Source organism: Metopolophium dirhodum, chromosome 1, assembly GCF_019925205.1.
Source record: "Metopolophium dirhodum isolate CAU chromosome 1, ASM1992520v1, whole genome shotgun sequence".
In the NCBI taxonomy this organism is placed as follows: domain Eukaryota; kingdom Metazoa; phylum Arthropoda; class Insecta; order Hemiptera; family Aphididae; genus Metopolophium; species Metopolophium dirhodum.
The window spans coordinates 8,461,131-8,533,219 of record NC_083560.1 but is presented as its reverse complement, the minus strand read 5'-3'; the positions used below and the strand labels follow the sequence as shown (position 1 = coordinate 8,533,219).

Below are 72,089 nucleotides of genomic sequence, written 5' to 3'. Positions count from 1 at the left end.
GGCAACTGAGCCCATTAGCTGTAGGAGATGGTACTATGATACTACTATGATACTATGGTAATAGGATGGTAGGGAACTGACAGAATTAAATTAAATTTATTGTGGCTCGCTTTTACATTTATATATATAAAAATGCGTGTGGTATATATTTATACAAACTTATACCTACATGGTACTCACACTTGCGATAACACTGTCTCGTACTCTCGTCCGTAAGACAAAAATATACCTAGGTTGGTACTAGACAACTACCGTTGTTTAACAAAAAAATCTAACTCGTATACCTAAGTTTACTCAGACAGCACAACAAATAAAAATTTATTTTTCAGGGTTGAATCACATAAAAAATATTTGTGGCAAGAGTACTCTAGTACTCTACACCTATGAACCACATGTTATAAAATTGTCTCAGACTATTGCCGAACAGCCCGAACAGCCCAACAAATTGTAAAAAGAAATGATATTGCAAACATTTTAAACTTTTAATTTATTACTTAAAATATATCATTATTTTTATTTTTATTCTGTCTTAAAAATGTGTAGTACATTTACATACCCTAACCCTAACCTAACCCAACCTACCTATGTTCAAACTACAACACACCACTGTACTTTAAAATTTTGAATTTTTTATATTTATTTTATTTATTTAGTATTATGTGTTTCAAAAAATGTCTGTCCCCTCTCTTATACAAATTCATAATTACGCCACTATTATGTGATATAAATCTATTGTATAAATTATTGAATTATAAAATGTATGAAAATGGAATGTAAAATAATATTTTTTTTAACAATTATTGGAATATAAAATGTATTAAAATGAAATATATGAATAATATAAAACAAAAAGTCCTGACTGATTCAACCTAGCCTAAGCTATTATAGTGGATATATACAGAGACTTGAAATTTGGAATAGTGGTTCCTTATAATTCTCTAGATTTGCAATTACAATTTTTTTTTATACATGTATTTCAATGAGTTAATTAAAACAATGGTACAAAAACATTTGCGGAAATCATTATTTTAGAATGTACATGTTTGTATGTTTATTTATAAGTCTATGTTTTTAAGTTTATACGCATACGCACAACAGTATTTTACTGCCACGCTTATAGAGAGTTTTGATTTTTTATTTCTTTACGTATTATAAAACTTTCTAACAGAGACTCCCTCCCCATAACTAGCCTGCACCATCATCATTCCTTTGATTGGTCTTTCCCATCCTCGCTGTTGTCGTCGTCATGCGTAGAATAGTTTACCAGTCAAGCATCAGGTGAGGGCATATATGGTTGCTTGTCTAGTGTAATATTAGGCGTAAGTGGTGACATAGGTCATAATAAAACATAAATCGTTCTCAGGCATCACCGAGTACCGCAGATACGTCCCGAAGTCTCCTTCTATATTGTTACAAAATACATGGGCACACATTTATTGTAAGCAATTTAAGTTCAATTTTTTAGAAAATATATCAAATTAAAAATTTAAAAGGTGGGTAAGTGGATGTTGCTCTGCTTTACAGTATGTTACAAGTGCGTCACAGTAATAGATGTTGTTAAATTTGAATTCAATGATATAATATTATCGTATAAGAAAAACAATTTTTAGCCTATGTATATCATAACATTTGATGATATTAAGGTGAATAAAGTAATTTATATACAACCCATTTACGTGGAATCTTGTTTTAAATTTTCAATCCTTAACTATAAAAGTTGAACATTTTATACATTTTTAACTACAAAATAATACTAAAATTTTAAATTTGATAAATCTTGTCAAAATTCGTACTTTGAATGCTTATAAAAAAAAATTGTGACTATATATTTTTAATATTTTTCAACTGCTATTGTAACAATATATCAGGAGCCTTGCAATAAAGTCACCTTTTAGGATAGTAAAAATGTTTAGATTTTCTTCAGCGCCATCTTTTCTGATAGGGAAGTGAATCTAGTTGGTACTCTTAAATTTGGTTTGGGGTCAAAAGTCAAAATTTCGCAGTTGTTTTCATAAGCACAAGGGAAAATCAAAAAAAAAATTAAGTAAAAATGGGAATATTTACGAAAATAATATATTTAACCTAAGTGGGTGTACCACTTGCCTACCTTTTTACTATTATATCCGTGCGCAAACAGATATATAACAATATTGGATATTAATAAGTAACAACAATTGTTAACTTAAGTTGAATTTCAATGGGAATATTGTTGGTGCATTGAGGAGATCAAAATTCTCAATAGTTTATATATAAATTACTTTGTTCACAATAATATCATCAAGTATACTTGGTAATATCATAGGCTGACCGACAGTTTTCTCTCAGAATCGTTTTTCTTATACAATGATATTATATTATAATTGAATTCAAATTTAACACTGTCCATTTTAGTGACCCACTTGTAACCTACTGTATAGCAGAGCTAAGTAGGTTAATATGTAACCAAAAAGTATAACAGATAGTTTTCTTTTTATAATTATTTTATGTTCGTATTTGGACGAAATTCAATATTTAAACGAAAAACGATTTTAGTTTTGTGTTATATTTTAAGAATTTTATGTGTGTGTAGGGTATTTGCGATTAAGTGACTGAATACATCGATTGATGAACTCATGCATTTATATAATACTATTATGTTTAGTTATAACCACGAATCTAGTTTAACCAAGTTTCATGTTCGATTGGAAAGTGAGTATTGTTGTTGCATTGAGGAGGTTCAAAATTATTTGAATTATTTAAAATTATTTAAAATTATTTAAAAATTCAAAATTATCAATAGTTTTAAAATTAATTTCGTACAATTTATATTATTGGCTACATAATAATATATTGTGTGCATTTTATAAATAAATTGTGGTTATCGAGGTTTTTACTATAGATACTTTATTGAATAATTATTATTTTTATGTGGGGTACCTAATTTTCTTTATAAAAAAATGATTAAGGTAAATTTGTCATTGTCCTTTCGATCCTTGGACAGAATAGTGTATTATAACAGTACCTACTCAATTTGAATGCAATGATTGAATTCGATAAAAAACGATTCTGAGCAGATGTAAGAAAATTTATGAATCATAAATATGTATTAATAAATAACTATTAATTGTATGTGTTGTGTCTACTTAGAGAATCATATTTTTCATGAAAATGAATTATTTTACACTTTGTTTAATTGAAACCTTTTCTATAAAATAGTAATCAACATCACACGAGAAACGTAATAATAAATAACAAAACACATTCGTATGAATATCATATTATTATAAATTATAATATTGTGATTTTATAGTATTAGATTGTTATTATCAATACAATTACTGCTATGATAAAAATAAATATATTCACGTTTTAATTCAGAAATAGTGTAATAATATTTTGTTTGATCAATGATTAGATAAAATTAAAAATTAAAAGTATAATTTTTTTTTATAAGCATTCAATGTTTGAATTTTGACGAAACTTAACAAATTGAGTATTTACAAATTATATAGTAGTTAAAAATTTATAAAATGTTCAACTTTTATAGCTAAGGATTAATACTTTACAACAAAGTTATTAATTCTGTTATCAAAAAATCTAAAAAATACATAAACACAGTTTTTTAATAGTTATTTTAAGTTCAAATTTGGATGAAATTACATATTTAAAAACCAAGAATAACCATTTAAGTTATTTTGTTCTAATTGTATAATATTAATTCAGCCGGCTACCGTATTAATAATAAGTAATAACATTTAACAATATAAATATAATATAAGATATTCACACTGACAAACCGTCACCGTTTAGAATCGTATTTCGTATACAATGATATTATTATATTATCATTGAATTCAAATTTAATACCATCCATTATACAGTAACCCACTTGTAACCTACTGTTCAACAGAGCGACATCTACTTACAAACCTTTTTTGTCATAAAGCTGTTTATAACTTCATAAGTTTATTGTTAATGTATGCAGTTGTATCTATTTATTGCTAATGACGCATTGGCTATCAAACTAACCATGTTTATATTACCTATACGGCCATACCGGACACTGATTAGTGATAACCAAGACCAAGTACCTACCTTTGAAAATGACACCCACCCTAGACTTTTTTTTTGTGGTTTAGTAAACCAAAAAATGCATGATATGGCCTCTGTGTAAAACGCCTAAAATCTAAATTATCTCACTGACAAATTTTGTAAAATAGTCCTTATACTGACCTAAGTTTCACAGTGATAATAATTATGAAAATAGATTTTATTTGATTATTTAGTTAACTTTGGATCCTTCAAGCCACAATTTTAATTTTTAATTTTTAAAATAAAAAAACCCGTATTTTTTGGTTACAGAATAACTTATAACTAATGTGGAATGTTGTTTTACATTTTCAATCCTTAGCTATGAAAGTTGAAAATGTTATACATTTTAACTACAAAATCATTTTTAAATTTTAAATTCGATAAGTTCTGTCAAAATTCGAACTTTAAATGCTTATTAAAAAATGTGTTAAGTTCACTTTCCCATCAAACAAGATACTGAAGTTGAAAATCGAATAATCATTTCAACTATTTATTGTGTACACAGACACACAAAAAAAAACAAAAATAAAATCAATAAATAATTTTATCATTGTAAAATTCACTCAAAATCTTATACTTTAGGTATAACATTGTCTAATTTATATTATTTATTCATTTAACACAGTTTTTTTATAATAGACATTTTAAGTTCAAATTTGGATGAAATTATATATTTAAACAGAGATTAACAATTTAGTTATTTTGTAGTAATTCAAAATATGATTGTTGAGTACTTGAAACTTTTAAAATATATTATTATTTATTACCTATATTCTAAACACACAATAAAATATCCAAATACAATTTTTTCAGCAAAAATTAACTTATCCTGTAGTACTAATGCCCAATAGTTTAAAATAAATCAATTTTTTTTTATTTAAAAGTAGAGAATATTTTGTAGGATGGATCAAAGCCCGATTTTGAAAATTATAATTTTAGAATCTGGAACATGCATTTGAATAATGCACAATATTTGTTCTTTTTTTAACGTATTTGTCTACTACAATGTAAAATAAAATAAAAATTCGAGCTTTGATCCGACCTGCCAAAAATTATCATCTTTCAGATAAAAAAAAAATGACCAAAATCCGACATAGCAACGAGGCTTGAGAGTTTTTTTTTCTGTAAAAGCATTTTGTTCATCAAAATAGTGCTTCGATAATAGTCATCGAATTCAATCACTGACGACCTGTGTATGCGTGTGAGTAAATATTTTTATCTGCGCGTGTAATTATAGCTCACTCGCACTAATATCGATTTACATACTCACACACATTCACGTTCCATGCGAGATGGATACAACATGTAAATTGGATTGCCTAAATTTTACTCCTTAATAAATGACCGGCACCGACACCCGGCTTAAAGAACTACAAAAGAAATGGAAGAGCTTACGCGATGCTTTCAGAAAAGAACACACCAAGTATAATAAATCTGGTTCTCAAGCATAAAAAAAAAACGATGCTTTGTCATTTTTAACACTGAATTTACAGTTCGAGTGTTCGACAGAGTTTAGCCTAATTCAGTTACAAAATATACCTACTATTTTATACCTATATAATATTTACTTATTATATAGAATTAATTTTAGGCTATATATTGCTTTGACTTAATTTGAGCTTTCTATACAAGAGAAATTTTTGATATGAAGTGATTAAAGACAGAATTTTGACGATTTTCTAAATTAACTAAAATATGCAAATTATTTTTAGATTCTAAGTGGAGTGATTTTAAAATTCTCAATAGTTTTCAAAAGAGGGAAAAATAACACAACAATATTAAGGAAAAACTGGAATTTTTACGCAAAATCTGTTTTTGTTTGGTGTAACTCTACAACAAATGAACCATGTATAAATATAACGTATATACATGACATTTTCACGGGTTGTTTATATTAAAATTTTCTATTCACGATTAAATTTTCAAAATATTTTGATTTGTTTTGAATTGTTAAGAAACATTTTCAGTTTCCAATTGTATTAGTCTTTTTTCTATGAATGTCAATAAAACTTTATTTGTTGAGAAAGAGCTTGAAAATTTAATACTTTTCGTTCTATAATGTTACAATGATATTCAATAAATATTAAAAGTCCTCAGTCACAGTTTTATTCTATAAGCATTTAAAGTTCAATTATTGACAAAATACGCAAAATTCACTCGATTTTTCATGTAGCGATTTTGTTTGCGCCGCTGCCGGACATACTAGTATGGCGGTTGTCGGCAAAGACTCGCGATTGTGTTGGGGGGCAGGAGCGGGAAGGGTTACCCTAAAATGGTAGTACTACAATTTGGAAGACGGAAACACTTGTATTTCTTACAAAGACTTATATATTATAATATAATAATTCGTTTTTTAATGTTGGGCGCCCAGATCTTAATCCTTACGTACTGACAAATCTACATATTAATACAAACAATAATAATAATTGGCCCACAAACAGGTGTAGACATTATAATTTACATATATAATTTAACTGACGGCACCCTATGTAACGCGGGTACAACCACGGCCCAAAGCGGCGAGCCGGCGGAACGGTGCGCAGAGCTCAACCGCCGGGCAAAGACAAGTATTATAGCGGGAGAGGGAGTAACCCAGCTCGCGAGCTTCGACCGTCCGCTGCACCGCTAGGAGAGAATGTGTCGAAGCTATACGGTGGCACGAAAACACGTCCGTGTTCGAACAGATTTTGTTATTTTATTGTTAATCAAAAACAAATAAAAACTGTAGATATATGAACATTTTTAGTTTTATTTGCTATACACCAAAAAATTTTGAAAATATATTTACACTTTTTGAGTTGTTAATGAACATTGCCAGTTTTCAATAAATTCAATAAATATCAATAAAAAGGTGTGCAAGTGGGTGTCGCTCTGCTGTACAGAAGATTACAAGTGGGTCACTGTTATGGATGGTGTTAAATTTTAATTCAATGCTATAATATCATTGTATAAGAAAAACGATTCTGAACTAAAATGGTCAGTCAGCCTATGATATTACTAAATATATTTGATGATATTATTGTAAATAAAGTAATGTATATATAACCTATTTACGTGGAACCATGTCTTAAACTTTCAATCCTTCGCTATAAAAGTTGAACATTTTATAAATTTTCAACTACAAAATAATTATTAAATTTTAAATTTGATAAATTTTGTCGAAATTTGAACTTTAAATGCTTATAAAAAAAAAATTGTGCGTATTTATTTTTAATTTTTTTCAACTGCCATTGGAACGATATATCAGGAGCCTTGTATTAAATTTTCACGCTTTTTTACCCAACAAATACAATTTTATTGATATTTATAGAAAAAAAAACTAAAAAAATTTAAAACTAACTATGTCCGTAAACAGCTCAAAAAGATTCAAATTATTTTCAACATTTTATTGTGTATAGGCCAATTATTAAAATATACACATTCAGTAAAATTTCCATGTATCTACAGTTATTCGTTTTTGAATAACAATAAAATACCAAAACCACTACATGAGAAATCGAGTGAATATCCAATATTGTAAAAGTATGAACTTTAAACGCTCATAAAAATTTAATTTGAATTGCTTGTGGAAATTTTTTTGGTTGATAATGATAAACAAACTTATGGATAATCTTGTATAACAATTTCAAATCTTAGATTTAAAAAGAAACATTTTTTTGAATTCTCAACTCAAAATAATTTGCATCAACTATAATATTATGTAAGTATTATAATATTATATCTGTGGTTATGACTTGTAAATATTCGTCTCGTTATGATGTTTAATTTTAGGTGTCACATACTCCCATGCTAATTTTATTAGTAAAAAAAAATATTTACCTGCAAATTTCCCAAGCTTACAGTTACATCTATAGATTTATTCATGATTATATTTTTATTTAATTTGCCTTATTATGTGTTGTGTTGCTCGTTTGTATGTAAATGTGTAATGACATAGGTACACGTCATAATTTACAAGACAAATCAAATCCTGGATTATTTTTCAATACTTTCACTTAACAATAAACATGTGTAAACATTTGTAGGTAAGTTTTAGAAGTATCATAACTCTTGTTTCTTATTTAAGATTGTTGATATATTAAATTATTTTATATTTATGTTATTTATTTAGATACAGTAAATGGCAACATTATGTCATTGATGGAGAATATGCAAGTATAACAAATAATTTGTCCTGAATTATTTCTGCTGATGTTATACTCTGTGGATTTTAGTCCAGATTTTAACCTCTCAAATTGGTTTTGCTTAACTGTGGAGCTATTTCAAATAAATTTGACCGGATTTGATTAATTGTAATCAAACAATCAACTATTAAAAATTTACTGATTTTAATAATTATAATATTTATTACATTTCATACAATTAACAGTGGATTGATACATCAGTTTAATTAAAAGTACAGTACCTAAAATACAGAATCTTGTGAGTGTTTTGTATCACAATATACACCAAGTAATGAAGACTTTTTCAAAGATTTAGAATTACAAAACATTAACAATATGAATAAATAAACATTTTGTATTGTTAAACCATATTAAGGCCATCAAAAGGTTCAAATGCTTACAAACTACTAACTGTTTAAATATTTTAAATATCTGTAAAAAAAAAACATCAATTTAATTTGTTAAAAAATTATAAGCACAACAACAGTAGTTTTTTGATAGTATTTATCTTAAATGTATTTAATATTTTTATATGTGTATATAAAATGTATTATTTAGTTTTTTGGTATCATTAAGATGTATCATGGCATGTATAATGTTTACAGAGTATTATGATTTATGAATAAATAGATTTAAATTTAATATATTTATTAGTTGTATACTAATTGGAAATGTATTAAGATAAATTGCCAACACTGTATTATAAAAATTCAAAGTGTTAGAAAATTATTTATTGTATTTGAATATTATAATGTTACACATTTGGTACTGCAACAAATTGTATTAAAATATTTAAATCATTGGTATAATATTAATATTTTTAATTAACTACATCAAAATATAACGCAGACCCGTGGGAGGCATTGCCCCCTAATCCCCCCTTAAACAAATCCTAATTTTTATACCACATTTCACCTAGGTTACATAATTCTAACTTTATTCTATTTCAAAATATAATGTATTTAACTATATGTAACATGTAAGTGAATATGGATTTATATTTTATATTCACTTTATTTTTCGAAATTTATATTGATAGATAGAAATAATACCTATATTTTTCGGTAGGAAGTGGCGCGCTGAGCACGCATAAAGTTTTCTTTTAAACAGCGTTACAATATGGTAACGAGAAATTGTTTGTAGTTGACCTATATATATATATTTATAAAACATAATAATGTTTTCGTAAATTTATTTTATACAAATAGAAAATATAATATAATTATTTAAATACAGAATATTTTATATTATTCGTCGGTTTACGGACGATGATTTCACGTTATAACGTCATAAGAAAACATTGATGACAAATTGCAAACTCTTATGAATTGAAAGGAATTATTATCACTGAATTATTATTATTTTTTATAATACAAAGAAGTAGTTACCACTTACCGAAATAGCCATTGTTGAATATAACTTTCTAAGAACTTTGTATAGGCCAGACTTAACAAACTATCTAAAAAGTCTCGATGACGAACAATAAAAATAAAAGATCGTACTTAGCTTTGCTCCGACTTTGCCTGGTATTGACAACGGTCAAGTGTCCAATATCTAAGCTCCCAAACGGTCTTACAAGAGAAAATCTACGCCATATAAAAAAAAATTAAGAAATTAAAAAATTAAAAATAAATATAAAATAACACGTCGTCCACGATTCTTTCGAGTTATAGTTTTTTTTTATAAGCATTTCAAGTTCAAATATTGACAAAATACGTAAAAATGACGAAAATTTGCAAATTTTAAGTTAGAAATTCATAAAAATTTTTTTTTTAATCTAAATTTTTAAAATGTAATACAATATTCCTCACAAGTTTTTCTACACTTATCAAAAAAAAATTTCTATAAGAGATTCAAATTATTATTTGCTTATATTTACTTGATTTCTCTAGTAACGGTTTTCTTACTTTGTTGTAATTAAAAAACGAATGACTGTGGATATAATGTATAATAATATATAATGACGTATAGAAATATTATATAAGTACTTGACGACTATATATTAATAAATTATTTAGTTATAAATTGTTATTTATATTTTTGTTAATTTGTTATTAATCAATAGTCAGTAAACGTTTTTTTGGTAGGTATCAGATTACGGTAGATAGCATATTAGACGAGTACCGATATTTTTGAAATCTGTTTGTGGGGCATAAAATTATAGACTATTGGATCATCAATCTCCCGCGGACAGAATTCTAAAATATATACAGAGTACTGAGTAATATAGGTAACTGAGTTATAGAGTGTACCCAATTTCTAGGACACACAGTATATTACAATTCAATAAAATTTATTAGTTTTTTACTTTTATATATTTATATAAAATTAAGTTTTTTTTTTATAATATTCTGAATAAAGGCTTAATTATTATTAATGGATAATTAAGTTATAAAATAACATTACATAGTTATGGGATAAGTGGTTTTTACAGTATTATATATTTACATTATGTTTGTTAGTTATGTAGTTTTATCTTAATATTAAATTTTTGTGTCTAAGCCGATGTACCTCATACTCCGATGTACAAAGTGAATATAGTAGGTTAGGTTACTTCAAATTTAACACCTGTATACAGTGACCCACTTGTAAACTACTGTACAGCAGAGCGACATCCTCTTACCAACTTTTTTATTTTTTATTTTTGTGTCTGTGTACACGATAAATAGTCGAAATAATGTTTCGATTTTAACTTCAGTACTTGTTCGATGGGAAAGTGAATATTGTTGGTGCATTTAGGAGATAAAAATTCAAAATTCTCAACAGTTTTCAAAAGCGACAGGAAAAACAACATACAAATTAAGGGAAATCGGGAATTTTTACGCAAAATAGGTTTTTCACAAAATTGATTTTGGTTTTTGTTGCAACTGTAAAGCAAATTAACGTATATTTATAACATTTTTACTGGTCATTTATATTTGAATTTTCTATACACGATAACATTTTCAAAATATATTGATTTGTTTTGAACTGTTTAGGAACATTTTCGAATTTCCAATTTTATTAGTCTTTTTTTCTATGAATGTCAATAAAACTTTATTTGTTGGGTAAATGAGCTTGAAAATTTAATGAAAGGCTCCTACTATATCGTTACAATGACATTTGAAAAATGTTAAAATCCCTTAGTCACAGTCTTTATTTATAAGCATTTAAAGATCAAATCTTGACAAAATACAGAATATTAACGAAAATTAAAAAGTTATTTTAAATTAAGAATTCATAAAAATTTTTCTTTTTATATCTAAGATTTGAAATTTTTCATAAGTTTGTGTATCTTTACTAACCAAAAAAATGTCTACAAGCAATACAAATTAAATTTTTACGAGCCTTTGAAATTCATATTATTACAATATTGGATAATCACTCGATTGCTCATGTAGCAGTTTTGTTATTTTATTGTTATTCAAAAACGAATAACTGTACATACATGACAATTTTACTGAATGTTTTGTAAAATTTGTATTAGCATTTTCTATACACCATAACATTTTGAAAATATGTTGACTCGATTTGGGCAGCTCCTGATATATTTTTACAATAGCAGTTGAAAAATATTAAAAAAACATTGCTACAACTATTTTTAATAAGGGTTTAAAGTTCGAATTTTGAGAAAATTTTCAAATTTCAAATTTAATAATTATTTTGTAGTTAAAAATGTATAAAATGCACAACTTTTATAGCTATAAGGATTGAAAATTTAAATTTTGTAATTAGAAAAAAACTTTTTATTCATAAATTGTTTAGGAAAAAATACTCTATCCAAATATGTAAAAAAAATTGATCTTACCATTTAAAAAAAAAATTAGATGTATTGCGCATGGTCGTATCGAAAATGTTAAAAATTTGAAATTAATCTGAATATGTGTATTTAAGTACTATCTGTCATTCAATGTTGTTTAACAAAAAAATCTAACTCGTATACCTAAGTTTTCTCAGACAGCACAACAAATAAAAATGTATTTTTCAGGGTTGAATCACATAAAAAATATTTGTGGCAAGAGTACTCTAGTACTCTACACCAATGAACCACATGTTATGAAATTGTCTCAGACTATTGCCGAACAGCCCAACAAATTGTAAAAAGAAATGAGATTGCAAACATTTTAAACTTTTAATATATTACTTAAAATATATCATTATTTTTATTTTTATTCTGTCTTAAAAATGTACTACCTAACCCAACCTATTTTGTATTTATTATATTTATTTTATTTATTTAGTATTTAGAATTATGTGTTTCAAAAAATTTTTATCCTCTCCCTTATACAAATTCATAATTACGATACTATTATGTGATATAAATTCGAAAAAAATATTGGATTATAAAACGTATGAAAATAGAATGTATAATAATATTTTTTTTTAACAATTATTCGATTAAAAAATGTATTAAAATGAAATATAATATGAATAATATAAAACAAGCAGTCCTGACTGATTCAACCTAGCCTAAGCTATTATAGTAGATATATATAGCGACTTGAAATTTGGAATAGTGATTCCTTATAATTCTCTAGATTTGCAATTACAATTTTTTTTTATGCATGTATTTCAATGAGTTAATTAAAACAATGGTACAAAAACATTTGCGGAAATCATTATTTTATTTTTGTATGTTTATTTATAAGTCAATGTTTTTAAGTTTATATGCATACGCACAACAGTATTTTACTGCCACGCTTATAGAGAGTTTTGATTTTTTATTTCTTTACGTATTATAAAACTTTCTAACAGAGACTCCCTCCCCATAACTAGCCTGCACCATCATCATTCCTTTGATTGATCTTTCCCATCCTCGCTGCTGTCGTCATGCGTAGAATAGTTTGCCAGTCAAGCATCAGGTGAGTGTATAAATGGTTGCCTATCTAGTGTAATATTAGGCGTAAGTGGTGACATAGGTCATAATCAAAAACATAAATGGTACTCAGGCATCACCGAGTACCGCAGAGACGTCCCGGAGTCTCCTTCTATATTGTTACAAGTTACAGGGGCACACATTTATTGTTAGCAATTTAAGTTCATTTTTTTAGAAAATATATCAAATTAAAAATTTAAAAGAATGAAAGAAATCAATGATATAATATAATCGTATAAGAAAAACAATTTTTAGCGAAAACGGTCAGTCAGCCTATGTATATCATAACATTTGATGATATTAAGGTGTATAAAGTAATTTATATACAACCCATTTACGTGGAATCTTGTTTTAAATTTTCAATCCTTAACTATAAAAGTTGAACATTTTATACATTTTTAACTACAAAATAATTATAAAATTTTAAATTTGATAAATGTTGTCGAAATTCGTACATTGAATGCTTATAAAAAAAAATTGTGCCTATGTATTTTTAATATTTTTCAACTGCTATTGTAACAATATATCAGGAGCCTTGCAATAAAGTCACCTTTTAGGATAGTAAAAATGTTTAGATTTTCTTCAGCGCCATCTTTTCTGATAGGGAAGTGAATCTAGTTGGTACTCTTAAATTTGGTTTGGGGGACAAAAGTTAAATTTTCGCAGTAGTTTTCATAAGCACCGGGAAAATTAAAAAAAATTAAGTAAAAACGGGAATATTTACGAAAATAATATTTTTATTTTAATTAATAAATTGTTGTTATTGGCACAATTTTTTTTACATGCAATTAATCTCTTAAGTTCTAAAACAAGGTTCCACGTAAATATGTTATATATAAATTACTTTAGACACAATAATATCATCAATTATACTTGGTAATACTATAGGCTGACCGACAGTTTTCCCTCAGAATCGTTTTTCTTAAACAATGATGTTATATAATTGAAATTTAACACTGTCCATAATACAGTGACCCATTTGTAACCTATTTTTAACTCGTTAAAATACTTAAATTCACCAACTTTTGAAGTATATTACTTTCGAAATAATGATTTCAGAAAATTGTTTTTTGCACAATTGATCTTAAGTCTTAACTCGTTGAAAATGGAAAATTGTCGGGTAAAAAAGCATGAAAATTTAATGCCAGGCTCCTGATGTATTTTTTCAGTGGCAGTTGAAAAATATTAAAAATACATAGACACAATTTTTTTTAAGGATTTAAAGTTCAAATCGTATCAATATGTATCAAATTTAAAATTAAAAATTAAAAGTATAATTTTTTTTTATAAGGATTCAATGTTTGAATTTTGACGAAACTTAACAAATTGAGTATTTACAAATTATTTAGTAGTTAAAAATTTATAAAATGTTCAACTTTTATAGCTAAATGTTGTTGAATTCAGTATTAGTGAATACATTTCAGCCAATTTCACATTATACAGAGTAGCTCAGTAATAACGATATTATTATAATACATTTCTAGTAGGTACAAATAAATTGTTTGCAATTTTTGAATAACAAAATAATGTCACATAGTCTCATACTTTATGGACTATTTTTAGATTCTGAGCGGAGTGATGAATGTATTGATTTTACAATGATGTGTGTGTTTTTTTTGTGTTTGTTAATAACTTTTAGAACAGTAAAAGTGCTTGGATTTTGTTCAACAGTATCTTACTCATAGAAAAAACATTATATCTTAAACATTTTTTTTTTAAATCTATGATTTGAAAAAGTAATCCACGATTTCTAATGAGTTTGTCTACATTTATCAAAAAAAAAGGTCTAAAAGCATATCAAAATACATTTTTATGAGCGTTTGTAGTTCATATTATTACATTATTGGATATTATTCACTCGATTTCTCATAATATAACGATTTTCTTATTTTGTTGTAATTAAAAAATGACTGTAGATACTTGTAAATTTTACTGAATGTTTATATTATTTTTATTTTATATACACCATAAAATGTTGACTCGTTTTGAGCTGTTTATGGTCAACTTTAAATTTAAATTTTTTTAGTTATTTTTTTTATGAATATAAATAAAGTTTAATTTATTGGGCCAAAAAGCGTGAAAATTTAGTACAAGGCTCTTGATATATTGTTACAATAGCAGTTGAAAAAGATTAAAAATATATGGGCACAATTTTTTTTTATAAGCATTCATTGTATGAATTTTGACGAAACTTAACAAATTGAGTATTTACAAATTATTTAGTAGTTAAAAATGTATAAAATATTCAACTTTTATAGCTAAGGATTAATACTTTACAACAAAGTTATTAATTCTGTTACCAAAAAATCTAAAAAATACATAAACACAGTTTTTCAATAGTTATTTTAAGTTCAAATTTGGATGAAATTACATATTAAAAAACCAAGAATAACCATTTAAGTTATTTTGTTCTAATTTTATAATATTAATTCAGCCGGCTACCGTATTAATAATAAGTTATAACATTTAACAATATAAATATAATATAAGATATCCACACTGACAAACCGTCACCGTTTAGAATCGTATTTCGTATACAATGATATTATATTATTATTGAATTCAAACTTAATACCATCCATTTATACAGTGACCCACATGTAACCTACTGTTCAACAGAGCGACATCTACTTACAAACCTTTTTTGTCATAAAGCTGTTTATAACTTCATAAGTTTATTGTTAATGTATGTAATTGTGTCTATTTATTGCTAATGACGAATTGGCTATCAAACTAACCATGTTTATATTACCTATACGGCTATACCGGACACTGATTAGTGATTACCAAGACCAAGTACCTACCTTTGAAAATGACACCCACCCTAGACTTTTTTTTTGTGGTTCAGTAAACCACGAAATGCATGATATGGCCTCTGTGTAAAACGCCTAAAATCTAAATTATCTCACTGACAAATTTTGTAAAATATTCCTTATACTGACCTGAGTTTCGCAGTGATAATAATTTTGAAAATAGATTTTATTTGGTTATTAAGTCAACTTTGGCTCCTTCAAGCCACATTTTTAATTTTTAATTTTTAAAAACAAAAAAAACCCGTATTTTTAGAAATTTTAGTAGATATAAAATGTAATCTTAAAATTCGACTCAGAACAAGCATGGTCTTATTAAAATTTTGCTAATGCATTATAGGTACCTAACCTAACCTAAAATAGGTTTGTAACGAACCCAATAATATACAATACTATATTATTGTGATCCGTTTCGTCTTGAAGTATATTAGGTAACATAAACGATTAGATAAAGATTAGCATATAATTTAAATATATGAATCAATGTCATAAATCCTATTAAAATATGCTGTGGAATACAACAAGAGCGCTATTATTCGATCTTGGAATCGCATTTCAATAGGTCCTACGATCTCACCTGAACAGGTTAAGAAAATAGTAACCAGATGGCCATTATTATTTTAAATACATTAATTAAAACGAAGTACGCATTTCCGAACAACTATATAAAAAGCCTACAGTAGAAATATAATCAATCATACATTATAGTTATATGAATATGATATATTATGGTTATTACTTATAACATATATATATATATACAAATAATCCATAGTATCTAATTATTAACGGATGGCATATAACATATACAGGGTGATTCTTTTATCAAACAACACTCATTATTTGAAAAAGTATTGACTTTTTTCAAAATTTTTTTTTTTCAAAATTGTAGATTTACGCTGTTCTAGAATTGAATATTTTTTTTATATTTTTCACCCTTATATTTATTAGGTAAACCACCATCAACTTTTGATTTTCAAATGGTAACCTATACTTAAAATTTCATAATTGAATAAAACTATTTTTTTCATTAGTTATTACGTTCAAATTTTCATTTTTCGTTAATCCGTTGATGAGATATTGCTCCTCAAAGTTGGGTGGTTTTGGGAGGTAGTTATTGTGTGTAAATGTGTTATACCTCGTCAGTAGATATTATCTCTACTAGGATTTTTATGTCCCAGGGTTAAAAGATATTACACTTTTCAAATCAGTTCATAAAGTACTTAGAGCCCCAAATGTATTTTATTATGCCGATTTTTCAGGGAGTCACACAGTTTTACCCCACGAAGGTGATTGCGGCACTGGTCATTGGTCGTAATAATTATTATCAATTATAAAGACCAGAAGTTATAAGTAATAAATTCGATATCGTTCGACCCAAGATATAGCGGTGATTATCTTTGTACCTGATAGCTGATAATACCTACATACAATAACAGACGATCATATTATTGGGTATACGTATACCTATCTAATTGGACTGCTTCTGTTTGTAGATTTGATCACGATTTAATCTCTATTCTATGCCGACTACAACACACCATAGAGTAACATACGGAAATACAGAATTATTTTAGTCTATAAGTTGTCCATGGTTTATCACTCTTATAATCTAAGACCGTGATCATTACAACTGTCTATCATAAAGAAAATACAGTGTTACCAGTACAGTAACTTACTGTTAATTTATGTCACAAATAAAATCCTGTTTTTGTTACTCAATTAGACAGTCTGTACTACAGTTGCAACAACTAGATTACTGATAATAAAACTTCTAAAATTATTAAAAATCTGTATTTCAATGATAAATGTATACAATAACAATTAATAATAATTGTACAAATTATGATATAATGGACCATAATATTAACAATAAATTAACTTAATTTTTTTTTTATACATATTTTAATAATATACATATAACTGTGTATAGCTTTGGTAGATTTAACTAATACAAAATAATGTGTTAATTATTATTATACATTTAATATTTATATTACCATAATATGGATACTATAAACATGTAAATACCAGAATACCTATGAGAATTTAATATTTTTAATAATAATTTTTTTTTTTGAACAAATCAAATATTGTACCTCTTCTTATATAAAATATCATTTAGGCACATGCACATCGAATAAAGAAGTTTGACAAGTACATAACACTAGGGTCTGTGAGAATTTAACATTTTAACTTTTTTTATAGTCCCGAAGAATCAAGATAAAAATTAATTTTACACATAATATAACACCAGTCTTGGGTAAAATACTTTTTAAAAGTATTTGGAATAAATACTCGAATACTCATGAAAAATAGTTTTCCGAATATGTATTCGAATACACCATAAAAATAGTATTCTGAATAAAGTATTTAGAATACTATAAAAATATTCCAAATACTTTTAAAATATTTTTTGTTAAAGATTTTCATATTTAATCCAAGGAAGAAGGTAGTCACTATTTACACTATTTAAAGTTTTATCTGCCATAATTGTGAACTCGCAAATTAATGATTTAACACGTTGAAAACAAAAATACGTAAAATATTATATAATAATAATATATTATGTCAGTACTCAGTATAATGTGTGATGTGTCACTGTCCGACTGTCGCACTTCATTCTGCATTTCTAAATGTCTTAATGGCTTGTCATAGAACATAGACCATAGTTAGTATGGGTACAACGATGTGCAGACTACAGAGACGTCAGAGACACAGACGTTCAGTTACAGTAGATAAAATGTATAAGATAAGCACCATAAGCCAATACGGAAATACCCATTAGTCTTTAATATACAAATTTATTTATAGCATTCTTGTTAATGCAATCGGTATCGCTGATCGGTAACCACTAATCAGTAAACATGATATGAATCAATACCTGTTATAATTTTATTATTGTATGAATGTATGATATTAAATATTGAGAGATGTTATCAATTACCTACAAATTTCCAACACAAATTATACGTTTTCTATTTTTTGTTTTAAATTATGTAATCAAAATCCTAAAAAAAATATATTGTTATACTATTAAAGTATTCCGAATATAGTATTTGGAATACTTTCGAAGGTATTCTGAATACTGCAAAAAATACTTTAAGGAAAAGTATTTTCAAAAGTATTCTGAATACCTAAATAGTATTCCGAATACTGTATTCGGAATACTTTTTTCGGAATGCTACCCAAGACTGTATAACACTAATTGTACAGTGGTATTAAAATTACAATTTATTACAAATCTGGAAATACAATACCAACATAAATTTAAATAATATTTTCAACAAGTTAACATTATATAATACCTAATAAATATAACTCTGAACTAATTTAATATTAGGTATAAACAACTTTTTTTTATGTTTACAATTTCAATTTAATGCATTTACAATTCCAAATCAAATATTAGTATAATATAAATAATTCGCCATAGGTCACTTCAATAGTTGTAATATACTTGGTAGGACTAGGTCTTTTTGACCAATCACATGAATTTAATCAATAGGTAGGTATTTAAATAATAATGATATACATGCAAATACATAAGGCACTAATAAACTTAAATAATTATAAAAAAAATCATATTCTCAATGTCATGAACAGGGTTTGAGACCATTGTCACAGAAGGGTCTTTAGCACGCCAAGCTCTAATTTAGCACCCCTTGTTTTTTTAGATTTAACTATCATTATTATAGTGAAATGCCATCAATTTAATGTTTTTAAAATATGAAATATTATAGCACCCACATTTTAGAGTGTTCTTTTTAACACATTTTAAATTTTTTAATGTATATTTTCTACTTTAATATGATGCAAGTGATAACCACTAACAAAAACTAAGGAGAGAATAACCATGTTTTAGATTGCTTAATTTTGATTATTTAAATGTTTGATTTGATGATTTTAGGTTCTGTTTATCCCTGAACCCTGTTCACGACCGAATTTCTCACATTTTATACTGATATTATCGTGAACCATTAAACAATTTTACTTTAATAAGCCCAGGACTATGAAAAATCTATTTCAAAATGATGATACAGTTTAATCAAAATGTTCGTTTTGCAGTTATGCAAAATATGAGTAAAGATAAAACATGTATTCAAAAAATTAAAACAAACTTTTCAATCACCCCAGACTTAGTAAAATTTAAAAATGGTGTTAATAATATTCTTATTTGAATTTAGTACTAATTATTATTTAATGACAACACCAATCATTGACAAAAGTAATTAAGTATTTATCATTATACAATGTAATACTAATATAATTAAAAAAAATATATGTATATTAATAATAATACATTTATATTTTTTTAAATACTTTACATTGAGCATTTATACTATTGTTAAAGTAATAACTGAAAAATAATTATAAATCACATACCTATTTTATTTTTTTTTAAATTCTTTATTTGATTTACACAATCTACATATTATATTGTGTGTATTAAACACAACATACATTATTTTATCTTTTGATTTGTAATGATTGATGTTGTCACCTCATTTAAATTAATTAAAATATCATACAAAGTACAAAACATTAACATTCACAACATTTTTAGTTTCAATACACATCATTTGTAATATGTATGCACTTAGTCCAGCTACATTTTTCCCACTTCTTTGCAATTGTCTTGAATATCTAAAAAATTGAATTTTCAATATAATAATTTAATAATATCACAATTATTAAAAATATTTATACATACTTTATTTTGTTCTGTAGTCTGTTGAAATATTTAAATCCAATATGTGAAAAATTAAAATTTTTCACAGTTACCATTTTAAAATGTAATTAAACATAGCAGTTATAAATGAATATAATTTTAACATACAGGATCTTCTGAATTGTGTGTCATAGGTAGCTGATTCCATTATGGCATATTTAAATTAGGTAAAATGACCTATGTGAAACTGATTTTGAATCATCACATATTATGTAGATAAATAATTTTCTATTCACTTTTAGTTTAGGAACTAAAAAGTGGAGATTTTGATATAACATTTGTAGAGTAGGTATAGACTTTCATGAAAAACCCTGTGTCCAGCTGAGTATAAATTGTAATGACTAATTTTAAATAATATGGAAATATTATCGCAATATTTCTGTGTTGTCATATTATGCCACTTCATTGTATAACAACTCATGTATTATCCAGTAAGTACCAGTGTTCCTTGGTTAGGTATACATTTGAACAAAAATAGTGTATTATGTATAAATGATTAAACTGAAATCAAAATGTCTAAAGTTAATGACATACTCATTGTATTATTTATTTTAATTTTGGCCACTACCAACTAGTAAAACTTAGTACTTACCAATAAATTGTACAAATGTAATCACCAAGCATCTAATTCAAGTGTAATAAGTAAATTTAGGTAGTTATATGATTGATAAAGTATTAAATTATTAAATAAAATACGTAAAATACAATATGTGGAGAATAAGACAATAATTATATTATATTATACAAGAACTAATAGGTATTTCAAAAATAAAATACCTACGACCACGAGTCACGATTAAATTAGTTCCGAGTTATTATCTTAACCATATTTTGTCTACTAGCGGATTGTTATGTGATTAACGCTAACCCAGTATAAGGTATACTTCCATATCATGTAACCACGGAACCACGATATCAGCGCAGAGCACGATAAACATAGTAGATGATAGTAGGTACTATCTAGTATCTGTTATTACCTAATCGCAAATCCACCATAGATATTATAAGATATATGCGCATATCAGTCTAATCACTAATCAGACAACAATCACGTATCGTTGTGTCCGTTGTCACAAATTGTCGGTACTCCATACTTAATAGGTATTTAATGGGGTCGAGGGAATTACACGCGAGTATGCGCAAGTGACACTAATGGTCCAATTACTTAAAATATGACATTATGACAATAAGTTATCAATTATCATTACCTTGGGTTCGAACGATATAGGATTTAAAACTTTTAACTTCTGGTTTTTATAATCGATAAGAATTATTATGACCAGTGACGAAATCACCTTTAGTGGGGCGAACGGCGGACACCCAGCCAAATGGATATTATACAATACATTTGGGGCACAACTCAACCTTACTGCACCTACTTGAATTGATTTTAAAATGTAATATCTTTAGCCCCGGGGCATACAAATCCTAATAACTGCGGTATCTACTGACGTACGTTTCCCCAGCCCCCCACATATCAATTTTCGTAAATTTTCTTTTGCCAATATTTAGTACGTTATTTGTTTGAATTTGTTTGACCCGAATCAGAATTTGTTTGACATCAGGTACTCCGGAAAATTAAATTTACCCGTGGGGGGCTGAGGAAACGTTTCCCCAGCCCCCCTCATAGGTAAATAATCGACTTTTTGAAATTTTTCTTTTGCCAATATTTAGTACGTTGTTTGTTTGAATTTGTTTGACCCGAATCAGAATTTGTTTGACATCAGGTACCCCGGAAAATTCAATTTACCCGTGGGGGGCTGAGGAAACGTTTCCCCAGCCCCCCTCATAGGTAAATAATCGTATTTTTGAAATTTTTCTTTTGCCAATATTTAGTACGTTGTTTGTTTGAATTTGTTTGACCCGAATCAGAATTTGTTTGACATCAGGTACCCCGGAAAATTCAATTTACCCGTGGGGGGCTGAGGAAACGTTTCCCCAGCCCCCCTCATAGGTAAATAATCGTATTTTTGAAATTTTTCTTTTGCCAATATTTAGTACGTTGTTTGTTTGAATTTGTTTGACCCGAATCAGAATTTGTTTGACATCAGGTACCCCGGAAAATTAATTTACCCACAGTGGCTGAGGAAACGTTTCCCCAGCCCCCCTCATAGGTAAATAATCGTATTTTTGAAATTTTTCTTTTGCCAATATTTAGTACGTTATTTGTTTGAATTTGTTTGACCGGTTTTGGAATTTGTTCAACATCGGGAAACCCGTAAAATTCAATTTACCCGTGGGGTCTTAATTATTAGTTTAAATATAATGGCAATCAAATTCAAATTCAACTAAATTTGCCTTTTCAAGGGCAGTCGTTACTCAGAATTGGATTGACATCCAGTACTTATTTGCTTATAAAATGTTTCTTTAGAACATAAATTGAAAAATAATAACTGTTAATAATAATAATAATCTTGCATAATATAATGCAATGAGTTTCAATCTTTAAAAACAAAATAAATTGTACAAAAACAAATAAATAAATACCATAATAGAGCTTTGTTCAAAAAAAATCACCATGTTAGTTTATCAAATATTTTTTTAAAACACAACTTTCAAAAATAAAAATATTGTTTATTTATAATAATAATATTATGCATGCAATGAATTTTATCTTTCAAAGCAAAAAAAATTACTAAATCAAATAAAAAACATCTTGATGCACTTTCAAAGAAAAACAGTACTAAGTAGTATTTATATTATATTAAGAAATAAACTTCAGTCACTTAAATAAAATTGACCTAAATCATTATTGGTTTAAGAAGAACTTATAATCATTGTCATCATCATAAAAATTCTCCAATGGTATTTTTGAAAATATAATAATATAATACGTACATTAAACAAATATATATATTACAACATAAGTTTTTAGTAGGTACATTCCTACTTACTTAGGTATTATACTTTATGCAAACATTATGATGTCTTAATTAAATATTAACTTTTATGTTTTTATTTTAAAATCTATATTAATATAGAATAGGTACTTCCTTTTTGCCTTTTACGACGCACAATAGGGATCTAGTTATAGATTTATACGGTTTTACTATTTAAATTCTACTTTATACATAATAGGTATTTTATTATTTTACAAGGTTCGAGGTTTTTGAGATGGATAATATGAATATGGTAGGTAATCAAATTCAAATTCAACTGAATTTGCCTTTTAATAGCAGCTCTTACTCGGTATTTTGTTAACTTGCAAATTAACCAAAAGTTGGCAAAATTTATATTACAAACCTGATTCATCTGCATATTTGTTGATAACTGGTATACATTTATATTTACATACGGCTAATTTTTACCACCTTAAAACTATAGATTAATCTCCTAATTATAATTTTATATTAGCAATTTTGATTACCTTTATACTTGTATAAATAAATATACAATGTTATGTTAAGCACATGATTACATATTTATTTCAATAGCTCTCTGTATATTAATTTATTCACTCGAATTTGTCAGTTTTCAATTTTTTTAGTTTTTTTTTCTGTAAAGACCAATAAAATTTTATTTGTTTGGTAAAAATGCGTTAAAATTTAATATAAGGCTCCTGATATATCGTTCTAATAGCAGTAGAAAAATATTAAAAATACATAGGCACAATTTTTTTTTATAAGCATTTAAAGTTCAAATTTTGACTAAATTTAATTATTATATTGTAGTTGAAAATTTATAAAATGTTTAACTTTTATAGCTAAGGATTGAAAACTGAAAACAAGGCTCCACGTAAATAGGTTATATATAAATTACTTTATTCACAATAATATCATCAAATATACTTGGTAATATCATAGGCTGAGTGACCGTTTTCGCTCAGAATCGTTTTTCTTATACAATGATATTATATCATTGAATTCAAATTTAACACCATCCATTACAGTGACCCACTTGTAACCTACTGTACAGCAGAGCAACATCCACTTACCCACCTTTTTTTTGTTTGTTTTTCCTGCTGCTTTTGAAAACTATGTATTATTAGCTAACTAACACACATCATTGTAAAATCATTACATTTATTGCCCAGCGCATATTATACTATTATATTGTATTGCGACATTTTGCAGCCCAAATGACAATATAAATACAAATCAATAATTTTCTGAATATTAATAATTAATAAATGACTAATTTACCAAAAAAGCAATTAATGATAAAAATTATAATACAAATATTATACTTATATTAAATTTACCTACACCTAGAATAATTTTTATTCATGGCATTTTAGATATTTACAGATAAATAATTTGTCTAATTGATCAAATTTGTAAAGGCTTATATCTAGCGTTTTAATTATAAGGCAGATATCTACTTACGGTAACTGAGCACATACAGTAAACTTTTGGTACGACGAATGTCAACGTCTCAATTTTTTCATATTTTGGACTAAATTTAAATCATCTTGAAATTATTCTACATGATTATTTGACTGTTTTATAAATATCTACTACCTTTATTGTATAACTATACTATTAAAATATACGTAGGTTCCTACTTACCTTTTTTACCATCGTCATTCGTAGGTATTATTTTATCTTTAAATTTTAAAACAGCGTCAATAATGACTGATGCTGGAAGAGCTGGTTTTCGACCAACCATTTAGAATTTTAATAATGTCTATAAGAACTCAAAAATAAAAAATATTGTGAGTACCTTTAATTAAGTATTTGTGAGCAAATAAAGTGAGCACTGGTAGGTAATGGTATTAAATAACAGATTCACTCATAACATGTGCTACAGCAGTACGTGGTTCTTCCAAATAAGTTGTTAAAATCGCTAACAATATTATAAATGAAATTACATATTATAATTTATATAAATAGCAAATGTATACAGGAATATTGGGCCTACCACATTATTATACCTATATTCATAATCGAAGAACGTGTGTGCCTGTCAGCTGAACATAGTAATAAACGCTTAAAATTAGAAGAAAACTCCAGAACGTTTTAATTTGTTAAGGACACTTGCACTGCAGCACACAGTGCATTATACAAATATAATTATATATTATGTTCACAAAACAAATATTAATATCACCATGAGTATAAAATAAAATTAAAATAAACTATAGGATTTAAAATTAATAATAATACTATAATCTACGTAGGATGTAGGGTTCCATTTTTAAAATAAAAAGATGAATATTACAAATTAACAGATAACAATAAAAACAATTGTTAAAATAATTGTTTTATAATTGAGGTGTGACATTTCAAAACGTACTATTTCCAAAATGCCATGAATTAAGTTGTACATTAATTCATATGAAAAAATGGCCAAGGAATCGAACGTCGTGGTCAAATTGAACAAAAATGAACTATTTTCACTGTTAAATTGAATTTAATTATCTGTTATTGAGGCATAACGTACTTTTTTCATGTCCAATATTAGGTCAAAAAGAACTATTTACAAATTGCATCAAAACATTATATTTGCCGTGATAAATACATGTTTGGTTTAAAATTATGCGGCAAACCGCTAATAACCTAACCGCAAACTCCTAATATTCATTTTTTATAAACCGTACTAATTCCATATAACTTCAAAACACACCATGTTCTATATTATAAATATAGAAAACGAAATTAAAGTAAATACAAAATGTACTTTTTCCAGTTGTTTTAAATTACATAAAATCTTTCCTGTACATTTTAAATAATTCTTTTATAAAAATTAACTTTGCAAATTAATACGAATAGTTTATTTAATTATTTCTACATCTAAAAACATTATCATCATACACCAAGCATTGTGATTATTGATAGTCAAATGCTCCAAAAGTGTTGATGATCAGTGATACTAACATATTCATATTATCCATCTCAAAAACCTCGAACCTTGTAAAATAATAAAATACCTATTATGTATAAAGTAGAATTTAAATAGTAAAACCGTATAAATCTATAACTAGATCCCTATTGTGCGTCGTAAAAGGCAAAAAGGAAGTACCTATTCTATATTAATATAGATTTTAAAATAAAAACATAAAAGTTAATATTTAATTAAGACATCATAATGTTTGCATAAAGTATAATACCTAAGTAAGTAGGAATGTACCTACTAAAAACTTATGTTGTAATATATATATTTGTTTAATGTACGTATTATATTATTATATTTTCAAAAATACCATTGGAGAATTTTTATGATGATGACAATGATTATAAGTTCTTCTTAAACCAATAATGATTTAGGTCAATTTTATTTAAGTGACTGAAGTTTATTTCTTAATATAATATAAATACTACTTAGTACTGTTTTTCTTTGAAAGTGCATCAAGATGTTTTTTATTTGATTTAGTAATTTTTTTTGCTTTGAAAGATAAAATTCATTGCATGCATAATTATTATTATAAATAAACAATATTTTTATTTTTGAAAGTTGTTTTTTAAAAAAATATTTGATAAATTAACATGGTGATTTTTTTTGAACAAAGCTCTATTATGGTATTTATTTATTTGTTTTTGTACAATTTATTTTGTTTTTAAAGATTGAAACTCATTGCATTATATTATGCAAGATTATTATTATTATTAACAGTTATTATTTTTCAATTTATGTTCTAAAGAAACATTTTATAAGCAAATAAGCACTGGATGTCAATCCAATTCTGAGTAACGACTGCCCTTGAAAAGGCAAATTTAGTTGAATTTGAATTTGATTGCCATTATATTTAAACTAATAATTAAGACCCCATGGGTAAATTGAATTTTACGGGTTTCCCGATGTTGAACAAATTCCAAAACCGGTCAAACAAATTCAAACAAATAACGTACTAAATATTGGCAAAAGAAAAATTTCAAAAATACGATTATTTACCTATGAGGGGGGCTGGGGAAACGTTTCCTCAGCCACTGTGGGTAAATTAATTTTCCGGGGTACCTGATGTCAAACAAATTCTGATTCGGGTCAAACAAATTCAAACAAACAACGTACTAAATATTGGCAAAAGAAAAATTTCAAAAAGTCGATTATTTACCTATGAGGGGGGCTGGGGAAACGTTTCCTCAGCCCCCCACGGGTAAATTTAATTTTCCGGAGTACCTGATGTCAAACAAATTCTGATTCGGGTCAAACAAATTCAAACAAATAACGTACTAAATATTGGCAAAAGAAAATTTACGAAAATTGATATGTGGGGGGCTGGGGAAACGTACGTGTATCTACTGACGAGGTATAACACATTTACTGTACACACACCCAACTACCTCCCAAAACCACCCAACTTTGAGGAGCAATATCTCATCAACGGATTAACGAAAAATGAAAATTTGAACGTAATAATTAATGAAAAAAATAGTTTTATTCAATTATGAAATTTTAAGTATAGGTTACCATTTGAAAATCAAAAGTTGATAGTGGTTTACCTAATAAATATAAGGGTGAAAAATATAAAAAAAATATTCAATTCTAGAACAGCATAAATCTACAATTTTGAAAAAAAAAAATTTTGAAAAAAGTCAATACTTTTTCAAATAATGAGTGTTGTTTGATAAAAGAATCACCCTGTATTGTAAATATGATAATGGGATACGATTCTTGGAATAGCCAGGCGTGGGAATGTATAGATAATACATTGAATTACGTCCTGTGAGGTCCACGGATATATCGATGGACCTGCAGGGGAAAGGTAGGAGAGCACGAGGCCCTATAAAACCAGACCTGAAACGGCCTGTAGATTAGACGTGATTTACCATAGCACCTTCGTGAGAGACAGGATAGGTAACGATTTTGTCAATTTGGACTTGGAGTGTTTTATGAAGAACAATTTTAAATATACAACTTAAACTTTTCAACAAAGTCTAATTATAATTTATCAACCTACCTAAGAAATCCTCTACCAACGGTCCTGCTACCTGCAACTAATAAACTAAACAATTAACCCAATTGTTAGTTTATAACAGGTTTACTTTTAGGTGCCTACAACGGTAAAATAACTACTTAAATTAATTTTTGCCGAAAAAAATGTATTTGAAAATGACAGTGTGTGTATAAAATATAATAATATATTTTAAAAGCTTCAAGTACTAACTAAAATCGTCTTTCTTCGTTTAAATATCTAATTTCGTTAAATTTGAACATAAAAAAACTAAAAACAAAGTGCGTTTTTATATTTTTTGGTTACATGATAAACTATAACTAATGTGGAATCTTGTTTTACATTTTCAATCCTTACCTATAAAAGTTGAAAATTTTATACATTTTTAATTACAAATTCATTTTTAAATTTTAAATTTGAAGTTCTGTCAAAATTCGAACTTTAAATGCTTATTAAAAAATGTGTTAAGTTCACTTTCCCATCAAACAAGATACTGAAGTTGAAAATCGAATAATCTTTCAACTATTTATAGTGTACACAGACACACAAAAAAAAAATAAAAATAAAATCAATAAATAATTTTATCATTGTAAAATTCACTCAAAATCTTATACTTTAGATATAACATTGTCTAATTTATATTATTTATTCATTTAACACAGTTATTTTATAATAGACATTTTAAGTTCAAATTTGGATGAAATCATATATTGAAACAGAGAATAACAATTTAGTTATTTTGTAGTAATTCAAAATATGATTGTTGAGTACTTGAAACTTTTAAAATATATTATTATTTATTACCTATATTCTAAACACACAATAAAATATCCAAATACAATTTTTTCAGCAAAAATTAACTTATCCTACTGTAGTACTAATGCCCAATAGCTTAAAATAAATCAATTTTTTTTTATTTAAAAGTAGAGAATATTTTGTAGGATGGATCAAAGCCCGATTTTGAAAATTATAATTTTAGAATCTGGAACATGCATTTGAATAATGCACAATATTTGTTCTTTTTTAAACGTATTTGTCTACTACAATGTAAAATAAAATAAAAATTCGAGCTTTGATCCGACCTGCCAAAAATTATCATCTTTCAGATAAAAAAAAAATGACCAAAATCCGACATAGCAACGAGGCTTGAGAGTTTTTTTTCTGTAAAAGCATTTTGTTCATCAAAATAGTGCTTCGATAATAGTCATCGAATTCAATCACTGACGACCTGTGTATGCGTGTGAGTAAATATTTTTATCTGCGCGTGTAATTATAGCTCACTCGCACTAATATCGATTTACATACTCACACACATTCACGTTCCATGCGAGATGGATACAACATGTAAATTGGATTGCCTAAATTTTACTCCTTAATAAATGACCGGCACCGACACCCGGCTTAAAGAACTACAAAAGAAATGGAAGAGCTTACGCGATGCTTTCAGAAAAGAACACACCAAGTATAATAAATCTGGTTCTCAAGCATAAAAAAAAACGATGCTTTGTCATTTTTAACACTGAATTTACAGTTCGAGTGTTCGACAGAGTTTAGCCTAATTCAGTTACAAAATATACCTACTATTTTATACCTATATAATATTTACTTATTATATAGAATTAATTTTAGGCTATATATTGCTTTGACTTAATTTGAGCTTTCTATACAAGAGAAATTTTTGATATGAAGTGATTAAAGACAGAATTTTGACGATTTTCTAAATTAACTAAAATATGCAAATTATTTTTAGATTCTAAGTGGAGTGATTTTAAAATTCTCAATAGTTTTCAAAAGAGGGAAAAATAACACAACAATATTAAGGAAAAACTGGAATTTTTACGCAAAATCGGTTCTTGACAAAATCGATTTTGTTGTTTGGTGTAACTCTACAACAAATGAACCATATATAAATATAACGTATTTACATGACATTTTCACGGGTTGTTTATATTAAAATTTTCTATTCACGATTAAATTTTGAAAATATTTTGATTTGTTTTGAATTGTTTAGAAACATTTTCAGTTTCCAATTTTATTAGTCTTTTTTTTATGAATGTCAATAAAACTTTATTTGTTGAGAAAGAGCTTGAAAATTTAATACTTTTCCTTCTATAATGTTACAATGATATTCAAAAAATATTAAAAGTCCTCAGTCACAGTTTAATTTTATAAGCATTTAAAGTTCAATTATTCACAAAATACGCAAAATTCACGAAAATTAGCAAATTATTTTTAATTATGAATTCATAACAATGTTTCTTTGAAAGCAAAGGTCTGAAAATGTAATACAAGATTATTCATAAATTTGCCTGTATTTACCAAAAAAAAAAAAATGTCTACAATCAAATTAAATTAAATTTTTATGAGCGTTTGAAGTCCATATTTTTACAATATTGGGTATTCGCTCGATTTTGAGTTAGGAATTCATAAAGATTTTTCTTTTTAAATCTAAAATTTTAAAATGTAATACAAGATTTTTCATAAGTTTGTTTGTCTTTATCAAAATAAAAAAAAATTGTTTACAAGCAAATTAAATACATTTTTTATGAACATTTGAAGTTTATATTTTTACATGCAAGATTGGATATTCACTCAATTTTTCATGTAGCGATTTTGTTTGCGCCACTGCCGGACATACTAGTATGGCGGTTGTCGGCAAAGACTCGCGATTGTGTTGGGGGGCAGGAGCGGAAAGGGTTACCCTAAAATGGTGGTACTACAATTTGGAAGACGGAAACACTTGTATTTCTTACAAAGACTTATATATTATAATATAATAATTCGTTTTTTAATGGTGGGCGCCCAGATCTTAATCCTTACGTACTGACAAATCTACATATTAATACAAACAATAATAATAATTGGCCCACGAACAGATGTATACATTATAATTTACACAAACGAAAACGACCTGACTCGGCGGCACCTCAACACTTCGACGACTATGGTTAGATTGACGGCGGCTCCTCCTGTTGGACCTCGCCGGAACGGAAACGGCAGACAAATTCTCCCAGCACAGTGAAACGCCGGTGTAACAGACCCTAGTATATTTTTACCAGGGGTAAAATTAACCTAGAATGATTTTACCCCCCTTAAAATTTTACCGGGGGTATAAATATCCTAGGTTTATTTTACCCCCGGTAAAAATATACTAGGTTAATTTCACCCCCGGTAAAGATATCCTAGGATAATTTTACCCCCGGGGGTAAAAATGTTTGAGAGTAGGTATTAGAAACCTGCGACACCGGGCCGTATCACCGCCAAACGGGAACGAGCGCGATGTTCGGTTCAGCCGTCAGCCGCGCACGAACAATACTTCGATCACAAAGCTCTCACTGATATATTTGGCGCATTTTGCCAGCTTGTCACACACACGTGAACAATTCTTTTAATCTTAACACTCGAGCGCACACTAGGTTTGCCGGCACGCATCGGCGCATTGAGCGATGACGCTCGTTGCGCTCACATCAACTGCTGGAACACGATGACTATATGTGGCGGCGCACAATACGATGTCGACCAAAACCACAAGGGGTTTTAAAGCGGCCAAACTGACGGCACCCTATGTAACGCGGGTACAACCACGGCCCAATGCGGCGAGCCGACGAAACGGTGCGCCGAGCTCAACCGCCGGGCAAAGACGAGTATTATGGCGGAGGAGGGGGTATAAACCCACCTCGCGAGCTTCGACCGTCCGCTGAACCACTAGGAGAGAAAGTGTCGAAGCTATACGGTGGCACGAAAACACGTCTGTGTTCGAACAGATTTTGTTATTTTATTGTTAATCAAAAACAAATAAAAACTGTAGATATATGAACATTTTTAGTTTTATTTGCTATACACCAAAAAATTTTGAAAATATATTTACACTTTTTGAGTTGTTAATGAACATTGCCAGTTTTCAATAAATTCAATAAAAAGGTGGGCAAGTGGGTGTCGCTCTGCTGTACAGAAGATTACAAGTGGGTCACTGTTATAGATGGTGTTAAATTTGAATTCAATGATATAATATCATTGTATAAGAAAAACGATTCTGAACTAAAATGGTCAGTCAAGTGGGTCACTGTATAATGGACAGTGTTAGATTTGAATTCAGTTATAATATAATATCATTGTATAAGAAAAACGATTCTGAGAGAAAACTGTCGGTCAGCCTATGATATTACTAAATATATTTGATGAAATTATTGTGAACAAAGTAATTTATATATAACCTATTTACGTGGAACCATGTTTTAAATTTTCAATGCTTCGCTATAAAAGTTGAACATTTTATACATTTTCAACTACAAAATAATTATTAAATTTTACAACGATATATCAGGAGCCTTGTATTAAATTTTCACGCTTTTTTATCCAACAAATAAAATGTCATTGATATTTTTAGAAAATTAAACTAAAAAAATGTAAAACTTACTATGTCCGTAAACAGCTCAAAAAGTGTCAAATTATTTTCAAAATTTTATGGTGTATAGGCAAATGAAAATATGCACATTCAGTAAAATTTCCATGTATCTATAGTTATATATTCGTTTTTGAATAACAATAAAATAACAAAACCATTACATGAGAAATCGAGTGAATATCCAATATTGTAAAAGTATGAACTTTAAACGCTCATAAAAATATTTTAATTTGAATTGCTTGTAGAAATTTTTTTGGTTGATAAAGATAGACAAACTTATGAATAATCTTGTATAACAATTTCAAATCTTAAATTTAAAAAGAAATTTTTTTTGAATTCTCAACTCAAAATAATTTGCTAATTTTCGTGATTTGTCTGTATTTTTTCAAGATTTGAACTTTAAATTATTGTAAAAATAACTGCGTTATAGGATTTTTAATATTTTTCAAATGTCATTGTTACAATATAGTAGGAGCCTTGTATTACATTTTCAAGCTGTTTTCCCAACAAATAACGTTTTATTGACATTCATAGAAAAAATAAAGGTGGGCAAGTGGATATCGCTCTGCTGTACCTACATTAGGTTACAAGTGCGGCACTGTATAATGGATGGTATTAAATTTGAATTCAATGATATAATATCATTGTACAAGAAAAACGATTCTGAGCGGAGACGGTATGTCTGTCTATGTTATATATATTGCAATTTTAGGAAAAATTTCAAACTTAAATTGTATTTTTTTATAGTATTTTGACGTATTTTAATGTTTTTACGAAAAATATACCGAAAAGAATATTTTAATTTTCGCTATTATTGTTTTCGCTGTTAAAACCGTTCGCGATTTTGACTTTTGCGATTATTTTTTCGCGATTTTAACTGGCACCCGTCTGTCTAGGTTTAAAACATATTATATACTTATCTATGGTATTAAAAAAATAATTGACCTATAATAGGTACCTAAAATAAATTCCAAATTAATCACATCACATTAATTAAGTACTTATAACGCATTATACATCAACAACAAACCGTGATACTATCATAGACCATATTATTGTCGTAGAGTGTAGACGATAAACCACAATGTCGATAAAATCAAATTTATTAATTCATGTGATGGTAATTAATAGTGATAACTTATAACATTTGATACTATATTAATATAATACACTATCAGTACTTGTGGGCGAGTTAAACGTCCAGACGTATTACCATAGAACGTATTACATATTTTTATATCAACTATAATATTATGTAAGTATTATAATATTATATCTGTGGTTATGACTTGTGAATATTCGTCTCGTTATGATGTTTAATTTTAGGTGTCACATACTCTAATACTAATTTTATTGGTAAAAAAAAATATTTACCTGCAAATTTACCAAGCTTACAGTTACATCTATAGATTTATTCATGATTATATTTTTATTTAATTTGCCTTATTATGTGTTGTGTTGCTCGTTTGTATGTAAATGTGTAATGACATAGGTACACGTCATAATTTACAAGACAAATCAAATCCTGGATTATTTTTCAATACTTTCACTTAACAATAAACATGTGTAAACATTTGTAGGTAAGTTTTAGAAGTATCATAACTCTTGTTTCTTATTTAAGATTGTTGATATATTAAATTATTTTATATTTATGTTATTTATTTAGATACAGTAAATGGCAACATTATGTCATTGATGGAGAATATGCAAGTATAACAAATAATTTGTCCTGAATTATTTCTGCTGATGTTATACTCTGTGGATTTTAGTCCAGATTTTAACCTCTCAAATTGGTTTTGCTTAACTGTGGAGCTATTTCAAATAAATTTGACCGGATTTGATTAATTGTAATCAAACAATCAACTATTAAAAATTTACTGATTTTAATAATTATAATATTTATTACATTTCATACAATTAACAGTGGATTGATACATCAGTTTAATTAAAAGTACAGTACCTAAAATACAGAATCTTGTGAGTGTTTTGTATCACAATATACACCAAGTAATGAAGACTTTTTCAAAGATTTAGAATTACAAAACATTAACAATATGAATAAATAAACATTTTGTACTGTTAAACCATATTAAGGCCATCAAAAGGTTCAAATGCTTACAAACTACTAATTGTTTAAATATTTTAAATATCTGTAAAAAAAAAACATCAATTTAATTTGTTAAAAAATTATAAGCACAACAACAGTAGTTTTTTGGTATCATTAAGATGTATCATGGCATGTATAATGTTTACAGAGTATTATGATTTATGAATAAATAGATTTAAATTTAATATATTTATTAGTTGTATACTAATTGGAAATGTATTAAGATAAATTGCCAACACTGTATTATAAAAATTCAAAGTGTTAGAAAATTATTTATTGTATTTGAATATTATAATGTTACACATTTGGTACTGCAACAAATTGTATTAAAATATTTAAATCATTGGTATAATATTAATATTTTTAATTAACTACATCAAAATATAACGCAGACCCGTGGGAGGCATTGCCCCCTAATCCCCCCTTAAACAAATCCTAATTTTTATACCACATTTCACCTAGGTTACATAATTCTAACTTTATTCTATTTCAAAATATAATGTATTTAACTATATGTAACATGTAAGTGAATATGGATTTATATTTTATATTCACTTTATTTTTCGAAATTTATATTGATAGATAGAAATAATACCTATATTTTTCGGTAGGAAGTGGCGCGCTGAGCACGCATAAAGTTTTCTTTTAAACAGCGTTACAATATGGTAACGAGAAATTGTTTGTAGTTGACCTATATATATATATTTATAAAACATAATAATGTTTTCGTAAATTTATTTTATACAAATAGAAAATATAATATAATTATTTAAATACAGAATATTTTATATTATTCGTCGGTTTACGGACGATGATTTCACGTTATAACGTCATAAGAAAACATTGATGACAAATTGCAAACTCTTATGAATTGAAAGGAATTATTATCACTGAATTATTATTATTTTTTATAATACAAAGAAGTAGTTACCACTTACCGAAATAGCCATTGTTGAATATAACTTTCTAAGAACTTTGTATAGGCCAGACTTAACAAACTATCTAAAAAGTCTCGATGACGAACAATAAAAATAAAAGATCGTACTTAGCTTTGCTCCGACTTTGCCTGGTATTGACAACGGTCAAGTGTCCAATATCTAAGCTCCCAAACGGTCTTACAAGAGAAAATCTACGCCATATAAAAAAAAATTAAGAAATTAAAAAATTAAAAATAAATATAAAATAACACGTCGTCCACGATTCTTTCGAGTTAAAATTTTTTTTATAAGCATTTCAAGTTCAAATATTGACAAAATACGTAAAAATGACGAAAATTTGCAAATATTAAATTAGAAATTCATAAAAATTTTTTTTTTAATCTAAATTTTTAAAATGTAATACAATATTCCTCACAAGTTTTTCTACACTTATCAAAAAAAAAATTGTATAAGAGATTCAAACTATTATTTGCTTATATTTACTTGATTTCTCTAGTAACGGTTTTCTTATTTTGTTGTAATTAAAAAACGAATGACTGTGGATATAATGTATAATAATATATAATGACGTATAGAAATATTATATAAGTACTTGACGACGATAAATTAATAATCTATTTTATAAATTGTTATTAATATTGTTGTTAATTTGTTATTCATCAATAGTCAGTAAACGTTTTTTTGGTAGGTATCAGGTAATAGATAAATATATAAATTACTTTATTCACAATAATATTATCAAATATACTTAGTAACACGAACTACTACACGATAGTTCGTGCCTAGTACTATCATAGGCTGACTGACAGTCTTCGCTCAGAATCGTTTTTTTTATACAATAATATCATATCATTGAATTCAAATTTAATACCATCCATTATAGTGACCCATTTGTAACGTACTGTACTTCCATTAAATTTTTCCGGTGTTGAGTATCTTTCTCTGCTGTTGTCCCTACTGTGTTGTTTTCTATTTGCGTCATCTCCACGATTTCTGTTGTTATATCTATTCCTGCTTGTATCTCTGGACCTGTCGTAGGAGTTTTTCCTATCCCTTGAATAAGACCTATCTCTATTATTGCTCATTTCTCTGTTGTTATCTCTGTATTTATGGTTATTATATCTATCTTTACTATTTTCTCTGAACTTATAGTCGTTGTACCTATCGGGATAAGGACTTTTTTCACTATAATTGTTCCTGCCTTTGTAATCTGATTTGTGTGGATATGGACTTTTGTCTCTGTTGCGTGATCTATCTTCAAAATTTACTGTCTTGTCGTATTTTTTTAAATTGTTCATTTCGGTACATAGTTGATCAATTTTGTTTTTGTAATAACTGTCTATTCCTTCTAATTTTGTATTTAAACGTTTAATTTCTTGGTTGCTGTCTTTTGTTTCGGTATTTAATTGCATTACTTGTTTGTTCAAAATTTCTGTGTATTCGCTAAGTCCTGAGCTTCTTGAATTAATTCCAAATTGCATAAGTTCATATTTTTTTTAATTTTCTTTTAACTTTTTTAAGTTACTGTTATCGTGAAGTGAAATTGCGTGTAATATAGGTTCTCTTATACCTTTTAGAATGTAAACACAAATATCTTCCTCTTTCATATCCTTGTCTACTTGACTACATAAATATTCTATTTCCGTAACAAAACTAGAAATTGACTCTAAGTCGTTTTGTTTCCTATTTTCTAATTTTTCTTTCAGTATTATAGAGTATCCTATTGGTTGAAATTCGTTTATGAACTCGCTTTTTAAATTTTCCCATGACCAGTTTCTTCCTTTGTTTTCCAAGTTTTGTAAAAATTTGTTGGCAGTATCTTTCAGAAATATTGATAAGAATTTCATTTTTTCATTGTCGTCCCAATTGTTTATTTGTGCTGCTTTTTCGTACTGTCTAAGAAATGTTTTGATGTCTCCCCTTCCGGAAAAACTATCTGGTTTAATTATCATTTTTTCCATTTTGTGTTTTGGATTTTTCTTGAACTTCGTGTTTTTGTAATTCGTTTAAGGTTTCTTCAATGTCGTCTAATTCTGTGATCCCTTTATAATATTTTGATAATCTAGCCCTTAGATTATCTACGGTTCCTACGCTTTTAAATTGTTTAGATTTGCATAGTTCAATAAGTTCTGATTTTTTATGTGAATAAATATCTGTTAATTTAGTAATTTTCGAACCTAAGGCTATAAGCTCTTCGTCATTCATATCATATTAAGATTTAATTGAATTAAAGAAAAATTTTGTAATGAAAGAAGTTGATTTTTATTAATATATTTATACTTAACAATAACTACTTAATTTTTGAATATTAAAAATTAAAATATATTTTTTTTTTTTTTTGAAATAAACTAAATACAATTTTGAAGGGCGAACGAAAATTAAACTAATAAAAAATTATTTAAATTATTAAAAAACTAATCTACAATCCTAATATTAATATTTAAGTATATTACAAAACGTTGCTCACCTTGGCGTATATGTGTAGACGCACGGTTAGCAAAATTGTACTCACGCGGCACAAACGTTGTCTTGTCGGTAAGACAAAAATCGAACGCGTATTTGTTAGTTAATCGGTAACACGCACACAATTGCGTTCTGGGTTTCTACTGTACCCAAAACTCTTATAACTGTTATTTTAACTTGTAAAGCACTAAAATTTTGCTCCCGGTTACACTACCAGAAATGTACAATTAGTCGCACTTCACTTGAACAAAAAAAAAAAAACAAAAAATTATATATTGGTGTACTCACGAGGTACAAGCGTTGCTTTTTCCGTAAGAAAAAATTATCGAACGCGTATGTGTTACTCACTCGGTATACACACGCACAAAATTGCGTTCTGGGTTACTACTGCACACCAAAACACACACAAAAAGTATATTTTACTTTAACAGGTAAAAACACTAAACTTGCTCCGGGTTTTACTACCCAAAACGTACACAATTGTCGTACTTCACTTGTACAAAAAAAATTGGTGTGCCAAGGGAATTTTTCTCAGACCACACGTAAAAACTGTTGTACTTCTCGTACATAAACACTTCGAAAAATTAAACGTGCCAAGGTTGAGGTACCAGGGCACACGCACAAAAAAAAAAAAAAGTCTCCGCCCGTGAATAAGAACCCCGTTGGGCGCCACTCTGTGGTATCACCCGTATTAGACAATACGCGGTAAACCAACTATCGCCTTACCCTCGTATTCTCTAGTTAATGACACTCTCTAAAGTTAATTAGAATGGCACTGTTAACTCGTTGAGGTGCTTGTCAATTCTTAGTTCGTTCCTATCTAGTTGGAATGACTCAAAGATTCCATATACCTTGGCACTATTCAGTTTAATAAAACTTCATTGACACATAGTACGTATATCCCGGCGCTGTTCCTATAAAAGGTAAGAACGTAAGAATGACTAAAATAATGTTTAACTCGGGTTTTCAGGTCGGAAACACTTTTATTGTATTTAAAACAAACATAAATAAAACACTTAGCAAATTCAGATCGCCTAGCCCGTACTACGATCGGCGTTTCACACGCACGTCGTAGCTACGTTCTCGTCGAATCACTCAGCGACAACAGGGGGGTCTTGCCTGCGCGTACGGCGGTGTTATATAGAAAATATTATTGTCGCCTCAGCACATATTGCTTCGCTGGCCTGACCTATGTCAATAATTTACAATTTGAAATATTCCCACCTATATTACATATATATTAAATAATATTATTTTGACGACTGTCTGCAATATACGACAGTCCCCGTTGTTTTTTGGAAAAAATGCCCTCATTTTTTAATGCTATTGCTACATAAAAATGTTTAGACCCACTATCTTTACGGATGTAACACGACCTGTGTTGTGCATATATATAGAGCCTTTGAAGTATGTAATACTCACTTGTACAGGCGCCGTCGTACAGTGCGTATACGGTGTGTGTGTACTGTCACAGTTAAATAGTCCAGTTGTACGTTATTATATACCTATTATACTTATACATAATCATATTGTATTATTACTATTATTGTCGTGTTATAATTCATTTATACTAATACTGAAGTCATTAGTCCGTCCAGCGTCACTTTCAACAATACCATTGAATTCAAATTTAACAGCCCCTTTTATAGTCACCTATTTGTTATCTAATGTATAGCAGAGTGACATCCACTTGTAATAACGTAGAAATAAGATAAATATAAATACGACTCCTGTCGATAGTTATATTAAAATAGTAAAATTACGTTATTACCTTCCTCCAGGTGTTCGGAGGGCTCTCGAGATCGTGTATTCGAGAATTAGATCAAATACACCGTACAATATAATTGTATGGAAAGAAGCACATAGAATATATTAACTTCAATCAACGTAAAATATTATATTATATGCCTTACCTGATTAGCAGTTGCTTGTAGATAAGGTGGGTAACATAAAGTGCATTTATTATATTTATATTTAGGTACTAAATTGTGTATAATTTTAAATCAAAATCTAATAGTCATTAGGATTTTTGATAAGACAGTACCTACCTATATTCACGGCTACCACTCAATACTTTCCTATAAAATTTTGTATTTATTATATTCATTTAGTATTTAGTATAGTCATCAAAATATTATCTATTGACACAGTGCTATCAGTATTATGACTAACGACATTCTTGTTTTACCTATGTAGTGAAGCATAAAAATACAATGACGAAGTCAGAATTTAGAGGTCAGACTTAATTTTTTTACTAATTGAAATATATAGTATTTTCATACACGCCTGGCAGTATATAATTTTTATTAAATTATTGAATTATAAAATGTATGAAAATAAAATATATGCTTACAATACCCATAATGGCATAATATATGTCCGTTAGTAAAATGTAGATACTAATTGATATAAATAAATAGTATTTAATACTGAAATTTCAAATACATTAGAAAAATTATTTTTTGAGGAATATTTACATACTAATTTTTAACAGTTTATTAAATACTATGTATACTGTATAATAAGTACTTAAATAATATTTAAAAGTATTTTTATACAATAACGTGTCACTCTTTTTAAGCAAACACATGGTATTTGTTATCGCTCTAAGTAGGGGATACCCGAAGTCATCAGCGTAACTAGGGAGGAGGGCTTAGAACCCCTATGAGGTTTTACTTTTTAGCCCCTCCTTAGGCTTGTAGTTAAAACCAAAATCATTACAAAAAAAAAAAATGTGTAAAATAATAAATAATTATATTATAAAATATGATATAAAATAATTGAAATTGTGTATGTATGTACCAAGCATGAATTTATCATAATAGGTCATAGTTTTCATGGAAGAAATATTTGAGGTAAGAGAGTAAGAGCTTATCTGCGTACCTATTGCATAGTAGTTTCAAGCTTACCTATATAACGCCCCTATTATATATAATATTAATATATTATTGTATAACCTTTAAATAGGTGGTGCCCGTGTCCCGTATTCATATTACCTACATTAGTTGTATTGCCCTTTCGTACAGTGGTTGAATATTATTAATACTATTTGTCCATATATTTGCCAATCCTGGGACACCTCGTCCTCGTCTATTGCTCATCTTTTGCTCGACCTCTTGTGTTCATCGTCGTTTCTAGTCGGTAACGTAGACGATGTATTTTATTTACATACGCGCATGCACTCGTCGGTTCACCTGCCCGGCTGCCCGCCACGTAGCCGACGAGAAACGACGATAAACACAATAGGACGAGCAAAAGACGAAGACGAGTTGTGTTCGTCGTCGTTTCTCGTCGTCTACGTGGTGGGCAGGTGAAACGACGAGTGCATGCACGTATGTAAATAAAATATATTGGCTACGTTACCGACTAGAAAGTAGAAACGACGATGAACACAATAGGACAAGCAAAAGACGAGCAAAAGACAGGCAAAAGACGACGAGTTGTCCGAGGATTGGCAAATATATACTACTAAATGCCAAACAGCTATTAAAAAGATATTGAGTATGTTATATGATGAACTGAAGAATACATATTGAAACAGTAATAATTATAACAGATTAAAATAATAATTAATAATTTAAGTAAATTATAAATAATATTTTATGTTAATAATAATGCATTCCATTTTTTTTATAAAGGTGATTTCCTTAGTGTTCAACCAATGATCCTTCAGCGTAATGATGAAAAATTATATTAACATTTATGAAAATTGAAATATAATTATACATAGGTAATAATATATTTTTCTGCCGTGTAGAATTGATTTTTTTTTTATTGTTCTGAAGTCTGAAGTCTGTATACCTAAAATGTTAAAAATTTGAAATTTATCTGAAAATGTGTATTTGAGTACTATCTGTCATTCAGTGAAAATCAAAAATAGTCCAACAAATTGTAAAAATAAATGAAATTGAAAACATTTTAAACATTTAATTTATTACTTAAAATATATCATAATTTTTATTTTCATTCTATCTTAAAAATGTACCTAAAATAAATAAATAATCTGTCGTAAATAATCTCACCTAATTTAATTATTTTAAAAGGATGAGAACCGCTGGTATATAGTATATATATATATATAATATAATAATATGTTAGTTTATACACCAGTCGAACAGTAAACATTACATTCTTACACTGACTGTTAATCTGTGGAATAAATAAAATAATATTTTTATTAAAAATTATTGAATTATAAAATGTATGAAAATGAAATGTATTATTTGTATTACCTAGAGAGCACTAGTACAATTTTTTTGCTTAACAAGTGTTGTATTAAATACTTTTAAAAAGTATTTGAGTTGGTATCTGCCTATTATTAATAAACTATTAAAAATATTCTCCAAAAAATAATTTTTCTTACGTATTTCCTATTTAAGTTTTAAATACTATTTATTTTCACTATTAGTAGGTACCTAGATTTTAATAACCGAACTATGAGTTTTTTTTTATTATCAAACATCCGCACCAATCCGCCTTTCAAAGCATACATCGAAATAATGCTATCTGTGCTTAGTTTCTACACTAATCGAACAGTAACCTTACATACTTACTCCGACCGTTTATCTGTGGCAGGGGTGAAATGAAAGGTGGATGAGGGTTAATAGATTCACCCAGAACCTTAATAACATTTTTGTACAAGAAAATAATACTTTCTTTTATAAACTGCGTAAGCAGCTACCTTCATTATATTATGATACAAACAAAATAAATTTAATATTTTGAATAAATTCACTTTATAAGTTATAACTTATAACCCATCATTATTTTTTTTGAAACATATGTATTTCAACAGGTTAAGAACAATGGTGCAAAATATATTTTCGGAAATAATTATTTTGGAATTTAAATCATTCCGAAGTTGCCATTTTATGTTTATACGTAAACGCACAACATTGAACTTTACTGCCACGCTTATGGATAAATTAGATTTCTTTACGTATTTTAACGAGTTAATAATGATAGCGAAATCACATTCAGAGGGTCATATTATTTATACAACAAATTAAACTTGGACATTAAAAAAAAAAAATTAACACATTTTTGACTTAATCAAATTATTATTTATTTGCACCTAAATCTTATGATATTATATAGTTATAGTAGATTAATTAGCCTTCATAATATATTTGTTAGGTTAGGTTAGGTTGTTAGGTTTGTTCATAATATTTTCATTAAATTATTTTTGGGGAATATTTGAAATACTTTTTTTTATCAGCTTATTAAATACTAGGTAGCTACTCAAATACTTTTTGATTGTATTTTTAATAAACAATATTATAAAATAAACAAATAAAATTATTAATGCAGGATTATAATTTATATTCTTATTAATATCAAATAAACGAAATAATATTTAATGTCAATAATAATGCATTCAACCTATATTATGGTAATCTCACTTGCGAAAACACTGTCTTTTCCTTAAGCCAAAATATACCTAGGTACCTACTCATAAACTACCGTTGTTTATAAAAAAAATCGATCTCGTAGGTATATCTATGTATACACAGACGGCGTAACAAATAGAATGTAGTGTTCAGGGTTAAATCGCACAAAAACAAATGAATAAATTACTGTTCTTTTATTAGCACAAAAACATTGACACGTTGTTGTAATTCACTTGTACAAAAACTAAAAAATAATTGTAGCAGCAATTCTATCTAAAATTCCATCTTAAATGATAAATTTTACATTGCCTGTTAGTATAGTTTCCAATGAACGCTTTTTTTCGACATTGAGAAGTGTGACAAATTACCTACGTTTAACTATGAGAAATAACAGCTGGTTATGTGATTTAATGGTTATTGCAACTGAAAAAGAAGAAGCCGATGTACTAGATCTTAATAAATCTGTAGATTGTTGATAAAATATAATTAATTTAGAAAGTTATTTAATATACAGTGTGATTTTTTAAGAATGATCACTTTTGCTTTATTATTAAATTTATTCAAATTCTGATTCTTAGAATTTTTTTAATTCAATGTTTTATTCATACAAAGTTTGAATTAGCATATTTTTGCATATTCTAGGAAAAGTGCATATTTGAGCAATTTTTAGGATATTTGTGAATAATTCGTCTTATTTTAATGTAGGTACTTAAAATTGTTATGAAAAATAATATTCAGATAACATTCAAAAATATACTGGGAGTTACCGTGGTGGGCTCCCGCCCAAGTGTATATTTTGATCCATACACATAATCATAAAGTTAATTTCTATTTTCCATTATCCATAGAGTACAGACTACATTAAAACAAAATGATTTATATCGGTATATTGGTACGATTATTATTTATTATACATAGTTTTACAGAAAATGCACTGAACTATAATATACAGATAGCGAATTGCGAAATAAAAATCCTCTGAAAAAAATCAGGGATTCTAGAAAAAATGATGTCCTTAATACAAAATAGCTTACCTACTATCGAGAAAACGTTAACTAGGCCCGGAAATTAAATATACCCAATAAAAAAGGTCGGTTTTAAACTGGACCCAAAAATGTTGCCCAATAAAATATAATAGTTAAGCACGACATAATTTAATCTGCAAATATATTTTACTTTTAATTTTTAACACCGAACATATTACTTACATTTTTACACAATTTTACATTTTATATAACGAATTTCATACTATGAATAATAATACAAAAATGAAATTAATTGTTTGTGGTTAATGAAAATCACCCACCCATGGTGTCCTCTGGGTAATGCTGAATAGTTCTCAAATATATCATATGAATATTTTATTCGGGCCGAGTATAGGTACACTTTAATCATTTTTACTTTAAAAAAAAAAAACCCGGGCCGAGTTTTCAACTAAATAATTTTTATATAAAAAAAACAGAGACCGATTTTACAATCGCCCATTACAATCATATGCAATTGATTGATCAAAATATGTTTTTTAAAAGCTAATTATAGTGTAATTATGAGCACACTGTTAATATTTAATTACAAATATACAGAGTGTTCATGCTAAGAGGTACCACTCAATATTTCAGTTTTATGATCTTATATTGAAATGCGATTTTCACCGAATGACAGATAGTACTTAAATACACATTTTCAGATAAATTTCAAATTTTTAACATTTAAAGTATACAGACGTCAGGCTTCAGAAAAATAAAAAAAATCAATTCTACACGGCGGAAAAATATATTATTACCTATATATAATTATATTTCATTTTCATAAATTTTAATACAATTTTTCATTATTACGAGGAAGGATTGTTGGTGGAACACTAAGAAAATCACCTTTATACAAAAAATGGAATGCATTATTATTATAACATTAAATATTATTTATAATTTATAATTTACTTAAATTAATTATTATTAATATACTCTGTTATAATTATTACTTTTTTACTATGTATTATTAAGTTCATCATATACCATACTCATTGTCTTTTTAATAGCTGTTCGGCATTTGTATTCTAATAAAAAATTACGTTTTATGCTTAATTTGATATTATTAATAATTGTGCTTATATAATTTTAATTGTATGCATTAAATCCTTATAATATTCTCATAGTCTAAGAAAATGAAATTTCATACATGTAAAATAACAAATACCGTTTACATAAGCAAAAACGAAAATTTTCAAACTGTGTAGATGATCAGCGAATATTAAAAGTATGATATATCGTTATAATAGCAGTTGAAAAATATTAAAAATACATTGGCACAGTTTTTTTTTATAAGCTTTTAAAGTTCGAATTTTGACAAAATTTATCAAATTTAATAATGTAATAATTATTTTGTAGTTAAACATTTATAAAATATTCAACTTTTAGGTATAGCTAAGGATTGAAAATTTAAGACAAGGTTCCATTTAAATAGGTTATATATAAATTAATATTATTAAAGTGACCCTAATTAATAATTTTTGTATCCGCTTACTAATCGATTCTGTTTTTTTGTATGTGTATCCGCTAATAAAGCGTTCACATTATATTGTGTACACGGTTGCATTGTAGCACATTATTATCTATTATAATTATGCTTGAAGTAGACATATAAAGTTACTAGAATCGTAAGTTTTTACTTTATTTCTATTATTATTCTCGCTGTCAAACTTAGCGGCCGGTTAATGTCAACATCGGTGCCATCATTGTATATTTTGTAAGGGTATTAAATTGTGTAGAATTTTATTTATTTAGTAATAAGTGTTATGAGTTTAAAATAAATTTCTATTTCCTCCCTTATACACATTCATAATTACAACACTATTCTGTGATATAAAACAAATTAAAAATTATTTAATACAAATTATCGAATAAAATGTATGAAAATGGATTGTAAAATAATAATTTTTATTAATTATCGAATTATAAAATGTGTCAAAATTAAATATATGAATAATATAAAACAAATCCTGACTAATTCAAACTTAAAAATTGTTTTTTAAACACGTATTTCAATGAGTTAACAACAATAATGGTACAAAAACATTTGAGGATAAAATTATTTTAGAATTTATATGTTTGTATGTTTGTTTATAAGTTTGTGAATTTAGGTTTATACGCATACGCGCAAGCACAACACAGTACTTTACTGCCACGTTTTGAACATTCAGAGAGCCATCTTATTTCTACAACAAATTAAACTAGAACAATAAAAAAAAATTAACACATTTTCGCTTAATCAAAATTTTATTTATTTACACCTCGTAATCAGTATTATGACTATCTTGTTCTAATGTATGTATGTAGTCAAGCAGCGCTGTAGCTAGGAGGGGGCTTAACTTAAGCAGCTTGAGTGCTTAAATAGTTGTATTTACCATGATTGTAGTATTCAGTATTGCATATTATATTATTATGATGAGGTAGCTACCAGTTATCTATTCAGTTCTATAAATTACAGTGAGCTCTAAATAAATTTGATAACCATAATAAGTACAACTAGTTCTTAATGATAGACAATTATTGTTTAATTATTTATGACTAATTTATTAATTTTAGATTCTGCTTTTAATGTTTTGTTTTTAAAATAATGTGTGATTTTTTAAAAATTTTATTTGTGTCTGTCATCATCTTTTAGAATAGTAAAAATGTTAAGATTTTCTGCAGCACCATCTTTTCTGATCGGGAAGTAAATCTAGGCGGTACTCTTAAATTTGGTTTGGTGGTCAAAAGTAAAAATTTCGCAGTATTTTTCATAAGCACTGGGTAAATCAAAAAAAAAAATTAAGGAAAATTGGTAATTTTTACGCAAAATAGGTTTTCCACAAAATCGATTTTAGATTTTAGTGTAACTCTAAAACAAATGCACATGTATATATATGTGATTTTCACTGATTGTTTATATTCGCATTTTTATACACGATAAAATTTTAAAAATATATTGATTTGTTTTGAACTGTTTAGGAACATTTTCATTTTCCAATTGTCTTAGTCTTTTTTTCTAATGTCTGTAGAACTTTTTTTTTTGGGTCTATGAATTTCAATAAAACTTTATTTGTCGGGTAAAAAAGCTTGAACATTTAATATAAGGCTCATACTATATTGTTACAATGGCATTTGAAAAATATTAAAAATCCTTAGTCACAGTTTTTAAAAATTAAGTAAAAATGGGATTATTTACAAAAAATCGATTTTTGTTATTGGCACAATTTTTTTTATATGCAATTTAACTCTTAATTTCTAAAACAAGGTTTCACATAAATATGTTATATATAAATTACTTTATTCACAATAATATCATAAAATATACTTGGTAATATCATATGCTGACCGACCGTGTTCTCTCAGAATGGTTTTTCTTATACAATGATATTATATTATAATTAAATTCAAATTTAACACTGTCCATTATACAGCGACCCACTTGTAACCTAGTGTATAGCTGAGTGACATCATTTTAACAAGTTTTTGATATTTTATTTTTGTGTCTGCGTACACGATAAGAAGTCGATATGATGATACGATTTTAACTTCAGTATTTTGTTCAGTATCTGTAAATTCGATTTTTGTCATCATTTATCAAATTGAAAATTTAAAAATTTGTAGTTTAAAATGTATAAAATGTTTAACTTTTATAGCTAATGGTTAAATAGGGTACCACATAAGTTTGTTAATAAGTAACTAAAAAATATAAAAGATAGTTTTCTTTTTATAGTTATTTAATGTTCGTATTTGGACGAAATAAAATATTTAAATGAAGAACGATTTTAGTTTTGTGTTATATTTTAATAATTTTATTTGTGTGTTGGGTATTTGCGATTGAGTGACTGAATACATCGATCGATGAACTCACGCAGTTATATAATACTATTATGTTAGTTATAAACACAAATTAACAATCTAAGATACATATCATGGTACTAACTATAGCTACTAGTTTTTTTAATATTTTAGATTCTAAGTGGAACGATGAATGTATTTTTTACACTGATGTGTGTCTTTTTTTTTTTATTTTTGTTTCTGTGTACACGATAAGTAGGCGAAATAATGCTTTGCTTTTCAACTTCAGTATCTTGTTTGATTGGAAAGTGAGTATTGTTGATGCATTGAGGAGGTCAAAATTCAAAATGTTTAATAATTTTAAAATTAATTTTGTATAATTTATAATATTGTCAACTATTTTTTTTTAAATATATATGTATTTCAATGAGTTAATAACAATAATGGTACAAAAACATTTGCGAAAATAATTATTTTAGAATTTACATGTTTGTATGTTTAATCTAAGATTTTAAAATGTATTTCAATATTCCTCACAAGTTTTTATACCCTTATCAAAAAAAATTCAAATTAAATTCAAAGTCAAGTTACATTTTTACGAGCTTTTGAAATTCATATTTTCACAACATTTGATATTCACTTGATTTCTCTAGTAACGGTTTTCTTATTTTGTTGTAATTAAAAAACGAATGACTGTAGATAAATGAAAATTTCACTGAACGTTAATATTAAACATTTTCTATACACCGTAACAATTTCCAAATAATATGAATTGTTTTGAGCTATTTACGGACATTTTCAGTTTCCATTTTTTTTTAGTTTTTTTTTCTATAAATATTAATAAAATTTTAATTTTTGGTTAAAAAAGCGTGAAAATGTAATGCAAGGATTATACTATATTGTTATACAAAAATTACTTTATTCACAATAATATCATCAAACATACTTGGTAATATCATAGGCTGACTGAACGTTTTCTCTCATAATCGTTTTTCTTAAACAATGATAGTATATAATTTAAATTTAAATATATCACCGTCCATTATACAGTGGGTCACAATTGACAAAAAGCATAGCGACATCCTCTTACCAACTTTTTTATTTTTTTTTTTTGTGTCTGTATACACGATAAGTACCTACCTAGTTGAAATAATGCTTCTATATTAACTTCAGTATCTTGTTCGATGGGAAAGTGAATATTGTTGGTGCATTGAGGAGATCAAAATTCAAAATCCTCAATAGTTTTCAAAAATGACAGGATAAACAACATAAAAATTAAGGAAAACGGGAATTTTTACGCAAAATAGGTTTTAAAAATTAAACAGATTTTGGGTACATTTTTCCCGGCCCACTGGAGGCTACACACCATATTACTCATGGTGTGACCTCACAGGGTTACCGGGATGATTGGGTGTGCCGGCTTGTTACAGCCAGAACCACGAGTTGAGGGGAACAAAAAAATTATATGTGGTCCCCCGTCTTGCGACGCCTAACAAGATCGTGCATTTAATCATATTACGACAGATGAGTGTAGTTGACCGACGTCGACCAGCATCAGCATTGCCCGTCCTTCGGACCCTCGTGGGTGGACTTAGCTCATCATGGTGGAGTGACGTGGGTGTCCAAAAATGTTCCTCAACCACAACGGTGAAATGTCAAAACGCCGGATCGGTGAAGCGTTGTGTTTGTGACGCACACGGAAATGTCTTGTTCTATCAAGAACGTGTTGACGGTGGAGCGTGGTTCCGTGAAGACGGTGGAAAAAGCGTCGACTAGTCGAGCGGAACCGTTGAAAAAAAATGTCGACCAATCGAGCGAAACGCTGTTGAAAACATATTGTGTGGTTCATAGGTAGAGTACTAGAGTACTCTTGCTACAAATATTTTTTAGTTTAAGCCTTTAAGGTGAGTGTTTTTAAAATTAACTAATAAAACAACAATAATTTATTCGTGTGTGCTTTAACCCTGAAAACCACATTTTTATTTGTTATTCCATCGGAGTAAACTTTGGTATACAGACTTCAGGCTTCAGAACAATAAAAAAAAAATCAATTCTACACGGCAGAAAAATATATTATTACCTATATATAATTTTATTTCATTTTAATACATTTTAATATAATTAACTATATTGTAATATAATTTTTCATCATAACGCGGAAGGATCATTGGTGGAACACTAAGAAAATCGCCTTCATAAAAAAGATGAAATGCATTATTATTATAATCTGTTATAATTATTACTGTTTCACTATGTATTATTAAGTTCATCATATTTCATACTCATTGTCTTTTTATTTTTTAAAAGCTGTATAGCATTTATATTCTAAATATTAAATTTTTTGGTTTATTTGATAATAATAATTGTGCCTAAATAATTTTATTTTTACGCATTAAACGCTTGTAATATTCCCATAAGCTAATACAATAAAATTTCATACATATAAAATAACGTATACCGTTTTGAGAAGCAAAAAAAAAACGTTATTTGTTCAAGTGGTACATGAAAATTTTCATACTTTGTAGATGGGTAAGCGAATATTAAAAGTATGAGAACCACTGGTATATTATAAGTATATATGTTACGGGCAAAGTAGACTTTAGGGTAATGTTTACATTGCCCGGACTTAATATTAATTTTTTTAAATACTATTACTTTTTGATCACAATTACACTGAACAATACATAAATATCATGACTTAAATTATTTATTTTCACAAGTATTATTAGAATGACATTTTGAATTGCATTTTTTCCCTGATGCCTTACATTTACATTTTTTGTTTAAATATTGTTGAGGCCAATTACATCTATCATTGCATCTAACTTTCCTTCGGTGGTTCCTATCTTATAGTTATCGTCATGGACTATAATAATAAATATAAATATTAAAATTATATTTATTATACTTAAATTTATAGTAAAATTCGTGTTTTACCTGATAGGATAACTCCGAGAATACAACGAAGGTCGCTGTGAGGTCTGTCTACATCAGGTATTTTGATTTTGACGGTTTCACCCACTTTTCTTTCACAAAATCTTTTTTCGGATTATTCTTTCATTCGATTCGCTTGAATTTTGAAGTTTCGACCCACTCTGTTCTTACAGTAGTTATTTTATTTATTCTATTATCTATTTTTTTTTTCTTCATTAATTTCTTCAATCAATGCTTCATCAAATTCACTATGATCTCCAGTATTCATTGACGTAATAGCTGCCTCTAAATCTTCTTCGGTTTTCAATGTATTAATGATTGATATTGGAAGTAGCGATGATTTTAATCCAATTTTAGCACTACATCCAAACATTGCTTCATATTGGCTGCATTTTATTCCATGATGTAAGGTTCGATTTTTTATGAATTGAACAAATTTTAGTCCTTCACTCCATTTTTTTGTTTTGTTGTCTTGTAACCAAGTGGCAAGTATATTTTCCACATCTTGATTGGCCCTTTTGACGGACCCTTGACTTGACTGCGAATGTCTCGGTTTTTCTAGATTTTTTAAATATTGTTTTTCCATTTTAATAAATTTAATTTAAATACCATACATTAATTTAGCGAACGCTGAACACTATACCTACTAACACTACAACACGACACGACTATCCACTGCGCTATACTAAATAGTATTAAAAACTCACATTTTGTACGATTCAATGATTAAGAAAATAATTATTGTAGAATACCAAAAAGGTTATACCGATTAACCGATAAGCCGTTAGCTTTAACGATTTCACTAGAGTTAATAGTAATTCTAAAACATGTATTGACCATATTTTTGTAAAACAATCTAAGACTATAGCTGATCACGCTATCATAAATGGTAGTACATTTACTGCATATATCCTTAAATGTAATATAACTGATCACTTTAGCACTATTATTATTAACGAGATACCACCTCTCATCGATAAAAAACAATAGTATTAATTATACTGAACGGATCCTTATTAACTTTGACCATCTTAATATGCTAATTAGTACCGAGAATTGGGATTGGCTAAATCATTATAATTGTGTAGATAATATGCTTGAAAAATTTAATCAGGTGCTAAATTCGTTTATTAATTCATTCTCAACCAATATTAAGCATTGTAAATTTAAAATAAAAAAATTAAACAATGGATTACTAAAGGGTTAATTACGTCAATAAGAAATCGAGAAAAATTATATAAGAAATTACTCAAACAACCATTCAATACGTTACTTAAATGTAAATACTTTAAATATAGGAACATGTTAAATAATACAATTAAGCTAGCCAGGAACCTTTACTATCAAAATCTTATAAATCTTGCGGGCTCAGATTCTTAAAAAATATGGAATTTAATTAAACATGTATCATACACTAATAAATCAAAAAAATCAAATGTTAGCAATCTAAGAAATAACGATGGTGAAAAAATAACTGGAAAGCAAAACATAGCACACGAGTTTAATAGTTTCTTCTCTAAAGTCGGCAGCGTAATTTCTAATAATATTAAGATTAGCAATTTCCAACCTATAAGTTTTGATACACTAAACAAAAACTGTTATATTTCTGAAACTATATTTTTAAAACCAATTGAAACACTTGAAGTCCTTAACCTATTAAATAGTATTAAAAGTTTCAATTCCTTTTCTGAAAACTCGATATCTAATTATATTCTTAAAAAAACGTCAAATGCTATAGCTGTACCCTTAAATATTGCTCTTCCATTTTAATAAATTTAATTTAAATACCATACATTAATTTAGCGAACGCCGAACACTATACCTACTAACACTACAACACGACACGACTATCCACTGCGCTATACTAAATAGTATTAAAAACCCACATTTTGTACGATTCAATGATTAAGAAAATAATTATTGTAGAATACCAAAAAGGTTATACCGATTAACCGATAAGCCGTTAGCTTAACACAATAAAAAAAAAAAATTCACTTAGCAAAGATTAAAATAAAAGCTCAAGTTACCATGTCCAATTTACTATAGGCAAAATGTACTTGGACCGATCGAAGTGTAATCCTGCCCGGCCAAAATAGTAATTTAATGCATTGCCCAAAAACATCGGCCAAAGTATACATAGACCGGGCAATGTAAACATTGCCCCAAAGTCCACTTTGCCCGTAACATATATAATTATATTATAATTATACAATAATATGTTGGTCTTTACTGCAGTTAAACAGTAACATTACATTCTCACACCGACTGTTAATCTGTTGAATAAAATATTATAGTATCTATATTATTTGTAAAAATGATTGAATTATAAAATGTATTAAAATGAAATGTATTATAATATTATCCATGGGTGTCACAGTGAGCACTAATCCCGTTTGTGCCACACGACCCACCATCACCACACTTGTCGTTTCTAGTAGCAGATCTGATATGCATATTGTATTTTTTATATTTATTCTGTTTGTGTTTTTGTCATATAAATTATCTGTCCTTGGCCTGTTGCCTCAGATAGTTTTATATTCTCGTTCTTAAAACCTTGTATTGTTTACTTTCTGCGGCCAACGCCCTTTTATTATCACTATTATTTTATTATTATTATTATTAAAAAGTATTTGAGAACCTATTATTATACAGTATATCTGGTATATAATAAACTGTTTAAAAATTGTATTTAAAATATTCCTCAAAAAATAATTTTTTCTAATGTATTTTAAATTTAAGTATTAATACTATTTATTTTTATCAATTAGTATATACATTTTACTAACCGACATAAATAGGTATTATTGGGATTGTAAGCATATATTTCATTTTCATACATTTTATAATTCAATAATTTTAAAAAAAACTATATACTGTCAGGTGTGTATGAAAATACTATATATTGCAATTAGCTAAAACTTTAAAACTAAGGCTGACCTCGAAATTCTGACTTCACTACATAGGTACGTTAAAACAAGAATGTGATTAGTCATAATACTGATTACACTGTAAATAAATTATATTTTTATGATATTTTTTTTAGATTCTGAGTGAAACGATGAATGTATTGATTTTACAATGATGTGTGTTTTTTTTTTTTATTTTTTTTTAATTTTTTTTTTTATTTTTTTTTTAATTTTTTTTTTTATTTTTTATTTTATTTTTTTATTTTTGTGTCTGTGTACACGATAAGTAGTCGAAATAATGCTTCGATTTTCGACTTCAGTATCTTGTTCGATGGGAAAGTGAATATCGTTGGTGCATTGGGGAGGTCAAAATTTTAATTTCCCAGTAGTTTTCAAAAGCGATGTGAAAAACAAAAGAAAAATTAAGGAAAAACGGGAATTTTTACGCAAAATCGATTTTTAACAAAATCGATTTTGGTTATCGGTGTAACTCTAAAACAAATGACCGTAGATGCATGAAATTTTCACTGGTTGTTTATATTTGCATTTTCTATACACAATACAATTTTGAAAATAATTTGACTTTTTTTGAACTGTTTACGGACATTGTCAGTTTTCAGTTTTTTTAAATTTTTTTTCTATAAATATCAATAAAATTTTATTTGTTGGGTAAAAAAGCTTGAAAATTTAATAGAAGGCTCCTAGGTTATTGTTTCAAAGGCAGATGAAAAAAATTAAAAATCCTTAGTCACAGTTTTTTTTTATACACGTTTAAAGTTCAAATTTTGACAAAATACGGAAAAATCACGAAAATTTGCAAATTATTTTGAGTTAGAAATTCATAAAAAATTTTCTTTTTAAATCTAAGATTTTAAAATCTAATACAAGATTCCTCATAAGTTTGTCTAACTTTATCAAAAAAAAAATTTCTACAAGAAAGTCAAATTAAATTTTTATGAGCGTTTTAAATTCATATTTTTACAACATTAGATATTCACTCGATTTCTCATGTACCGATTTCCTTATTTTCTTGTAATTCAAAAACGAATAACTGTAGATACATGAAAATTTCACTGAATGTTTATATTAGCATTTCCTATACACCATACAATTTTGAAAATATTTTGACACTTTTTGAGCTGTTTACAGGCATTTTCAGTTTTCAATTTTTTTAGTTTTTTTTTCTATAAATATCAATAAAGTTTTATCTGTTGGGCCAAAAAGTGTAAAAATTTAATACAAGACTCCTGATATATTTTTACAATAGCAGTTGAAAAATATTGAAAATACATAGGCACAGTTTTTTTTTATAAGCATTTAAAGATCAAATTTGGACAGAATTTATCAAAATCTCGAAAATTATCAACCATTGTAATTAATAAATTATAAAATGTTCAGTTTTTATAGCTAAGGATTGAAAATTTAAAACAAGATTCCATGTAAATAGATAATTCGGTTACCAAAAAATCTAAAAAATACACAAGCACAGTTTATTTGTATAGTCATTTTAAGTTCAAATTTGGACGAAATTACATAAAAACCTAGAATAACTATTTTAGTTATTTTGTTGTGATTGTATAATATTATTCGTGGGCACTTGAAACTTCTAATTTGTAATATTTTCATCGATATATTATGATGATAGTATCACGGTTTGTTGTTGATGTATAACGCGTTATATGTACCTAATGGATATTGTGATATGATTAATTTGGAATTTATTATAGGTCAATTTTTTTTTTAATACCATAGATAAGTGTATAATATGTCTTATACCTAGACTGACATATCGTTTCCACTCAGAATCGTTTTTCTTATACAATGATATATCATTGAATTCAAATTTAATACCATCCATTATACAGTGACCCACTTGTAACCTACAGTACAGCAGAGCGACATCCACTTGCCCACCTTTTTTTAATACCTAATCTAGTCAGTCAGGATTTCTTCTTTTATATTATTCATATATTTCATTTTAATACATTTTATGATTCAATAATGTGTACAATAGTTTTATATCATAGAATGTAGGCGTAATTATGAGTTTGTATAAGGGAGTGGAGAGACATTTTTTTAAACACATAATACTATAATATACTGTAACGGAGTAGCCGTGACCACATAAAAAACGGTCCTTTTCAGGACCACCAATCAGCGGACAGTATGCTAGCACAAGCCACACAAACTAACGTTAGGGACAATAACTAGGCCCCAAGTAACAGTCTTCAACATCTCTTCATACCTTTAATACCTAGCACAGAACGAAGAAACGAAGACCCGAAGACCCGAAGACCACCAGCATAGGAATCCAACTGAAACTACAGACGAAGTGATCGATACGGCGGTGAATACGCTCGTTATACGAGGTGGCAACCAACGTGCATTACAGTTCCTGACTACCCCGTCGTCGACATAACAGCGAGAACATTCGCTAAGTTATAAGGTGATATCCGGTGTCGGTGAACACGCACACCACCATCAGCGTTGCTAACGCATCCACGGTAGATCGACCCATCGCGACCAGTCAAAAACGGTTCTTATCAGAACCACCACTCTGACCACCCACCCTCAGTGTGCCTGCTAAGACATCACTGTGGGGCGGTATCAAATCGAACACGACTTATAAAAGACCGTGGGAGAGCGATTCCGACTCATCCCTTTCATTATTATATAATTATTATTATATTAAGTTAGAAATCCCGACATTTGTATGGGGAAGTCGAACCTCTACAGGTCCGATACCGGCCGTTGCGGCTCGCTTCTGTAAGCCAACCGCTCGGCCCGGAAACCAACTCCCTTCAATTGAATATATATAATACATCTCACAATAAACAGACGAAGTTGTACATAAAAAACAATCACGTGTACAATTATTTACGATCACGGGACGTCGGGAATCGACGGACCGTATCAATACTAAATAAATTAAATAAATATTATAAATACAAAATTTAAAAGTACAATGGTTAATGGTAGCTGTGAATATAGGTAGGTACTATCTTATTAAAAATCCCAAAACCTATTAGATTTTGCTTTAAAATTTTACACAATTGTACCTTTACAAAATATACAATATTATAATATAACATAATACTAACCTACCTAGCATTTTTTTTAGATTTTTTTGAAACCTACATATTTCAACGATTTAAGACTTAAATCATTATTTTGAAAGTTATTTCCTTCAAAAGTTGCCGAATTTACGTATTTTAAAGAGTTAAGAATGATAGGGAAATGAGCGGTACCAATAGCACATTTTTTTGTAACTATGAAATGTATGAAAATTAAATATTTATGTGAATTACTGTGAGCACTTTTACAATTTGTTTGCTTATTAAAATTAATGTCAAAAAGTATTTGAAAACAATCCTAGTATTTGATAAATTGTTTAAAAATAATATTTAAAATATTCCCCAAAATATAATTTTTCTTATGTATTTTTAATTTAAGTATTTAATACTGTTTGTTTTTATCAATTATTAGTTCCTACATTTTATTGGCCGACATATTATTGGTTTTTTTTTTATCAAACATTTCCTCTTTTTAATATCAATAAAGCTTTGTTTGAGGATTTTGACAGTGGAATTTAAATTATTTATATATTAGTATTTAAAAAATATTAATCATAAATCATCTGTACGACTGTACAATATATTGACAATAATTACTATGTCGAAATAATTCCCCAATCCACCCCCGAAAGCATACATTCAATGCTATTTGCATAGTTTCCACACTAATCGAACAGTAATCTTACATTCTTACAAGGCTGGGCAAGTTAACGATTTTTTTTAACTCAGTTAAGTTAAGGTAATATGCATCAACAACCAAAAGTTAAAAGTTAAAAGTTAATTTAACTATAGGTTAACTCAGTTAAGTTAATACAAACTTTTTGTTAACTTTTTATTAAGTTAAAAAAATGTTAATTTGTTTATACAACGCTAGCGTCCTTGATTTTTTTTCCAACCCAAAACTAAATTATAGGATATAGTGTTAATACTTCATACAGTATTTCCATATAAGTTAGATTCGAATGACATACATTTTAAACTTTGAACATTTAACAACATATATCTTTTGATATGAAAAAGGAATAATCTGAAATAGTGAAATATTATAAAATTAAAAACAAAATAAATTAACTTAACTTACTTCTTAAAATGAAAAATTAGCTCGTTTATTTCACGTTAATTAAGAAAGAAATTTAGTAAGTTAACAGTTAAGTTAATGAAATGCCAAAAGTAACTAGTTAAGTTAAAAAGTTAAAATAAAATTAACTTTTTAACTTAACTTTAAATGTTTAACTCGTTAATGCCCAGCCTTGCGATCTTACACCTACCGTTTATCTGTAGCAGGGGCGTAATTAAGAGTGCATTAGGGTGGATAGATCCCCTCACCCAGAGCTTTTATAACATTCATTTATACAAGAAAAGTATAGTTTCTTTTATAAACCATACAAAAAAAACCATGTAAGTACCCAGTGTCTGTATTATATTTTATTACAAACAAAATTAATTTAATATTTTGAATAATTTCACTTTATAACCACCCTGAATTTATTTGTGTTGAAACCTACGTATTTCAATGAGTTTAGAAAAATTATGCAAAATAAATTAGTGGAAATCATTATTTTGGAATTTATATCAATCCAAAGTTTGCAAATCTAAGTTTATATGCGTATGCACAACACTGCTCTTAACTACCAAACTCAGTTCTATAAATTACAGATGCAAGCGCTATATAAATTTGATAACTTTGATATAACAGGTACAAATAGTTATTAATGATAGACAATTATTGTTTAATTATTAAGTATTTATTTATTTATTCGTTAATTTTAGATTCTGAGTTTCATATTTTGTTTTAAAAATTATGTTTTTTTTTAAAATTTATATCTAACCTTTTAGGACGGTAAAAATGTAAGGATTTTCTTCAACACCATCTTTTCTGATAGGGAAGTGAATCTAGTTGGTGCTCTAGGAGTGGGAATTGGTGGTCAAAAGTAAAAATTTCCCAGTATTTTTCAAAAGCACCGGGAAAAACGATGTAAAATTAAAAAAAAACGTGAATATCGCAAAATTGATTTTTATTTTTGGCACAATTTTTTTATATGCAATTAAACTTAAAAGTTCGATTTTTGACAACATTTACCTATCAAATTGAACATTTAAAAATGGTTTTGTAGTGAAAAGTTTATAAAATGTTACATTTTTATAGATTTTAAAGATTGAAAATTTAAAACAGGCTACAACGTAAGTAAGTTATTGTGTAACCAACAAATCTAAAAATATAATAGACAGTTTAATTTTATACAGTGCTGCAATTAAAATTTTAAGGCCCCGGTTCAAAAATATCTTAGAGGCCATTTTAGTTTTGCTTAGCCATCAAGTATACCAAAAGCCCCCCTTCAAAAAAAAATTAAATATATATACAGTTATTCTGGCTGTGTGTGCATGTGGTAACCAATACTTTTGCTCACATTGATGTATAAAATGCTTGCCCCCCCTGACATTTTTTTTGGATTTCTTCTTATAAGTACTTAAGGGGGTTCGATACCGTGATTTTTTGTTTTTGTCTAACACACGCGCGACATAGTATTTTAGACGTGTTTTTTGCCAAACATACCAATAATTGATCTATTGAAGCGATAAGAATTCTGTAAACTGATTTGAATTCATCGTTGAAATCGACTTTCTCACATTTTTGATATTTCCCCCCCAAATTTCAGAAAACGTCATATTAAAAAAGAGTATTTAAACATTTTTGTATTTCAATTTTTGGAGAAACTAAAATCAAAAAATCAAAATTGTTTGAAAATCGATTTCAAGTAGACTTGAGGACGAATTCAAATCTGTTTTCAGAATTCTCATCACTTTATTAGATTAATTGATATATTTGGCAAAGAATCCGTCTAAAATACTATGTCGCACGTGTGTTAGACAAAAACAAAACATCACGGTATGGAAATCCCTTAAGACAAAAACAGTTGTAGACAGGATACAGGCATTTTGAGTGTTCATCTATCAAACAAAAGTGTCCTACCCACTTGTCATTTGTCCTTATCGTTAGCAATTTCAACTTATGTGTAATAAAAAAATGTCCAACTGCACTTAACTATAATATTCAAATAATATTTATATCATTATAATATTACATCTTAAATATTTGATTAAAAAATAGTATATACTAATAACAAAATGTATTTATTTAATAAAGATACATTTATTACATTTATAAATGGCATACATATTTTGATCTTAGGAATTAAATATTTAAATTAATCAGTAAATTCCATGACAGATAAAGATGGTAAAATTGAAAATAGATACAAATGAATGAATCCTTAAAGTACATTCAAATATGAAAACCCACTGTACACTTAGAAAAGGGTGGACAAGTGTGTAATGATATGCTCACACAAAATTTTAATAAACTAAAATTTTACAGAATAATAAACAACGACCATACTGTTGTTTGTAGAAATTGGTCGCATCAAATAAAACCATTAACAACGACAATTAAGATATAGGCACGCACTTATAAAGGTATTACGTAGGATGTGTGTGACTTTATTTTATGCTGACACCAAAGAATAATCTAGTTCCCAGGCTCACTCTAACTTTTTAAAAAAACCGCCTACCACTCTCTGGTCAGCATCCTCGCGTCGTCCCTTAAACCAGTGCATGAGCACCAACCACTAGAGTAACAATCTCTCAAGTCCCATAAAAACCGATTTCAACGAGCGACAACTGGACTCCTTATGCGAGCAATAATCAGTGCGTTCTTTAATTCAATTTGTGTATTTGAAGTATTACTTTGTATTATCTAAAACCTAAAACTCCTACAATATTATCTACAAACAACTGCGAATCAGGTAAGGCATATAATATAATATTTTACGTTGATTGAAGTTAATACATTGTAATGATATGCTCACACACCATTATAATAAACTAAAATTGTACAGATTAATAAACAACAGCCAGACTGTCGCTTGTAGAAATTGGTCGCATCAAATAAAACCATTGATAACGACAACTAAGATATTGACACGCACTCATAACAATATTACGTAGGATGTGTGTGACTTTATTTTATGCTGACGCCAAAGAATAATTTAGTTCCCAGGCCCACGATAATTTAGTAAAAAAGCCACCCACCACTCTCTGGTCAGCATCCTCGCGTCCGTCCCTTAAACCAGTGCATGAGCACCAACCACCGAAGTAACAACCTCTCAAGTACCAAAGAAACCGATTTCAACGAGCGACAACTGGACTTCTTATGCAAGCAATAATCAGTGCGTTCGTTAATTCAATTTGTGTATCTGAAGTAGTACTTTATTTTATCTAAAACCTAAAACTCTTACAATATTGTCTACGAACAACTGCGAATCAGGTAAGACATATGATATAATATTTTATGTTGATTGCAGTCAATGCGTTCTATGCGCTTTTTTTCATAAAATCATATTGTACGGTGTATTTGATATAATTCTCGAATACACGATCTCGAGAGCCCTCCGAACACCTGGAGGAAGGTAATAGCGTAATTTTACTACTCTAACTTTTACTATTTTAATATAACTATCGACAGGAGTCGTATTTATATATTTTATTTCTATTTTATCATATATTACGTTATTACAACATTCTATGTGCTTCTTTCCATACAATTATATCGTACGGTGTATTTGATCTAATTCTCGAATACACGATCTCGAGAGCCCTCCGAACACCTGGAGGAAGGTAATAACGTAATTTTACTATTTTAATATAACTATCGACAGGAGTCGTATTTATATTTATCTTATTTCTACGTTATTACAAGTGGATGTCACTCTGCTGTACATTAGATAACAAATAGGTGACTATAAAAGCGGCTGTTAAATTTGAATTCAATGGTATTGTTGAAAGTGACGCTGGACGGACTAATGACTTCAGTATTAGTATAAATGAATTATAACACGACAATAATAGTAATAATACAATATGATTATGTATAAGTATAATAGGTATATAATAACGTACAACTGGACTATTTAACTGTGACAGTACACACACACCGTATACGCACTGTACGACGGCGCCTGTACAAGTGAGTATTACATACTTCAAAGGCTCTATATATATGCACAACACAGGTCGTGTTACATCCGTAAAGATAGTGGGTCTAAACATTTTTATGTAGCAATAGCATTAAAAAATGAGGGCATTTTTTCCAAAAAACAACGGGTACTGTCGTATATTGCAGACAGTCGTCAAAATAATATTATTTAATATATATGTAATATAGGTGGGAATATTTCAAATTGTAAATTATTGACATAGGTCAGGCCAGCGAAGCAATATGTGCTGAGGCGACAATAATATTTTCTATATAACACCGCCGTACGCGCAGGCAAGACCCCCCCCCCCCCCCCCCCGTTGTCGCTGAGTGATTCGACGAGAACGTAGCTACGACGTGCGTGTGAAACGCCGATCGTAGTACGGGCTAGGCGATCTGAATTTGCTAAGTGTTTTATTTATGTTTGTTTTAAATACAATAAAAGTGTTTCCGACCTGAAAACCCGAGTTAAACATTATTTTAGTCATTCTTACGTTCTTACCTTTTATAGCAACAGCGCCGGGATATACGTACTATGTGTCAATGAAGTTTTATTAAACTGAATAGTGCCAAGGTATATGTAATCTTTGAGTCATTCCAACTAGATAGGAACGAACTAAGAATTGACAAGCACCTCAACGAGTTAACAGTGCCATTCTAATTAACTTTAGAGAGTGTCATTAACTAGAGAATACGAGGGTAAGGCGATAGTTGGTTTACCGCGTATTGTCTAATACGGGTGATACCACAGAGTGGCGCCCAACGGGGTTCTTATTCACGGGCGGAGACATTTTTATTTTTTTTGTGCGTGTGCCCTGGTACCTCAACCTTGGCACGTTTAATTTTTCGAAGTGTTTATGTACGAGAAGTACAACAGTTTTTACGTGTGGTCTGAGAAAAATTCCCTTGGCACACCAATTTTTTTTGTACAAGTGAAGTACGACAGTTGTATACGTTTTGGGTAGTAAAACCCGGAGCAAGTTTAGTGTTTTTACCTGTTAAAGTAAAATATAGTTTTTGTGTGTATTTGGGGTGCAGTAGTAACCCAGAACGCAATTTTGTGCGTGTGTATACCGAGTGAGTAACACATACGCGTTCGATAAATTTTTCTTACGGAAAAAGCAACGCTTGTACCTCGTGAGTACACCAATATATAATTTTTGTTTTTTTTTTGTACAAGTGAAGTGCGACTAATTGTTCATTTCTGGTAGTGTAACCGGGAGCAAAGTTTTAGTGCTTTACAAGTTAAAATAACAGTTATCAGAGTTTTGGGTACAGTAGAAACCTAGAACGCAATTGTGTGCGTGTATACTGATTAACTAACAAATACGCTTTCGATTTTTGTCTTACCGACAAGACAACGTTTGTGCCGCGTGGAAACAATTTTGCTAACCGTGCGTCTACACATTTACGCCAAGGTGAGCAACGTTTTGTAATATACTTACATATTAATATTAGAATTGTAGATTAGTTTTTTAATAATTTAAATAATTTATTATTAGTTTAATTTTCGTTCGCCCTTCAAAATTGTATTTAGTTTATTTAAAAAAAAAAAATATATTTTAATTTTAATTCTTAAATTATTCAAAAATTAAGTAGTTATTGTTAAGTATAAATATATTAATAAAAATCAACTTCTTTCATTACAAAATTTTTCTTTAATTCAATTAAATCTTAATATGATATGAATGACGAAGAGATTATAGCCTTAGGTTTGAAAATTACTAAATTAACAGATATTTATTCACATAAAAAACCAGAACTTATTGAACTATGCAAATCTAAACAATTAAAAAGCGTAGGAACCGTAGATAATCTAAGGGCTAGATTATCAAAATATTATAAAGGGATCACAGAATTAGACAACATTGAAGAAACCTTAAGCGAATTACAAAAACACGAAGTTCAAGAAAATTCAATAAAAGATAAAATCGACATTAAAGATTTACTCATACAAAGTAACTTAAGCGATTCAAGTCCTGAAACAATTACTAACGACATTAAAAATATAACTAACGATTTAGAAATTAACGCAAATAAATTAATAATTCAGGCAGACAAAATTTTAGACACTAGTAATACCTTATATCAAAATAATTTAGAGCAAACCTCTGACAATAATTATTATAATTTAATAAACTTAAATCCTAACGAACCAACAAAAAAAGAACACATATACGAAGATATCGAAAGTCCAATTAAAACTGAATCGAACTTAAATACCACCTTCTTTAGCAACTCACAATTTGTAATAGAAAACACACCTGAAAAACAAAATAATTTAAAAAATAAAAATCCAAAACACAAAATGGAAAAAATGATAGTTAAACCAGATAGTTTTTCCGGACAAGGAGACATCAAAACATTTCTTAGGCAGTACGAAAAAGCAGCACAAATAAACAATTGGGACGACAATGAAAAAATGAAATTCTTATCAATATTTCTGAAAGATACTGCCAACAAATTTTTACAAAACTTGGAAAACAAAGGAAGAAACTGGTCATGGGAAAATCTAAAAAGCGAGTTCATAAACGAATTTCAACCAATAGGATACTCTATAATACTGAAAGACAAATTAGAAAATAGGAAACAAAACGACTTAGAGTCAATTTCTAGTTTTGTTACGGAAATAGAATATTTATGTAGTCAAGTAGACAATGATATGAAAGAGGAAGATATTTGTGTTTACATTCTAAAAGGTATAAGGGAACCTATATTACACGCAATTTCACTTCACGACAACAGTAACTTAAAAAAGTTGAAAGAAAATTTAAAAAAATATGAACTTATGCAATTTAGAATTAATTCAAGAAGCCCAGGACTTAGCGAATACACAGAAATTTTGAACAAACAAGTAATGCAATTAAATACCGAAACAAAAGACAGCAACCAAGAAATTAAACGTTTAAATACAAAATTAGAAGGAATAGACAGTTATTACAAAAACAAAATTGATCAACTATGTACCGAAATGAACAATTTAAAAAAATACGACAAGACAGTAAATTTTGAAGATAGATCACGCAACAGAGACAAAAGTCCACATCCACACAAATCAGATTACAAAGGCAGGAACAATTATAGGGAAAAAAGTCCTTATCCCGATAGGTACAACGACTATAAGTTCAGAGAAAATAGTAAAGATAGATATAATAACCATAAATACAGAGATAACAGCAGAGAAATTAGCAATAATAGAGATAGGTCTTATTCAAGGGATAGGAAAAACTCCTACGACAGGTCCAGAGATACAAGCAGAAATAGATATAACAACAGAAATCGTGGAGATGACGCAAATAGAAAACAGCACAGTAGGGACAACAGCAGAGAAAGATACTCAACACCGGAAAAATTTAATGGAAGAGAAAACATAATATGCTACAAATGCAATGAAAAAGGACATTATGCAAACGATTGCAATTTTTCAAAAAACGAATAGCACCCGAGTTAAGAGAAAAATCGGAATATCTACCTCGGGGAACAAATAATATTAATTTAAAAATCGACACCTCTAAATTTAACAGAGAAAAAAAAAATGAAAAAAATAATTATATTCATTTTGTAGAAAATTGGTACAAATCAAAAAATTCAAATAAACTAATAACTAATGAAGTAAACGACGATGACGAAAAAGCTGTAGAAAACATCGTAACAATAAGTAGTTTGAACCCACTAAACGAATTTCAAAAATTCCTACTCAGCAATAATGATAGAACCGACTTCCTATGCGATTACAGTGAACAGACGGTAAATATTTTATCATTACGAAATGATATCGCAATCGGCCATTGCACAAGTCAATGCCTTACTATGTCGAAGGGGATCGCATTACAATTTAGAAATAAATTTAACAACGTTCAAAATTTAATAGACCAAAGAAAAAAAATAACCGAAATTGCTTATTTGAAAAACGGAAGACAATGGGTTCTATATCTAATAACAAAAAATGAATATTACGACAAACCAGCGTACACTAACATTTTTAGAACACTAGCTAACACTAGGAAATTTTGTATTGAGAATAATATTACTACTTTAGCTTTACCCAAAATCTGCACTGGATGAGACAAAAAGGATTGGAAAGTTATTTCTACTATGATTAAGTTTATTTTTCAAGACACGCAAATAAAAATTTTAATATGCCTACTACCAAACAATGACGATGAAAAACAAAATAAATATTTTAAAAACAATGGTTCACAAACTAGTAATATAATCACGTTAGGGAAAAATTTCAATAACACAATCAACGATAAATTAAAAAATGAAATCTCACAAATCGCGGGTTCATTCATAAAAACGGAAAATGTACCCGGAGACGGTGACTGTGGTGCCCACGCACTACGAATATGTCTTAAACAACATGGTATATATAGAAAGACAGTAGAATTATTAAATATGCTCGGCATTCCTAATTGCAAATCTGGCTACTATCTTAAAGATGACGATCTAGCGTTTATCTGTGACCAATTCAATTTCAACTTATATTTAATACACGAAAATTCCGAATATACAAATGCCATAATTTACTGGAAATTAAATAGGAAAAATATAGGGATATTCAATAAAAATTGCCATTGGACACCAGGAATCATAACAGAAACATATAACCCTCGTCAATTCAATAACATAACAATAAACACAGTTTTTCCCAACTTTAATACTATAGAAGAAAATGTAGACCATTTCTTACACGAATGTTTCGATCGCTTAAAATTATCCCAACAAAACACTATAGAGAAAAATAAAACCAACAATAATTTTAAAACAGACAAATCCACAATATGGTACTCGAAATTTTGTCAAGACTGCGAATATTTGTCCACATCCAAGGACATACTAGACGACCAAGATGACAGAGAACAGTATTGGAGCGAGGGGGGAAACGTTATGTTTTGCGAAATATGCGGAAACTACATAAGGGAATATCGGAACCGGCCTATACAAGAAGACGAGAAAGCCATAGAAACCAAAAACCAGCTAATTCAACACAAAAATGAAATCAAAATCAACAATCAAAATATAAGCGTAGATTCAGATACTGAACGAAAACAAAGAGTGCTATCCATAAAAATAAAATTAGACGGTAACGATCAAAATGCAATTATAGACACAGGCTCAAATATATCATGTATAGATTATTCCCTAATAAAAAATAAACAAGTCACTAAACCCAAAGAACAAATAACTATAACAGGCGCTGGCAACAACGAACTGATACAAATAGGAACAACAGAATTAATAATTACAATCAACACACGCCAATATCAAATCAAAGTATACGTCGTTGAAGGACTAAATTGTAAATTACTATTAGGAAACGATTTTAATATTAGATACAACCTAATAGTCGATTTTAAAAATAAAAACATACAAATCGATAATAATTCTATAAAAATGGACGAAATATGGTACGAACATAATGTAAATCACAACTTAAACATTTATACAACTGAAAGCATCACAAGTGCAACCAACATTAATAAAAATAAAATTAAAATTATATCTAACGAAAATATTACCATAGCTCCAAAGACTAGGTCAAAATTAAAAGTGTCCACAAAAATGCAAGACAAGCAAATACAATATATAATAAAACCAACTGAGCGCCTACAAAATAATAAAAAAATAACTTTAGAAACTACATTATTAAATAATGATGACGAAGTCATATTATACAATTTCTCCAATACCTATAGTAATATACCAAGAAACATGGTTATAGCAATTGCCACTGAATTAAATACGATTAAACGCGATAAATACGAAATAAAAAATATTAATTCAGACAATAAAATTATTAATAAAGAAAAAATAATAGTAACAAAAATAACAGAAGTAACGGATAAACAAGGTACAATAATACAAATACCTAACGAACTTAGCTATAAACAACGTATAAAGACACAAACACTAATAAACAAATTCAAGCGTTTATTCACCTCAGACCCTTTAGACTTAGGATGCGCACAAGTAGAACCATGTGAAATTAAATTTAAAACAGACAAATCGACATTTCAACCACCGTAATTAATTAAAGAAATCCGGGAAGGTTTCGAAAATCTTATAAATTTTATCAAGTCCCTTGAATAATTTTTCTGAATATTACTTTAAACAAAAACACAAGATTTAATATAACTGTACAAATTTAACTTTCCTCAATATTTTATAACATGTAATACCTTTTACCTACCACTCAACAAGCCACCGTCGGAGACCAGCAGACCGCTCCGGCCGCCAACGTTCTTTCATTCGATTTCTACGGATTCATCATCAACCATCATTCTCCATTACGTCCCGGACCTGCAAATTGCAACACTGTCCACGACGAAAATTTTTCACGCAACCTCACCAACCTCATGTTTAGTATCATCTTTTATTCGTTTTCACGACACTGAATTTTCTTTTCGGTTGTTGTGTACGACTATATGATGAGGACACCGCCATGGGCCACCGATGGCCGAAAGGCCAATCCACTGTATACACTACCACTTTAAGTCAACTTCTCAAGCCGGCTGTCACCCACGTTATCGTTATATAATATATATATATGTATGCATTGTATAATGGTTTTAAATCAACGAACAAATTTAATTTAACTACCTTAAAAATTTAATATTTCTAACTTTAATATTCCTCCAGAATTTTATAATATGTAATACCCTTTTAAGAACAAATATGTAATTTAGCACCAGATTAGTAAAATCAATAGCAGACATTAGCAGATTTTATAATAACTAAACTATTGTAATATTATAATAAAACAAATTACATTTAAGGTTTTAAAATTACATTTTTACAATAATAAAATATTAAAAACATGTTACAAAAGTAAAAAACAAAAGAATAGAATGTATTTTCAGCATAAGCAAAAATTCACGAGTCAACGAGTAGCAACAATCTTCTGAGACAAAGGGCGAATATAATATTTTCAAAGTAGACAATGAGCATTAAACCAAAAATTATAGAAACAACAGCAAATAAAATTGTTCCATACGAAGACACGAAAAAGACACAGTCCAAACAGAAATTTGAAAAGCAGAAATATAGATATAAGAATAAAAATTACAAATCAAATTCGACAAAACGAAAATAAGCAAGATAATATTCAAATACTTACCTTATGAAATACAAGAAGAGAAGAAGAATTAACTACCACAGAATCAAAGAATGAAATACCATAGAAAAACAACGAAAATTTATTGCTATTTGTCGAAATAAAAATATTATACTTCAAACTGTGAACAATCTCTGAGAAAACATTTTTCCACAAAAGGACCAATCAATACATTTTTATAACCTTATATTCATATTTATTTTTTTTTTTAGGCACGCATTATATAATTAATTATTAAATAGTATGATTAAATTAACATTTAAGCATAATTTTATAGTCAACGACGCGAATAGGCCGAGACAGTAACCTAGTAATTATATAAGTTTAGTATTTAATTTTGTAATAAGACATTTTTATGTAGCAATAGCATTAAAAAATGAGGGCATTTTTTCCAAAAAACAACGGGGACTGTCGTATATTGCAGACAGTCGTCAAAATAATATTATTTTATATATATGTAATATAGGTGGGAATATTTCAAATTGTAAATTATTGACATAGGTCAGGCCAGTGAAGCAATAATGTGCTGAGGCGACAATAATATTTTCTATATAACACCGCCGTACGCGCAGGCAAGACCCCCCTGTTGTCGCTGAGTGATTCGGCGAGGACGTAGCTACGACGTGCGTGTGAAACGCCGATCGTAGTACGGGCTAGGCGATCTGAATTTGCTAAGTGTTTTATTTATGTTTGTTTTAAATACAATAAAAGTGTTTCCGACCTGAAAACCCGTGTTAAACATTATTTTAGTCATTCTTACGTTCTTACCTTTTATAGGAACAGCGCCGGGATATACGTACTATGTGTCAATGAAGTTTTATTAAACTGAATAGTGCCAAGGTATATGTAATCTTTGAGTCATTCCAACTAGATAGGAACGAACTAAGAATTGACAAGCGCCTACCATCGTACCTCAACGAGTTAACAGTGCCATTCTAATTAACTTTAGAGAGTGTCATTAACTAGAGAATACGAGGGTAAGGCGATAGTTGGTTTACCGCGTATTGTCTAATACGGGTGATACCACAGTAGCTACTCAAATACTTTTTGATTGTATTTTTAATAAACAATATTATAAAATAAACAAATAAAATTATTAATGCAGGATTATAATTTATATTCTTATTAATATCAAATAAACGAAATAATATTTAATGTCAATAATAATGCATTCAACCTATATTATGGTAATCTCACTTGCGAAAACACTGTCTTTTCCTTAAGCCAAAATATACCTAGGTACCTACTCAAAAACTACCGTTGTTTACCAAAAAAATCGATCTCGTAGGTATATCTATGTATACACAGACGGCGTAACAAATAGAATGTAGTGTTCAGGGTTAAATCACACAAAAACAAATGAATAAATTACTGTTCTTTTATTAGCACAAAAACATTGACACGTTGTTGTAATTCACTTGTACAAAAACTAAAAAATAATTGTAGCAGCAATTCTATCTAAAATTCCATCTTAAATGATAAATTTTACATTGCCTGTTAGTATAGTTTCCAATGAACGCTTTTTTTCGACATTGAGAAGTGTGACAAATTACCTACGTTTAACTATGAGAAATAACAGCTGGTTATGTGATTTAATGGTTATTGCAACTGAAAAAGAAGAAGCCGATGTACTAGATCTTAATAAATCTGTAGATTGTTGATAAAATGTAATTAATTTAGAAAGTTATTTAATATACAGTGTGATTTTTTAAGAATGATCACTTTTGCTTTATTATTAAATTTATTCAAATTCTGATTCTTAGAATTTTTTTAATTCAATGTTTTATTCATACAAAGTTTGAATTAGCATATTTTTGCATATTCTAGGAAAAGTGCATATTTGAGCAATTTTTAGGATATTTGTGAATAGTTCGTCTTATTTTAATGTAGGTACTTAAAATTGTTATGAAAAATAATATTCAGATAACATTCAAAAATATACTGGGAGTTATCATGGTGGGCTCCCGCCCAAGTGTATATTTTGATCCATACACATAATCATAAAGTTAATTTCTATTTTCCATTATCCATAGAGTACGGACTACATTAAAACAAAATGATTTATGTCGGTATATTGGTACGATTATTATTTATTATACATAGTTTTACAGAAAATGCACTGAACTATAATATACAGATAGCGAATTGCGAAATAAAAATCCTCTGAAAAAAATCACGGATTCTAGAAAAAATGATGTCCTTAATACAAAATAGCTTACCTACTATCGAGAAAACGTTAACTAGGCCCGGAAATTAAACATACCTAAAAATAAAGGTCGGTTTTAAACTAGACCCAAAAATGTTGCCCAATAAAATATAATAGTTAAGCACGACATAATTTAATCTGCAAATATATTTTACTTTTAATTCTTAACACCGAACATATTACTTACATTTTTACACAATTTTACATTTATATAACGAATTTCATACTATGAATAATAATACGAAAATTA

The 72,089-nt window shown here is 28.1% G+C and overlaps 1 protein-coding gene and 1 long non-coding RNA gene across 2 annotated transcripts; both read right to left on the bottom strand.

The window, feature by feature from the left end:
* Positions 1-19,115: 19,115 nt before the first annotated feature.
* On the bottom strand, positions 19,116-21,413 carry LOC132935362 (uncharacterized). Its single transcript, XR_009663226.1, has 3 exons — positions 21,224-21,413; positions 20,614-21,132; positions 19,116-20,546 (listed from the first exon to the last, which is right to left on the bottom strand). It is a non-coding gene; the product is annotated as an uncharacterized LOC132935362 (long non-coding RNA).
* A 30,284-nt stretch (positions 21,414-51,697) lies between these two features.
* LOC132945826 (KRAB-A domain-containing protein 2-like) lies at positions 51,698-53,958 on the bottom strand. Its single transcript, XM_061015648.1, has 2 exons — positions 53,916-53,958; positions 51,698-52,062 (listed from the first exon to the last, which is right to left on the bottom strand). Exons 1-2 carry the CDS (start codon positions 53,956-53,958, stop codon positions 51,698-51,700), a joined length of 408 nt encoding a protein of 135 aa, XP_060871631.1.
* Positions 53,959-72,089: the final 18,131 nt, after the last annotated feature.

Coding starts and splice junctions, on each gene's coding strand:
- LOC132945826 (XM_061015648.1), bottom strand. CDS start 53,958: ATGCATATCAGATCTGCTACTAGAAACGACAAGTGTGGTGATG. Junction 52,063..53,915: donor AAACGACAAGTGTGGTGATG/GTGGGTCGTGTG, acceptor TAAAAAATCTAG/AAAAACCGAGACATTCGCAG.